Source organism: Triplophysa rosa, linkage group LG7 (assembly GCF_024868665.1).
Source record: "Triplophysa rosa linkage group LG7, Trosa_1v2, whole genome shotgun sequence".
In the NCBI taxonomy this organism is placed as follows: domain Eukaryota; kingdom Metazoa; phylum Chordata; class Actinopteri; order Cypriniformes; family Nemacheilidae; genus Triplophysa; species Triplophysa rosa.
The window spans coordinates 25,747,043-25,805,611 of NC_079896.1; the positions used below are offsets into that span (position 1 = coordinate 25,747,043).

General features: G+C 39.5%; 4 protein-coding genes across 7 annotated transcripts; all 4 read right to left on the bottom strand.

Annotated features, from left to right (window-relative positions):
• Positions 1-3,590: 3,590 nt before the first annotated feature.
• Positions 3,591-9,974, bottom strand: wiza (WIZ zinc finger a). Its single transcript, XM_057338031.1, has 10 exons — positions 9,887-9,974; positions 8,937-9,059; positions 8,341-8,859; positions 7,838-8,260; positions 7,216-7,668; positions 6,806-7,132; positions 6,506-6,720; positions 6,142-6,412; positions 5,542-5,707; positions 3,591-4,791 (listed from the first exon to the last, which is right to left on the bottom strand). The coding sequence occupies exons 2-10, from the start codon at positions 9,034-9,036 to the stop codon at positions 4,611-4,613; spliced, it is 2,655 nt and encodes an 884-aa protein (XP_057194014.1). The 5' UTR covers positions 9,037-9,059; positions 9,887-9,974; the 3' UTR covers positions 3,591-4,610.
• A 784-nt stretch (positions 9,975-10,758) lies between these two features.
• rasal3 (RAS protein activator like 3) lies at positions 10,759-21,870 on the bottom strand. 2 transcript variants are annotated; one of them, XM_057338445.1, is made up of 18 exons: positions 20,862-21,870; positions 19,213-19,352; positions 19,019-19,097; positions 17,067-17,134; positions 16,882-16,967; positions 16,678-16,804; positions 16,469-16,567; positions 14,997-15,662; positions 14,779-14,923; positions 14,558-14,702; positions 13,220-13,456; positions 12,895-13,096; positions 12,691-12,782; positions 12,309-12,576; positions 12,082-12,192; positions 11,699-11,889; positions 11,519-11,603; positions 10,759-11,426 (listed from the first exon to the last, which is right to left on the bottom strand). In XM_057338445.1, exons 1-18 carry the CDS (start codon positions 21,397-21,399, stop codon positions 11,337-11,339), a joined length of 3,369 nt encoding a protein of 1,122 aa, XP_057194428.1. In that variant the 5' UTR covers positions 21,400-21,870; the 3' UTR covers positions 10,759-11,336. The 2 variants fall into 2 exon arrangements, with proteins under 2 accessions (XP_057194428.1, XP_057194429.1); XM_057338446.1 differs by lacking the exons at positions 19,019-19,097; positions 19,213-19,352; positions 20,862-21,870 and adding an exon at positions 17,778-18,540 and having other exon boundaries at positions 10,764-11,426.
• Positions 21,871-22,592: 722 nt separating this feature from the next.
• Positions 22,593-25,383, bottom strand: pglyrp2 (peptidoglycan recognition protein 2). The gene is made up of 5 exons (XM_057338549.1): positions 25,320-25,383; positions 24,137-24,454; positions 23,836-24,046; positions 23,008-23,302; positions 22,593-22,642 (listed from the first exon to the last, which is right to left on the bottom strand). Exons 1-5 carry the CDS (start codon positions 25,381-25,383, stop codon positions 22,616-22,618), a joined length of 915 nt encoding a protein of 304 aa, XP_057194532.1. The 3' UTR covers positions 22,593-22,615.
• A 3,007-nt stretch (positions 25,384-28,390) lies between these two features.
• myh11a (myosin, heavy chain 11a, smooth muscle) lies at positions 28,391-55,729 on the bottom strand. Of its 3 annotated transcripts, XM_057337280.1 has the most exons (42): positions 55,636-55,729; positions 50,901-51,263; positions 49,689-49,845; positions 47,545-47,572; positions 45,485-45,584; positions 43,043-43,135; positions 42,868-42,931; positions 42,652-42,750; positions 42,340-42,483; positions 41,794-41,889; positions 41,588-41,706; positions 41,302-41,454; positions 41,040-41,213; positions 40,759-40,932; positions 40,558-40,672; positions 40,273-40,466; positions 39,154-39,275; positions 38,564-38,633; positions 38,310-38,470; positions 38,118-38,226; positions 37,875-38,006; positions 37,575-37,781; positions 37,356-37,493; positions 36,678-36,801; positions 36,411-36,582; positions 36,103-36,315; positions 35,843-35,987; positions 35,553-35,759; positions 35,350-35,454; positions 35,109-35,261; positions 34,780-35,028; positions 34,491-34,703; positions 34,196-34,408; positions 33,947-34,108; positions 33,370-33,498; positions 32,942-33,030; positions 32,509-32,632; positions 32,194-32,402; positions 31,660-31,768; positions 31,190-31,362; positions 30,946-30,978; positions 29,423-29,535 (listed from the first exon to the last, which is right to left on the bottom strand). In XM_057337280.1, the coding sequence occupies exons 2-41, from the start codon at positions 51,240-51,242 to the stop codon at positions 30,954-30,956; spliced, it is 5,805 nt and encodes a 1,934-aa protein (XP_057193263.1). In that variant the 5' UTR covers positions 51,243-51,263; positions 55,636-55,729; the 3' UTR covers positions 29,423-29,535; positions 30,946-30,953. The 3 variants fall into 3 exon arrangements, with proteins under 3 accessions (XP_057193262.1, XP_057193264.1, XP_057193263.1); XM_057337279.1 differs by lacking the exon at positions 30,946-30,978 and having other exon boundaries at positions 28,391-29,535; XM_057337281.1 differs by lacking the exons at positions 30,946-30,978; positions 42,340-42,483; positions 42,652-42,750; ... (5 more) ...; positions 50,901-51,263; positions 55,636-55,729 and adding an exon at positions 42,053-42,304 and having other exon boundaries at positions 28,391-29,535.
• Between the last annotated feature and the right edge of the window lie 2,840 nt (positions 55,730-58,569).

Here is a 58,569-nt window from a genome sequence, read left to right on the forward strand (position 1 = left end):
TTAGGTAAAGGTCGTCTAATAGTCATTATGTGAAAAGTTTATTGCAAAAATAACTCTTATTTTCAAAAGCATGGTTTCTTATTGTGCATTCGAATGTTATCGTTTTTTGCAAATGAACTCTTCATATAGGCCTATAGTTTATATGCCGGCATGTATGTTTATCCTATAGCTCAGCTGGTGAAGAATAACATTTATAACGCCAAGGTTTATGAGGGTCAGATTGCAGGGAATACACACACCAAATGTACACAAAATATGTATATCATGAATGCACTGTAAATTACTTTGGATAAGTTTATGCCAGATGGGTAAATGTCTGCAGGATTTTATTCAATTCTGTGTGATTGACTTGAGATCAGATCAGTCCAGACTGTTATTTCCTGCTGTCATACAGCAAGTTTCCAGCATCTCTGGGGTTTTGTCTGCTACACCTTTCTATTCACAAGCATGAAAATCAGAATCAGAGTTGATGGGTTCATGTTTATATTCATTTTGCAGTATGCAGTAGGTTTCAGCGAGGGCAGTCCGTGAATGTGTAGCTCAGTGGTTCTCAAACTTTTTGTGTTGTACGGCCCACTTTGTGTAAGGTGCATTGCTTTGTGGCCCCCCAAATAATGACTTAAAATCTTAAACTTAGACTTTTAATTGAACCAAAAACATATTCAGTTATACAATGCTGCAACATCAATTCTTTTGGTTGGTGGTCTTATTTTTCTGATGTTTGATTGCATATAATATATGATACATTTCTATATTTCATAAAATGTCACAAAACCTGTGCCCCCCCCTAGATCCATCTTGGGGCCCCCAGTTTGAGAACCACTGGTGTAGCTAATAAAATGTTTTTTTGGGGCGGGTCAAAACCATAAGTGAATGCGAAGAAAACACAGCAACATATACATGCACATATAAAAATCCACCTGAAGTACAAGACATTTTATTTATGTTATATTTAATATAAAATAGAGATCAGAAAATGATTTGAGATGTATTGTGTTATGATATTCATATGCAACTACTTTTAATAAAATGTTTAATAAAATGTTTTTTTAATAAAAATCCTAACAAAACTGTACAGATAATTTTATTTTAACCTTGTTCTGAATTTATACCTTTGTCTTCTGTTTATATGCCTATGCTCTATTCATAATATCTACTTGTGTATTGCTGTTATAAACACTGTTTACTGGGTTTGTTTACCTGTGAATCTAAATAGCTCCTAAACGGTCTTTCATTGTTCCAAGAAATGAAAACAAATTTCTATTCTATTCTATTTATTGTAAAACAATCTGTGACACTGGAACCTCAAAAGTCACTGAGAGAAAATATTTAAACATTTAAAATCTGTCTGCCTCTCTTCTTCTTAAGACACGTGGTTTTTACGGCATGCATAACACATGAATTGTGTACTGTACGAGCAGAGCTATGCACTTGATCAAAGTTAACACAACCTTTAGAAGTATGAGATCATGTTACCTGATTTTTGGCAGTACTGGATTGCTGTGGTAAATGATGGACCAGCTCAGGTCCTCCGTGTCATATGACAGTTCAGTCCACATACAGAGTCACTGTCATCATCAGCAGAAATCAGAGATGCAGACAGTAACCCAGCAAAAACATTCTGTTCCCAACAGCACTGCACTAACACTTCTGTTCTGTTCAAATAGATTGTCCACTTTCATAAATAAAAACACAACACATGTAGTTTGATCATGAGGTCACATAGCTTGATTAATTGCTTTTGAATAAAAAGGTCTTGCAATTGTGGAAAAATGCTTTCAGATTAAGATCAGGTTATCATTATAAAGCTAAAATGAGTTGTCTGTCTTTTTTAATGTAAACTGTTAAAATGTAGGTTGAACCAGTCAGACACTAGCAGCTAAAATTTTGGTCTCCTAAAATAAGCCTCTGCGTTCCGAATTTTCCAAACACCCTCTAGTGGACAAATACAGAACTGCAACAAATCCTTGGTGTGCTTTTGACATAACAGCACATGGTTTTTTACTGAAATGTTTCACTAGACCTACAGTAATGTTTGCTCACTGTGCAATTGCTTCTTTCAGCTGATATTTTAGTTACTGCGTCAAATCATGAAAATGAGAAAAATACATTTAATTTTAGTAATAAAAAGATGACACACAATATTACATTCAATACTATGTAGACACTGCCACTGACTACAAAAATATCAGAATCAGAATCAGTAAGAGCTTTATTGCCAAGTGTGTTTGCACATACAAGGTATTTGTTTTGGTGACAGGAGCATCCAGTACACAGAAACAGCAACAACAGTACACAGAGACCATAACACAATAGAATACAGTACACAATGATTTAAATAAGGGCCTATGGGTATAAAAAATTAAGAAATACAATACAATAAACATAAGATAAAGAGCGTGTAAAGCTATGTGTGTATGTAAATATGTACAAGTAAAAGTAAAAAAGTCCCATAGACGCTACAATATAATAAAACCGATTCTTTCTTAAAAATATTTTAACAATAAAAGGCTTGGGAAAAAACTCATTTTATAAATTAAAAAACTAAAAAGCTCTTCGTGAGATAGTGTTACATTATGTAAATCCTAAAAAATGTCAATTTTGTGCCGCCTGCGCCAAAGTTTATAAAAGTATTCATTAAAGTTTGTTTTTAATCTGTTATTATCACTACAAAAAGCAGAACACAGCGACTAAACCACAAAGCACATAAATGAATCCTAAGTGTCCATTATGGAACATAAACAAACTCCATCCCTGTTGAAAAAATCTGCATATGCTGGGTTAGGTATGTTTTGATGCTAGTTTAAGCTGGTGAGGAACCAGCACATGACCAGTTTAAACCAGCACATGACCATCTTAAACCAGCACATGACCATCTTAAACCAGCACATGACCATCTTAAACCAGCACATGACCATCTTAAACCAGCACATGACCATCTTAAACCAGCACATGACCATCTTAAACCAGCACATGACCAGCAAACCAGCATCAAAACATACCTAACCCAGCATATGCAGATTTTTTCAACAGGGACGGTTCCTCAACTGTGGTTCACACAAGAGCTGTTTCTCAGAGCTCGACGGCAAAGCCACAAATCGTGTGAGAAACTGTTTTCAGCTGCCAAACCTTCAGGCTCATGAATCATCTCTGAAACATTAAAGGCCTCAATTAAACCGAGGAGGTTTGAAATCTTTGCTGTAACTTAATATTGTCATTTCCCAACTGAACCTTTTCACAGACTTGAATCTCACATCTGACAAATGGTTTGGACATTATAGAAGGAAAACAAACTTCCAAGTCTGTCAGGAGGCTTTAAATGGACCGTTCAGAACCCGTTTCATTTGCTTTGACAGGTGAAAGGTTTTTGTTTTATGATCTTTTGTTCACAGCTAAACTACCCTCTTTTCTTGCCGTGGGCCAGCGCTAACAAAGTTTCTCCTGTAGTGTATTAATAAACCTTATTCATTTTCAAGATATGATGTTCAGTAATCTCGTGATGTGTCGCTCACGTCATCTGAACACGAAGGCCTCCCGCTGTTCTAGACATCAAGAAAAGATTCAAAGCAAGAGATTAATAGCAAACGACTATAATCAGGATCATTTGCAGGAAGACGAATGAAACGGGAGTTTTATTCACTCAGGAACATTACATTGGCAGACTTCAACAGTGAAATGGGAGAGGAGCTGTGGGAATATCAGTGGCTTGTTATGTCTCTAATACAAAGATGAATGATTTTGAACTGACCTATTATCATATCATATATTCTGTGTTTCAGAAGAAAATATATGGGGTGACTGTTCTTTAGTTTTACAGTACACAAGAACTATTCTTGTCAGGCCACACCCTTTAAACGCCTTAAAGATCAAATGTGTTTGCATAAAGTATTTGCTTTGGCCCATTGCTGTTAAGTTTCAATAGCGTCGCTATATTGGTAAAGCAAAACTACCCTATAAACAAATCAAGAATACAGGCAGCTGTTTTTTCAGGAAGAAAAGCACAACAACATTGACATTTCTCAACTGTTTTTAATGCTTAAGCACGAGTTTTCAACTCCTTGCAACAAAAAGTAAACATAGATGGAATGTTTTTGTACTCCCTGCGATCAGCTGAGAAATGCATTTTTTTGTTTGTTTAATGCATATAAATAAAAATTGAAAGTAATTTATTTGATTGTACTTTTTGACACTGATAAACCACATATGTTTCACGTACACAGCACTTTTTCTGTATTAAAAAGTAAAACGGTAACGGGAATTCATCCCTGTCCTACAGGATGTTTCATTCTATTGGTAAAAAACAGGCCCTCTTTAAAACTAAACTAGTTTGGAAACTAGTAAACCAACGGGTCAGAAACCTTGTTAACCAAGAAAGAGCTAAAACGCGATAACACACTATACACAGTAATACACAATATAAACAGTAAAATACATTCAAAGCATCACAGTAACAACTGGTGAGAAAGGCTGTGGTCATAACCTCTTTCAGTAGTGTTTCAAAAGTTCTCATTAAAAAAATAAATCTGATCAAAGTAAAAAATGACACAAAAAAAGGTCAGTGTAGTGTCAATCCATAATAGCAAACGTTTGAAAAGAAAGAGCAAGAGCATCTACACAGCCTGAGGACCAATAAGAAGCGGTGTTTCTGTGTGCGTGAGAGACGGCTCTGAGGACTCTCTGCTTTGAGGCGACGAGGTTGAATTCTTTTTCAGTTTGAGGATGTGTTGCTGTAGATGCATGACCCAGTCCTCCTGTATGGACAGAGGTCCCTGAAAGACCTCCTCACAGAACCTACCACATAAAACATGCAAAGATATTCTTCAAGTCAACATGAAACTTATTTCACTTGTGACATGTTCTATAGTTCGGAGTGGACATTCAACAAGAAAAAATTTAATAATGGGATAATTTGACTATTCGTTTAGAATTCACCGAATTATGAAAATGGGGGTTTCAAGGGATTCTTCACCCAAAAATGAAAATTCTGTCATCACCTTCGAGTTGTTCCAAATCTGTATAAATGTCTTTGTTCTGATGAACACAGAGAAAGATATTTGGAAGAATGCTTATAACCAGACAGATTTTGCCCCCCATTGACTCCCATAGTAGGAAATAATACTTAATATTTTTTTTTGTTCTGAATCTGATGAACACAAAAGAAGACATTTTGAAGAATGTTGGACAGCAAACAGTTCTGGGGCACTTTTGACTACCATTGTATTTTTTCCTACTATGGGAGTCAATGGGGGGGGGGGAATTTGGAACAACTCGAAGGTGATGACAGAATTTTCATTTTTGGGGGAAATATCCCTTTCACCAGTAAATATTTTGTGTCACAAACACATCAGGCACAATGTAAAATGATCACACACCATTGTAGGATTATGACAACACATTTTTCTTTAAAATGACATGCAGTGATGAATGTTTACAAAAAACAACAGTGGGTTAATTGTCTTATTTAAGGGCACGATACTGAATGTTGAATCGTTGGATTTGAACCTTCAATCTTACATTTAATAGCCCAGATCTCACGCTCACCTGCATTTTAGAGAGTATATCTTCCCAACCAGCTTTACCAGGCTGGTCTCTGGTGGTCTGGGAACCAAAGATGGAATGTTTCCAGTTCGAGACGCCTTTGAAGATTCCTGCTCCTCTGAAATCTTCTCCTGGTGGGATGAATGCTTCGGAGGGCGCCGTTCACACCCTGAGACACGGTAAAAGAGATGCTTATTTACCTGCCGTGTATGTGATTATAACGACAATTTTTATTTTCTATTTTTAAGAGATCCACCGATACGAAATTTCTTAACCGATATCGATAGACGATTATTCGGAGTGATATCTGCAATGCCGATTCTGAAGATTAAATTAATATTTCTTAACTTTCTGAATGTTATTAATTCATATAATGACTATTAATATTGAGCATCAAACTGATGGCAGGTAGGGTGAAAAAATGCTTTTATCGACCAATACTCATTATTGCCGATACATCGGTGCATCTCTACTATTTTTATTTTATTTTACTTCCAAAATTAAATGAAATTATGTTTTTTTAACTCGTCGTGCCTTTCATGTTCAGGAACACAGCTTTCAATGGATACATGCACAGTATATAACCAAAAACGTATCATCTACCTCTAGGTGTACGAACGTTGAGTTCACTGTGAGCTGCAGGGCTCTGGAACAGTCCGGGTAGTGAACGTTCACCCGGCGCGGGTCGCTTTCTGTGCGAAGAGAAAGAGTGGCTCATCCCTGCTTTGACCTCCCTGGTCGGTTCTGGTCCTACGGTTGCTTTAGAAGGTGGAGATACCCAAGGGTGACCGGCCGAGACCTGAGCACCCGATGAAGCGTTGGGCGAACCCATACGGACAGACTCGCACTCTGAAGAACGGGGTTTTCTGGGGCCCTAGGATGAAAACGGTCGTTTTTCTTTCTTAAAGAAACGGTTCACCCAAAAAAAGCATATTTATGTCCTTCTGACGTTCTGACATGGACTCACCTTCTTAACAAAAGGAAGGTCACCCCGCAAGTAGCGTTCGTGAAGATCAGCCACCTTCTTCGGTTCGCTCTTCATCCAGGCCATCAGGGTCTCGATAGGAGATCCGAGGGTCTTCCATTCCACCCCCAGCTGCCTCAAGTGGGCTCTGGCATGGCTGGCGAGTGCCTTTCGATTCTCAAAATCAAATCCGCACAGATCACACGTGGCATCAAGGCCTGTGGTAGAGTGGAGAACAAAAGATATGACACAGGCTTAAATGTCCTCGGTGTTCAATGCTCGGAATATATATCGAACACGTACCATTCGTTGTGTTGTCCGAGGCCGCTTTGTCTTTTGTGACGTCCACAGGCGATGGAGTAATCGTGTGGGGCGAGGAGGCTGTTGTTTTCCACTGCACTGCCGCCACCGTGACCGATTCCGGTTTCACATCCGATGCCCGTTCGGTGCCCTCTCTCTGCATGAGCGTATACAGGGTGTCAATGGGCGACATCTTTTCGGACCACTTCACACCCAGCTGTCGTAAGTGAGCGCGTGCGTGACAGGAGAGGGCTTTGCGAGTGTCAAACATCTCACCACAGTATTCACAGCACACAAACTGCGCGGGGTCCTGCTTCTCAAGCTTAAGGGCTATGGAAATAAACAGCACGCATCGTGAAAAAAGAATCACTCAAGTATATCCACATGTTATGATAAATAAGTATGTTACATACGCGTTACGGAGTTTTTAACTGTGGTGGGAGGTGATAACGGAGACGTGGGCGTGCTCTGGGGTTTGGGAAACTGTACGGCAGAGATATCAACTTCCACTGGCTCATCTTTTGGTTTGGAGACCACAGTCTTACAGCCTTTCCTGGCTTTTGGAACTTTGTGAGGAGCAGGGGAAGATGAAGACTGGGGGCTGACTTTAGGGGATGAGGTGAGGAGGGGTACAGCGGTCAGTGCAGAGGGAGACGCAGGCGGAGACAGCGCGGTGGGCTCCAGGGGTTTGAGAGAACCGCCCCGCTGGACCATTACCTTGCGCAGAGTAGCTATGGGAGACCCGTGGACGGTCCACTCGGTGATGCCCATCTGACGCAGGTGAGAGCGGGCGTGACTGGCCAGGCACTGACTCCTCTTAAACGTTTCGTGACAGAACTCGCAGGAGAGATTTTTGGATGATTGGCCTGGAACATAAAACATTTCAGAAAGAGCGCACGTCAGGACAGTTTTCTTGTGGATGATAAAAGTGGAATTCACAACAATACACATGTTTGGGAATGCAAAAAACGTTGGATTTTTGGATACTTCTCATCAGAAGGTGTAGATTTGCATATCGTTATATGAACTTCTCACCTCCAGAGTGTGATTTCAAATCTGTTTTTCCACCGACGGACAAGCTTGCTGCAGCATGCGGAGAGGAGATTTTCAGCTTTTTGGTTGGGGGAGGTGTCTGATGCATGGAAACCAGTGTATTAGGGGAAACAGGGGGATTTGGGGGGATGGAAAGTGAAGTGGAAGGGGCGGAAGAAGGTGAAGTACAATCTTCAAAGACGGACAACACCTCCAGCTGCCCGCCGCTGGCCTTTTCCTTGAATCCCGCAGTCTGAATGATTTTATGGAGGGTCTCTATGGGACCACATTTAGAGTCTAAAGCCACTCCAAACTGGCGCAGGTGTGCCCGGGCGTGACTGGAGAGGCCCTTGCGCGTCTCGTACCACGCTCCGCACAATTCACACACGTGTACATTGTCCCTTGCGGAGGAATTGATCATCGTCTCTGGTGAAAAAGCAAAACATCGTGTTTGCCATCTTATAAATGAGAAAATGCAAGAATAAAAACAAACACTAGTTACTCACTCAAATTAATTGGCGCATCTGTTTCCTGAGGAGCCCAGAGGGGTTTGGTTGAGGTCAGAGGGAGAGAGGTCGACGGACTGCCATCGCTGGACTCCACGGCGTTATGACCGGGCCGTACTTTAGATACAGCGGACACCGCGAGCCCCTTCGAAGAGACGTTATAAGGCTTCATTGCAGCAAAAGGTAACCGACCAGATTTTTTGACAGCGGTTGTCGAAGATGAGGAAAGAGCGTATTTTTTCTTGACAAGGTTGGATATTTTAATCTTTAGTTTGGGCCCAGTGCCCTTTTTGAGTTTGGAGGGCTGTGCTTTGGGTTTTTTAACAGGGTTGGTGTGTTTTTGAAGCTTGGGTAGACTTCCACCTCTTTCTTTCATAAGCTGGAACAGGAGGTCTATGGGAGCTCCGCTGCTGTCAGACGCACCCACACCGAGCTGCCTCAGATGAGATCGGGCGTGACTGGAGAGACCCTTCCTCGTCCCGAAGCTGGTCCTGCACACCTCGCAGATATGGACACCTACTGTAGAAATGTAAGAGAGAACTTCATATTCATATTCTCCAGTCATTTATAACAATGTTGTTAGAAAAGTTACTTACAATCAGATTCATGCACATCTTTATTGGGGTCAGCGTCCAGACACTCTTTGGAAAGGGTGACACTGCTTTTCTTTGCGGTCTCTGGTGTCGCCATCTCCATAGCTGGAGATGAAACTCTCTCCTCTGTTTAAAAACCAAAACATAACCCAGATATAATTGTATGTTATAATTTCTTGTAAAATATGAAACGTAACATGTTCGTTGATTTGAATTCATTTAAAAAAGTTATTTAGTAACCATGTCTCATTTGTAGTAATACCACGGTAACAACAAATTTACTATGGTCTCGCATAGTTTAACCATGCTGGTATAAATATGGTAATGCAAATGCCAAGCATTGGTTACTACAGTTTTACTTATAATGCAAATGACACTAAGTAACATCATTAATATGGTATTAGCCATTACTGTCACAAATCAAATAAAATGCAATTAAAGGGACAGAATTCAGGAAGATTCCAATCAAGAAACATTTCAAATAAATCCTGTACCAATTTATTGTGATTTTAAGGTAGTAATGATAAATGTGGTACCTGTGATACTTTGGCGGGAAATATGGTAACCATGGTGAGTTTTTGTAAGCGAAATGTTTACATCATGTTATAGCGCTCAAGATGCGAATCCACTCGCTCCCATCTCTCGTTTTAAGATTTCTGTACCTGCTTATTTATAAATGAATATATATACAAAAACCGCACTGGACTGGCTAAAGCTGTCTTGTACCGATCAACCAAAATCGCTTTAGATTTGGATCATATTTGTGTCAGTTTAATTGGATAACACAATGCACGCGCACAGGCAGCTAGCACGAGCTAAAGATCGATCGTGCGCTGTGATGCGAATAAACGGGTTTTCTGGTCACTAAGGCCTCCGGAGAACCGGTCTGTGCTGCTGTATGCATATGGACATGTGAAAACAAAATGTAAGAAGCAGTAAATGGTCAAAATTACCTCAAACTGGTAAGATTTCGCTGTCACAAAGGTTTACAGGAGGAAAGTCAGGCACCTCAATCGAAACCGAGCTGCACAAGGCAAAAGCATTCGATCCCTCAAAACACGTAGATCAGATGTTGACAATGACCTCCAGTGTTTGTAAAGATAAGTCTGAAACAATTGTACATTTATTTTTCAGTTGCTCTTATATTAAAATGTTTTGGTTTAGGATCTCTTTGTTGATTTTTAAGACGTTTTATAAGTTTATTAATATAACTGACAAAATGGTCTTGTTTTTGTATTGTGATACTGGTTCTTTGGAAATAGATAATATTCTTAAAATTCTCATTCTACTTGGAAAATACCATATACATAAAGGAAACTTTTTGTCAATTGTACCAAATGGTAGATTGTTTTCCACAAGATATAAAGATTTTTTATGATTATTTAATATTATTACGAAACAATAGCAAAGCTGTTAAGACATCTCGGCTACTGGAAAAAATTATATAGATGTATAACTGATGTGTTTTTTTGTTGTTGTTTTGGTTATTTGCATTGTACAATTTTGTACTATTACATATTGTAATTTACCCTATTGATGAATATAAAACAAAAATAAAAAGACCTCCAATGTGTGTTCGAAATTTTAATTAATGCTCATAATGAAAACAAACATCTAGATCTATAAATGTGACATTTAACAAAATTAGATTTATTACAAAAATGTAATTTGTTTTAGACTGATAATAATCAACAAAGCCCATTATAACATTACATTTTTAAACATTGAACATTAAGCCTACTAATGAAAGGTTTTGTTTCAAAAATGTTCAATGAAGTAACCCTAAAAACTTGATAATATTTATGTAATATTTGGAAGGAAAATATTTGGAAAATTATATTTAATGTGATACTATATAATACAGACAACCTCTTAAGTATGATCTTTTCTAAATGGTGCTTTTATTACAGAGAAGCCGGTAGTGTTTTATCGTGTTGAAGGAACAAGTCAAAAATATTTTTTGTACTACATGCTGTCAATAGTTTACCTTCTATTAAAAGTGTGATAATTTTACTGAATTTTTAGAAATGAATTATTTTAACAAGTTGTGTCTATTCCTTTGAGCTGGCTGATTTGTTTATGAACCGATGTGACCCCTTTTGACAAAAATAAAACAGCTTGGTTGGATAAATGCACATTTTATTGGCTTTATCTACAAATCACAGTCTGTAAGGAAATGAAATGAAAAATATTGTCTAAGTATTAAAAAAAAAAAAAAGATTAATGATGTCAAACATGAGCTTTGCGACATATCAATAAGAAATGGTTGTATTGTTTTCAATTTTGTATGAATGTTATTGACACTACAGTCTATTGTTGTAGTCATATTGACTGTAGATTTGGTTAAACATTGTAAAAGCATTGTAAAAGCGGCACTGTAGCGAGTTTACATCCAGTCTTGCATCAGGTGTTGATGTAAGTCGTTCTTATGCCATCAGCGTTGACTGAATAGAGCTGGTGCACATCTTTCAACAATCCGGCGAGCTGCTCCTCCTGTTTTCACACACACAAATACAAGTGTTAACACATACAAGCCCATCAAATGTGCATTTACAATCAGGCCTAGGTGAAACCATATGACTTACCACAACATTCAGCCGATCAACCGCAGCCATGGCGACATTAAGCTTTCGTTCATCTTCATCTCTCTCCTCCTCTATGACACCCAGCCTACATACATACAATCTCATCAACGCACAGTATTGATCATATTTTACGGATGTTTGTATATACACATCATTCTCTTAATGTTGCATACTGCTGACCTGAAGACTGCGCTCGCCAGTTGCTCTTCACGGATGGCTAACAGGTTCCGCAGCTCCTGAAGTTCTGCCTGTAGCTGTGCGTTCTGGTTCTGGCTCATCGCAATGAAATCCTCTAACCGCTTTTCTGCCTCCAACTCGCGGTCCGTCACCTGTTCTACGCCCTGACGCAGCTGGGCCAAGTCTTGTGCGTGCTACGGGATACCAAAAAATGAAAGGGATAATTCATCCAAAAATGCATCATTTATACACCCTCATGTCATTCCAACCTGATATAGATATTTTGAAGAACGTTAGCAACCAAACAACACTGAACCCCATTGACTTCCATTGTGTGGACACAAGAAATTATTTTCTTTTTTTCTTTTAAATGACATTGAACTCACCTTATCAATGCTTATCTGCTCTTCCTCTTGACCCGTCGTTTGAAGATGCTCTTTCTGTTCCTCTTTCTCTATCCAGGGTACCGGTTTTGGCCGCGGTTTGGGCTTCATGTTCTATGGACACAACCGATAAAATACTCAAATGTAAATACCAATAACACTAATACAAAGATTTAAATCAAATATTTATCCCTGAAACCGAATCCGACATGTGTCATTTGCGTACTCACATCGGGTGATGAAATTGCCAAAACATGTTCTTGATCTTTGCTGAAGTCCTGTGCTTGCAGCTCTTCATTGCTCGCCTGTCTCTTTATCATCCGATTGTGGTTACGTCTGTCGGGGACGCTCAAAGCCCGTTTCACCGGGTTCCTCTGACGTCCTTTGCCTTGGCTGGGCTTTGTGTCTACTGGAAGCTGTTGCATGGAGTTATGTAAGGGACTGTACTTGGCCAGGTCCCTCGGTGGTACATACGTTGGCTTTGGTGCTCCATAGGCACTGTTTCAGCAAGAAGAGAGACAAAGATGAGAAGTAAATCAGAATTTGTAAAAGGAAATAATTGCTTCTCTTGAGACTTTATTTTGTTGCATTTAAATTGTAACTCAAACTCACCTGCTAACAGGGATCCGTTGAGCATCTTGGCCGAGGAATTCTGTGATCTTGTTCAGGATCGAAGGCAAGTGATGCAGGTTGTCTATCGTGTCCTACAGACGGTGTATTTTTAGGCCCACGAGTGCATTAGGATTCAATTTTGGAGAAAACATCAGAAATCTCATAATGAGAGATGAAAGCGAAGGACGGAAAAAAATCTGTTACCTGTTTCATGGGACAGATAATATCCACCAGTAGACTGTGAAGGACCGCTAGGCGAAGGGGCAGGTCGACATAGCCGTCAAATCGAGCCATGGCTATTTCGCTTTCTGGATCAGACACCCTCTGTAAGAATCCCCGCATGGGCTCCCAGTGTTGTTCTAGAAACTCATTCATGAAGAACATGTATTCTTCTTTTTCGCCAAACCTGTAATAATACAAGCCTGTGTGTTTATGACGAACAAAACATCTCATTGTGACCAAGTAAGATGTACGTGCACGGGAATGTAAGAATACTGAAGGACACGAAACAGTTAAAGAGCAGACTTACAAAGTAAAGTTGCCAAGGTTCTGGATGACTTTGGCTGTCAGAGTGAGAGTGCGGAGGGTGTTCGTCTCCGGGTAGGCCTGGGTGAGGCCGAAGAGCGATGGACTGAGGATGGCTGGGCACAGGAATCGAAGAAACAGAGACGATGATACGAGACGGTGTCCGATGTCCGCTTGACCCCGCTCCTCACAATTCGATACCCAGCTGGAGAAAATCTCATTCAGCTCTGCCGGGAATGAACTGTTCATAGAGAGGAAGCTATTAATCGTTTCAAAATCATTTTCAAGTGTGCACATGATAGCATTGATTTTGCTCGATAAAATCTTAAATCTAGTTTTTCATTTACATGCAGTATAGACGGTTTCATCTGACGCACGCGTCTGCCTCGACGTTCCGGTCTGTGTTTGGTTATAATAGAATTTTTTTTATGTTTACATTAATTTTTATATTTTATTGTATTAAATTACATAGAAACTACTCAACAGTTATTGATCTTTGCGAGGCCGACCACAAGTTAAGTTTGAGCCACATAACATTCGTTTATGTTGTTGCCGCTGAAACCGACTATATTACAGCAGTTCACCCAAAAATGAACATTTTTAAGCATTTACTCACTCTTAGATTGTTCCAAACCTGTATAAATGTCTTCGTTCTGCTAAACACAAAGGAAGATATTTGAAAGAATGTCAGTAACCAAACAGATCTCATCCCCTATTGACTCCCATAGTATTTATTTCCCTACTATGGCAGTAAATGGGGGATGAGATCTGTTTGGCAACTGACATTTTTACAGGTTTGGAACAATCTGAGGGTGTGTAAATGGTGACAGAATTTTTATTTTTGGGTGAACTATCTCTTTAATTCTTGAAAAAATGAAAGGATGCATTAAGGACGAGTTAAATTGTCATTTCTGTCATAATTGTCTCACTCTTGCTTTAGACCTGTACTGTATTACTTGCTTTTTTTATGCACCTGTTTTTTTAATTCCTTAAAAACATCACCCAATATCGTGGGCAAAAATGCCTGTACAATCTGAAACCTGATCAAATCTGTAAAATCATACAATTTCATTTTTTTGTTTTTGAGAAATTTCACAAGCTAACATAACCCTAAACACTAAAGGTGGACACAAATTTTCCGTATTTTCTTTTACTAAAAATGAATAGCACTTAGGAAAGTGCTTTTATAAATCCTAAAAGACAATATTCACTAAATTATCTTTTTAGTACGCAAGACGGAACAACACAAGAACAAGAAAATAGTGACATAAATGTTATTTTTGGGTACAACGAATCAATCATAACTGCACAAGTTTTCCAGATGTCTAAAGTCATATCATACTCGTGCATATCAGTGATTCTCTTCACAACGTCTCCACATGTTCCTTTCAGATGCCTCTGGTTGATTGGTAGATCGGAAGCCGAACATTTCAGCGGGTCGACCTCACAGCTCTCTGTCCCATTATACAGCTTGACTATAAAGTCACCTGTGGGTCAAGATGATGAAATAAGATGACACATAGCACTCACATAGCAACAAAGATGCCGTACAAGTTTCCTTACCAAGTGTGTCAATGAGATACTTCTGTCCCACCAATTTCATATACTCATCAATGGCCTTTGTAGCCAATGTGTTCTCTCTGAAAATCAAAGCTTCATTTTCACCCAGCCGCTCAACTTCTGCACTGCCGAGATCAATCAAAAACTCCTGCGTGTGCAAATCATGTTTAGAAATCGGACGTATACATGTCTTCCCTACAGATACGGCCAATGACACTCACCTTAGCTTTCCCGATGCTCTGTAGCACGTGAACGAGCGCTCCCGCCAGTTCTTCTTTCTCTCGGACATTCAGGAGGGGCTCCAGGCTACTGCACATGTCCACATAATTCAAGGTGACATATTCTGCAAACTCCTTGTACCTCTCGATAGGCAGAACTTTCAGGTTTTGGAATCTAGCCTTGACACGAAGCAACGCTTGCGGTCCAACTTGGTCCTTCGCCGAACTCCCTCCCGGGGGCTTGTAGGGAATGATGGGATACCACTTCTCCTGATAGGCCCGTCCTTTAATGTCTGCCAGAGCTAGAGCCACGCTTCCCAGAGGATGCATAAGCGAGTCATCCCTGGAATGACGCTTCTTCTTGGGGTCCTCGTCTCTGAAGAGGTGCAGGGTAATCTGGCTGACAGGGGGCATGTTGTCCAGCTCGAAAACTTCCCCCCAGAACAGCTGACAACCGCTTCCAGCACCCCCACCCGCACCAGATGCTCCGGATCCTCCGTCGGCCGCTTGGCTGGAGCGTTGGGCGGACTTCCCGACGGCCCGGCTGCTGGTGCGGGCGTACAGCGTACCATCAAGGTGGATCTCACAGTAGTATCGCTTCTTGGGCGGAATATCTTTCGCTTCATTGACCCAAAGACTCAGAGAGTTCTCAGTGCGCTCGCAGTTATCCTGAATTACAGCGAGAAAGAAAAATGACGGGTTAGATCTCTTCATATCTGTTATTTCTCATCTGATGAGATTACATTTCTCCTGAGAAAAAGAGTCAGAAATCTGACAAATGTCTGTCTTTAGAGTTTCAGAAGAGATGTCAACAATGTCTCAAACTGAGCTCAGATTTGTTTAGTCTGCTATTTAAAGTCGATATTATTGAAGATCTCAATATGAACTCAAACATTTCTCATCACATTTACCCAAATCCAGATTGTTTTACCTCTACAATCTACAGTCATTTTACACTTTCATACTCCTTATGGATTTCAACGATTTTCATTTTTTCCAAGCAATTTTTGGAGAAATTTTTGAGACTAAATTGATACTTCAATAAAACTCCTTAAAGGGATAGTTCATCCCAAAATGAAAATTCTGTCATCATTTACTCACACTCGGATTGTTCCATACCTGTTTACATTTATTTGTTAAGATATAAGATATTTGGTATAATGTCAGTAACCAAACGGATCTCATCCCCCATTGACTCCCATAGTATTTATTTTCCCTACTATGGCAGTAAATGGGGGATGAGATCTGCTTGGTTACTGACATTCTTCCAAATATCTTCAATTGTGTTCAGCAGAACAAAGAAATGTATACAGATTTGGAACAACCTGAGGGTGAGTAAATGATAACAGAATTTTCATTTTTGGGTGGACTGTCCCTTGAAAATCTCCAGAGAAACATCTGAGCAATAACATTGTCCTCTGGTTTAAAGCAACGCAAAAACAAATTTGAATAACCCTTTAAAGAATATGCTGTACCTTATTTGGCTGAGCGGCACGTCTCAAGTCTTCGATCCAGCGGTCTCGCTCGGCAGCTGACGTGCATCCAAAACAATGGTTGTTTTCCGAATTGATGACCTTTTATTGGACACGAAATACAGAGAACAGCGCAAATATTTATGGTTTGGGATTCAAATAAGATGAGAAAGTGAACATTTGTAAACTTTAATATATAGAGGGAGACGCACTTGAAAACAGTACTTCTCTCCTAGAATAGAGCTATGGACAGGCCGGATGACGGTGGTCTGATCTGCACTCAGATCAAGGCTTTTCGCAGGTCTGACCGGAATGGATAAAGATTCCCTTGAAGCACTCCTTGATAAAAAACATCAAGTCAACCGAACAGAAGATAGGCTTATCGTATATTTAGTGTAATAAAAATGATACCCCACCTTCCAGCAACACTTAGCCCTACAGTATTGAGCTGCGTGCTGCTTTTCCGTTTATCATCAGTCTGTAAGCGGCGCTTGATCAAAGCCTGACAGTACAAAAGAACAACACGGTTGTTATTCAATTAAATATATTTATACGTGCATGATCAACAGTCTCGGATGTGTAGGGCTTTTTTAATACTCACTCTGACTCCGCCATCTTGGACTTTAATTTTGGCACCACTTTGAGAGACCACAGAATCTGGGTTTAATTCTAGACAAAAGGAAACAAGTATTACAAGCATCTAGAAGGAAGCTGAGGGTTGTTACTTTTTTTTAAGTTCTCCAAAATGCTATTATGGACCATGTGTATATGTGCATGAGCGTATGTCGTCCTGTTTATTTGGGGCTGGTGGGATGGAAGGTTGCACAAAGCTGATTAATATCAAAGCAATCGCAGATTTTACAGGAAGCACAGTCATTTCCTTCCTCCGTATATGCATCATGTCAAAAACTTTCAGTTTAACTGAAAATATAATGGTTCGTAAAATACAGATAATCTCATAATGTGCACTTCATTTTCTTTAATGTCACAAATTTGTTGCAAAAGCTGAACAAAGACAACCTGCATCGTGCAAATAATGCGTCCATATGTTTGGAGCTTTATGATTTTGGAGATTGAATATGTTGGTGCTTAAGTTTTAAGGAAATCATTTACATAAAGGGAATCTGGTCAGTTTGACAGTTTGACACAACATTTTCAAAGCAACATTAAACAAGTAACTTCCAAAGGACCAAATATTCTGAATCGCCTGGTAACTAAGCTTTAAGAGGTAAAATGTCTTCCAAGGTCTTCTCTGTTTCCAGATCAAAATGTCATCATATATTTAATTAAGTAAAAAAATGATTCTGCTTACCTAATGCCCCTCCACATACAATCCAACGCCTGAAACCCATGCTATAGTTTAGAATCAGATTTTTAAGATTGGACTCTTTGAAGGCTTTTTCTTTTATGGTGAATGCCCTGCATGCTTAGTCAAAGTGATTTTAGACAGCACCAGCCATCAGCCTCAGTCGCCCTCTGCTCTGATACGCCCGGTTACGATGCTATCTTCCGAAACTCAAAGGAAGCAATTTTACAAGCACACGTACACACAACCACCTCAGTCATTTCCTCTGTATATGCTATCTAGCATCACTACAGTCGCTGACTGACAATCATGATACATCTCATCTCTCCAAGTTTAGGATACAGGAAGATTCAATAACTGCCACATAACCATGCCGATCTTCAAACAAATATAACATTTCATATTAATGTCTGTCTTATTCATTAACATTAGTCAATGCATTTTGATAAGAATGAGCAAAATTATTTTTACAGCGTTTATTAATCTTGGTTAAAGGGACAGTTCACCCAAAAATGAAAACTCTGTCATCATTTACTCACCCTCGGGTTGTTTCAAACCTGAACACAGAGAAAGATATTTGGAAGAATGTTAGCAATTTTCAGTTCTGAAACATCATTGACTACCATAGTAGGACAAATTAAACAGTAGTCAAAGGTTTGTTTTCCTTGATTCTTCAAAATATCTCAACAAAAACAATTCTACTATGGTAGTGGATGATGTCCCAGAACTGAAAATTGCTAACATTCTTCCAAATATCCTTCTCTGTGTTCAACAGAACAAAGAAATGTATACAGGGTTAAAACATCCTGAGGGTGAGTAAATGATGACAGAATTTTCATTTTTAGTTGAACTATGCCTTTAACATTTTAAAATATTTTTTACAAATATATAATAATAAAGATTAATAAATGCTATTGTTCATTACTTGTTCATTTTAACTAATGCACAGTAGTTCATTGTAAACATGTGGAACCTTATTGTCGTGTGTTACCCCTTTGTTTTTAGTATTCGAACTTCTTATATAAATGGTGGCATATATTTAATATTTATTTTACTCTACATTTAATGCACAATGCAATGAATATTGCTGTAAATGGCTATTTTACATCTATAGTCTCTGGACAGAATGTTACAACCATAAAATACACTTAAATCAAATAATAATCAAAACATAAAAACAACCACAAAAAAAATGTTCGTTTTTTTCCAGAACTACTGGGTGATGAAATATTGATAGTGATACTGACCTGTGTGGCTTTCACTGACGTTCTGAAGACTGATGCTGGAGAGACAACTGCTGGCCCGTTTCTGTACCCTCATCAGGGGCTATCCGGATAAAATCATAAATAAAACACATGTGCTTAGTCGAAGTTGAAAAGAAAATGTTTGTATTCTCATTATAAAGAAAGTCATCTGCTTTCATTTAACGTATATGATTTACCTCCTCCTCACGTGGAATAAGGATCTGACCGTCCTGAAGACAACAGCTGCTGATGTCCCACACAGGGACGTCTTGTTGGGGGGCCCAGGAGAGTCGAACAGGTTCTTGAAACACATTCTCAGACTCAGCCTTTTCTTTTTCTTCTCATAAAATATAAACAAGTTAAAAAAACAACAGCATTTTTATTGAAATCACAAAATATGCTCCACGTCACGGTGAAACACCAAACAGAAATAAAGCTCAAATTAAATTTAAACACCATTTAGGTTAAAGGCGGGGTAACCGATTTCCGAATTACGCTTTATACAACTGAGTCGGGCCGAGTACCAAAACAACCTTGTAGCCAATCAGCAGTAAGGTGCACAGGACGGACATTAGCCGAGCCGAGCGCTGACGAAAGCAAAAGATGGGGGTAGGGGTGCGTTTGTTTTGGTGATTTGAACATCAACAACGGCTAAGAGAAATCGGACACCCCGCCTTTAATACTGTATAATGATTTGTCAGATCTTTTAAAGTTCTGCGAAAAGAAGGAAAATGAGGCACATGGTACAAAGGAAATAGCTAATTCAGGAAACAAGATTATTCCCCTTTGCGGCATTACAAAATCATTATATTGTGAAATTTTTTTGGTTGTTTGCTCGGTCTGTCTCGCGCATCCTGTTGTTGTACTCGTAGTGCCAGAGAGTGGCATAAAATGCTCCACACACTGTCGACACCTTTGCTGCATTAAAGGCAGGGTGGGTGATCCTGTCCATTTTTTGTCATGTTGGTTGGAAATCTCTTTACATCCTGATAGCAATCAAGAAGTATAGTGGTCAAATCATATTTTTATTATATATCGTCTGTGAAAGGCGTAGGACCAAAAAATGTTCGCCCAATCAAAACGTTCTGGCCAAACGCTGTGACTGGTCATGTGTACATTTTCAGCCAACGTATTTTGCATACCGCTGCGCACCCTGTTCACGCAGACATCATACGTCATCAGCGCGCTCACGTCCGCTGTGTCAATGTAGGGAGAATGGCGGACAATCAGCAACAACCAAACTTTCCTGCGGAACCGACAACAAGTAAATCTACAAAACGAAAGTCCGTTTTTGAAAAAGCAGTGACGAAAAAACTTCTGGATCATGAAAGAGGAAAAACTTGAATTAACATCGGTTCATCTATTTCAAGATGGAAGCTCCGGCAGGCAAAGGGTCTGAAAGACGATACCACGGGTGCTCTCTTTCTTTTGGACAGGTGTGTACATGCTTTGAGAAGAATTTAATGGATTTAGTTTGTAATTCGTTACGTGGATTTACGAAACACATTCATGTGTTTGGAGGAGGCGTGGCTTTGGACGGCGAATCGCATAGAGGGTGGAATTATAATTTCAGTGCTAGCAGGCTAAAGTTAGCACCTTTCCAAATCAACCACCCCACCTTTAATAAAGCACGCACGTCTTTCTCTCTCTCTCTGCGCTGGTTGCTGATTGATCATTTCACACGTCATTTCACTTTTTTTGCTATTTTCAGCCGACTATATTTCGGTTGCCGAACATTCGGTGCATCCCTAAGTGCAACATTACAAGTCCCTCTTGGATTTGATATCAGTTGACTTTATTTTGTTCGCATTTTCACGAAACATTTATCAATTAATAAAACTTTTACCTTGCTCTACGATGGAGCTACTCTGTAGACGAGGCCTTTTAAACTTCTGCGAGACGGTTTGTAGATACTTTCTTATTTTACCCTTCTGACTTGTGTCTTGGACACTGGAGCCTGATGCCTGAGCGTTCGATGGCCCAGATGCTGAAGAGGAGGATAAAACAGAAGACAGAAGAGACCCCGCAGGAGCAGAAAGAGCTCTGTGGAAAGGATTCTTTCTTGTCGCTGGTTTCTCTGGTTTCTTGGGACTTTCGGCCCCTCGAGTCGACATCTTTTCTCCCGCATCCTCACTCAGAGCTTTGCGCCAATTTTGCATTTTACTCCATTTGTTGGAAGCCCCTTTCTCAAGCCTCTCAAGAGTTCCCTGTCCCGCCGTCTCGGTCTTGGCCCCCGTGTGCCACTTGTAGGTGTTGAGAAGTTTACCGTCCTCCGATTGCGGTGATTCTTGGTCAACTGGACTGTTCTGTTCAGGGGTCTGATCCATTTCCTCCTCAATCTCTGGTGTTGACTGCTCAACGCTTGGTTCTTTGTTGGTGCCCATTTTAAATCTTTGAGGTCTACTCTGCGACCCACTTTTAAGAACTTTCCACAAAGTTTTATAGTTTCTGATGTCCTTTAATGGCAAGCTAAGTTTTTACTGCTTTCCAGTTTTAGAGATTTTTGAAGATGTTTTGTTCCTCTGTTCTTCTCCACGATTCTGCTGCCGTCTGTTTCCAAAGCTCTGAAACTCATCCTCCGCTCCGCTCACTGTTTGCTCTTCTATAAGCACCTTTCACCAATTCTCGTACATGAACGTGATGCACTTCCTTGTGGTCTGAAAGTTTTTCTCCCAAATTTTCAGAATCTTCAAATTCAACACAGTGGTGTACTGTTGACCAGGGTGTGGCCCAAATATTCCTTCTTGACTTAATAAAGCAAAATAAATTCTCCTAAATTGGTAATGTTGTTTGAAATGGTGCAGCAGTTTGTGGTCCTCAGCTTTGAGCTATGAGACGTTTTTTTGCCAAGTGTATTTGTCGTCAAGCTTTCAGGAAGTCACTCGATTTGTGGGTGGGGAGATCAGGTTGAAATAGACAGGTTACAGAAAGACAAAAGGAGCACAAATGTTTGCCAGGTCCCCAACAAGTGCTGAAATATCGATGCCACATTTTATTCTATTTTCTTATTTGTGGGTTTAAATTTGAGAGGGTACCAACGTTATGAAATCTTTTTGTAACTGGTTTTAAATACTTTTTACTCCATATATATATATATATCATCTTTAAGTTTGAATTGAAATAGTATTGTTGTTGCTGCTAAACACGATTATTATTATTATAACACTTATGAGACTAGTATTTTATTAAAGTGAATGAGCTCGTCGATTTAACCTAAATACCTGTTATTTTGTTAAGTGACAGTTACATTTCCTGTCACAACAGCAGCACTTCCTGTCTCACTCTGGGGCCTGCAATGAAAACCACTTCCTGTCGTGGTGAACACTAGAAGAAAACTTGCTAACCTTTTTTTTCCCAATTTAAATAGTCGCAAGCAAGTCCAACATTCAAGATTACAGATGTAATTCACACTTTTTATTTTTGCACATGTACAGCACTCGCATACAGTCATTTTGCAGCACACTTTCATTAACGGAACTGATGTACGTACCAATATTGATGTCCTGATTCGTGCAAAAACTTTTTAGTGCAAACCATCTGAATTACATTTGAAGTATTAATATTTTTCACACTGGTTCACCGGTGCAAGGTAAAATGTCCTCATTGGAACTTTAAAGGATCCGTATCCTGTGGTACAGACAAAGAGAAGTACATTGGTTAGCATGGCAGAATGATTCCAACATTAAAGGGATAAATCACCCTCATGTCATTTCAAACCTGTATGACGTTCTTTCTTCTGCAGAACACAAAAGAAGATATTTTGAAGAACGTTGGTAAGCAACCAACACTGACCCCCATTGACTTCTATTGTATGAACACAAAACCACCGTGACATTTCTCAAAATATCTTCTTTTGTGTTCCACAGAACAAAGAAGTCATATACAAGTTTTGTATGACATGAGCGTGAATAAATGACGACAGAATTTGCATTTTTTGTGAACTCTCCCTTTCAACTCCATGTTGTAGTTTCAGTGTAAAGACTCATCCTTACTTTGAAGTGTTTCCAGGTCTTAATCTCAGAGTACAGGGAGTCTCCAGGGCAACTTGTATTTACAACTTGTCTGTGTCCTAGCATGGTAAAATTCTTCTGTAGAAATCCCTTGCTCACTCCACATTTGACCAGATGATGGCGCACCAGCTCCATGGTGTAGCGGGAGGGCAACTGGCTGGTGTAGTCGCCGATGAAAGCAATGCCGTACCCAACAAGATTACGTCCTCTGGTATGAGCTCCTTGTGACATCCAACCTCGACCTTCGTAGACGTAGCCATCGGAGCCAATCACAAAACTTGAGATGGCCACATACATACAACACTTGCATGTTACTCAACAACCATTCCAAAATATAGTAATCTACCAAAAATCACCCTAAAATTTAAAAAATGTCATCATTTATGCACCTTCGAGTTGTTCCAAATCTGTATAAATGTCTTTGTTCTGATGAACACAGAGGAAGATATTTGGAAGAATGCTTATAACCAGACAGATTTTGCCCCCCATTGACTCCCATAGTAGGAAAAATTACTTTATCATTTTGTTTGTTCTGTTGAACACAAAAGAAGACATTTTGAAGAATGTTGGACAGCAAACAGTTCTGGGGCACTTTTGACTACCATTGTACTTTTTCCTACTATGGGAGTCAATGGGGGGCAAAATCTGTCTGGTTATAAGCATTCTTCCAAATATCTTCCTCTGTGTTCATCAGAACAAAGACATTTATACAGATTTGTAACAACTTGAAGGTGACAGAATGATGACAGAATTTTCATTTTTGGGTGAAGTATATACCTTTAACAATCATGTAGTAGCTAATAGTCACACCTGTAACCGATGTCATGCCAACCTCGATCTTTCTGATGGAACTGTTGCATTTCCCTCATATTTTGGGAACACATCTGATGGTTGAGGCAGGGTTTGCTGGGAGTGGATGTGTGGTGAATATACAGGAACTGCAGGGGTGGAGACAGGGAATGAAGAGGAACACGAGGCGGCGCAGCTCCCCATACACATCTTGGAATGATGGTAGGACAGTCTGAAAAAAACACATTTACATTCATGCATTTGGCAAAATCTTTTTTCCGAAGCAACGTCGTAGCAAGAGCATGCGTGTGTGTTTACTCACCCATGTATCGCAGGGCGAATTCTCTCATTCCTTCTTCTATAAGACTCTCCTCTGCAGCGTTTTCTCGCTGTCGATGACTTTTCAATGCATCTGCTACCTTTTTCTGAAGCAATGATGCATTTGTGATGTTTTGAAAGTTTCGTCTGCGATAGCGCCCCCTCGGGTGACTGTGTTCTAACTCCATGCCGTCCGAGTAGTAGCTGCTAAGCACTTCACTTAATTTGACTTCTGAATCATTAACAACAGAAAAGTGTCTCCCAATTATAGCGCCATCCATTCCGCCATGGACCACAGCATCGGTGGCTAAAGACGGCTCTCCTGAAAGAGTGAAAACCACGGGGCTGGATATGTTGTCCCAACAACCATCCGGACCAAGTCGCTCAGGTGGTGTTGAATTTTGAAACTGAAGGAACGACAGGCCAAGGGTTTTGGCCAGGGGGAGCAGGTAGATGCCATGAGGTTGGGTAACATCCTTTGTAGCTTGCAAGCCCATTTCGACACCCAAAAGAAGGGGGGAAAGAGCAACAGTCGTGCCATCAGGCGTCAGAACGACTCCTCTTTCCTCACGATCATCTGTTATGAAATGATGAATGGCTTGGTTGAAGAACCTACAGAGATGTCCGTTCCCATTCAGTTTCGCTGTGATAAAAGTGTTGTTAGAATCTGTATAGTGAACATCAGTGCTATTGTCCGAGGATCCTATAATACCGCAGGTGATATTGTCACGTTGGCTCAAAGTCGTCAGTAAACTCGCCAACAAATCCAATGGGGTCAGTGTTGGGTTTAAATCTTCCAAGCGCTGAACAGCAGCTACAAAGTGCTCCATAGTCATCATATGAACTGCTGTAACTGAAATATGAAGTGATTTTAAGAGACGAACAAAACTATGTAACAATTCACTTAGCATTTATTATTCAAGCTGTTCAGGAAGCATGAAAAGGACTTGATAGCCTCAGTCACCATTCACTTTCATGGCATCATTTTCCCATACAATGAAAGTAAATGGTGACTGCAGCTGCCTGTGCCTTACATTCTGTATGAAAGAAAGTCTGACGTGTTTAGAACAACATGAAGGTGAGTGAATGACAGAATATTAATTATTGGGTAAACTATACAATATCAAATGTATAAATGGAGATCTAAATTAATTAAATAAAAAAATAAATACAGCTTGCTTACTCACCCTTGCTCTGAATGCATAAGCATATCCCAGATAAGGTAATAATCCATAGTGCTCCTGGTATCATGCTCAATACTATCAAGTGTACAGCAGTAAGTGCTCGACTTGGATAAAGTATGCCGACACCTTGAATGCTCAAACCTAATGGGTCAGGTGGTGTATTCCTGTTACGACAAATGTTCTTGTTTGTCAGTATTGCGGAGTGTGAGGGATCGCATGATTGAGGTTGTACCTTGATGTCAAAGTGAGTAAAGGTCTTCCCCTTAACCTGAATTTAACTACAAATATTGATTTGGATGGCGGTAAATGACTGAGAGATTTGTTTGTTGTTCAAAGAGTTTCACTGGAAATAAGGGAAGTAAAGGTCATAACTTGTAGCATTCTTTTAGTGGGATGGATAGACTAGCATATCTGCAGATATTTGGATATGTGAGCAGAGCTGGGTAGTAACTGATTACTTGTAATCTGTATTACGTAATCAGGTTCCAAAAACCAAGTACTTGTAATTGAATTACGTTACATTTTAAAATACTCGTAATCAGAGTACAGTTACTATTTTATTGTTACAGATTACATTACATAGATTTTTTGGTAAATTACCACTTTAACTGTTAAGACAACCAACCAACCCATGATAGCGAGTCTGACATGTTTTTTTATGTTCATATATGCATTTATGTTCGCTATGTATTGTTCAAGCACAGTGTTAATCTTCACAGTCTAGCAACAATAATACTATGTTTCGCTCGATTAGTGCAAATCACAACATTCAGTGTGAAACTGCATTATTCATAAATCCAAATAGATTTGTGCTGCTGAATTGTCCATGCCCAGCATTCACAATCTATCATCTATTTTCAACATTTTTGTTCACAAAGGTAATACATGTGAAAAATATGCATATATTCACCATTGTTTAAATTGGATTTTGTATAAGATAATCACAGGCAGGTAATAATTTTAATCGTTCACAACTTGATTTTGTTGTTTTGCGACTGTGTGTACCTGTCATTTGTAATCCAGTTTTTCTGGATTTGGATTTTGGATTCAATTTATTGTCATTGCACATGTACAAGTACAAGGCAACGAAATGTGACCTCTGCATTTAACCCATCCAGAGAGTAGTGAACACACGTACCCCCGGAGCAGTGGGCAGCTATCACTACAGCGCCCGGGGAGCAAGTAGGGGTAAGGTGCCTTGCTCAAGGGCACCTCAGTTGTTACCCACCGGCCCTGGGAATCGAACCGGCAACCTTCTGGTCATGAGTCCGACTCTCTAACCATTAGGCCACAACTGCCCCTTTTCTTCTGTTGTGAACATTTACATTTGCTATTAGCAATATATGCACGTATTTATGAATCTAAATAATGTAGACAAAATCATATGGTTTTGATTATAAGCTTTTTTTGATTAAGCTACACTGTAAGGTCTTTCTTTCTATTCTTTAACCATTATGTTGTAACTACATGTGCTGTCGTATTTTTTGTCATTCAGTATAAAGGCATTTGACTAACTTCTAGTACTTCATGTACTTTTATAATTGAATGTAATTTAATTTATTAAAATTTTAATGTTTTATAATGTAACAAGAAAAGTGTTGTGGACACATAGATACACCAGGTAAAGATAAAACAGACACTTGTTACACGAATTCCCAAGTAATCTACCCATCTGTATGAGTGAGCTAATAATAAAACTAACAACAAACTATCCCTTGGAACCTAATATGAAAAGGGCGGAGCTAATCTGACGCATGCGTGCCTGTAATCGGCACAGGGTTGGAAGAAAGCACTAATAATTTACACCTTGTGACATTTCAAGTATATGTGAGGTATGTGTATCGTAAAATTATTTATTTCAGCAGGTTAGCTATGTGTGTGTGTGTGTGTTTTAAAATATACTGTAAAATATATTTGAAACATCGAGGCTTTCTCGTTTCATAAAAGCAGGTAGGACACTCCGTACGCACCCTTTTAATGCCACCTACTTTCACGAGAATTCGGAGGATACATGCGCTGTATCCTTCGTTGCTAGAGATGACCCACAATTCTTTGCGTCGGCTAACGTCTGTTAGCCTATTTGAATAAACGGCAACAGCTGCACATTCAATCAAGTATGTGGTATTTAAATGTTAACAGCTTACAATTTGTGTCACGTTATTTTAATCTTAGTAGGCATAAGTAGTAAATAGGTTTACAAGTGTTTTGTGATTTCTTAACGTTTTGAAACAGTAAGGCAAAAATTGTATATTTGTTTAACTCTTTTGCCATTGTTTAGGGTAGAAAGTAACCAACTTTTTACCTCTTAAACCATGTAGAAATCATTTTATTAATTTGACAGGTGTGCGAGTGCAACGTGTTGTCATAGCAACGTGGCACTTCCTGTTTCCTTTTCTGCCAACGTGTCCTATGAAGGACGTCTAGTTTAATTCTAAATTGAGAATCCTCCGTATACCGCATCCTTTAGAGGATGATACCTCTGGAGGACACAAGGACGCAGCCTTACGAAACGAGACACATTTACAACACAAGCATGAGGAGAATTTTTCAGCGATCGTGTAAAGCAAAACATTGACCTGTTGAAATCTTTCCGTTTTCTGGCCAAGAGGACCAAAAGCAAAGAAAAGCAGCACAGTAAACGCTTTAAACATGCACTGTTATTAAATGACCTTGACTTGTCGCGTGCGAGACGTGTTCTACTTTGTGTTGTGCTCTGCTGCGCAGTGCGCAGACGGATCGCCTTATGACGTCACTGAAGTATCGCGAGAGCTGATTCGAAAGTTGTGTAAAGAAAAATGTTCTAATGTCTGGGTTATCATCAATCAACTAACCGGTAATAAAGCTCATCTATACTATATGCATTACAATTAAAAAGGAAGAATCTGTGAGGCTGTATTGTTGAACAGTTTGGTAACTTTAGAAGACATCATTTGCATACTGTTGTTACACATACTAAATACAGGACAATCTTAGATGTTTCTAACCACTTGGATGCGTTGTATAAAAATAGGTAGGCTATCAAATAAATAATGCTTGGAATTTGACAAATGATGACAAAGGGCAAAAACACAAAATACATTTTTGGACTTTATTTCATGTGCAAGTGGTTTCACAAATACATAAAAAGTACATATAATTGACCTATTGTCAATGTAAATTACTCGTGACAAGTGAAACGGTTGGGAAAATAAAGCTTTACATATACATTTATATAATTCAACGTTCCTTCACAGGCAATATCTGTCAATAGACAACTATTTGACAGGATATTTAATCGTTTTTACTATGTTTATATATATTAAACATTTTATAGGAGAGCCAAACATATTATATTTGTCTGAGTTTCTCTATAATATAACATGTATGGTAAACATAAAAGGAATTTAAAAGCTGTAGAATTTTTTTCAAGGATAGAATACATTTTCTAAATGTATAATTGTCCAAATTATAGTTCTGTACAGTACAGTTTAGTACTTAAACTTAAAATTTGTTGCAAAAGTGCAAACTCAACAACCATATAAACCAGGTGTCTGATGTCTACAATGGAAAAATGAAGATCGGAAAAATCACGGACAAAAAACCCTGTCACCAAAGTGTCCTCCAGAACTACTGCTCTGCAAAACCCGTCCAAAAATCCTATTTTATTGCTAACCAACTGTATTATCATGAGAATACAACTGTAAATAAACGAGACTGTGCAGTATACTGTACTTTGAGGACCATTATGTAGCTGAATAGAGACATTCGAGACATTTTTAGATATCGTAGCCAAGTTTCATTTAGACAAACATTTGAAAAGAAAATGATGAATAATTTGTTTTGATAGATAAACCAAATATCAGCATATTTACGGTACCATAAAGTTCAATGTAAAGGTTAGGGTTGTGTTGAATGAAATGAAAACAAACCTATTAAATCAAGACCAGTCAAAATCCTGGTTGAACAGCAGTGGTTGCATTCAACAAACAAAACATAATCATGATCTAAATAATGACATTTGTAAAAATGTGTGGTTCTTCGATGAGGTTTTTCAAAGAAAGGAATAGCGTGTCTGGACAGCATGACGAGAGACGTCTAATCACTAGATTTGGTTCCATTGTAGTCACTCTGCATGTCTGTGTCATCATCCGCTGCGTCAGAGCTGTCAATCATTCCCCGTCGGCTGCCTCCTCCTGTGCGCCTCGGTGTGCTGCTGAAGGATGATGGTTCATTGCCTCGCCTGAAATATTACAACAAATCTTAGCATGAAAGCACTGGAAAGCACACACAGACTCTTTTTAACAGATGTCTGTGGTAGACAGCACCTGGTCCAAAAATAACTGTGGTAGGACTTCAGTTTAAGTGCAGCTGTAAGTACAAATGTACAACTTAAACACCTTTCAGCATCCTAATATGTTGACATGCCACCACAATACAGCCACAAGTGCTTCCTTTAAAGTGGAAAACACTGGACATCTAGTTAGATTTGTAAAGGGTTTAAGGCAGCGTTATCACCTCATTGGTAAACCATACAGGTGTAAATGAGGTTGGTTCTGAAAACTGAACCATGCTTTTTGAGACAGAGGGAAATATGGTCCAATATAAGCTTTCAGCTGAAGTGTAATGAATTTGGAGTGCCAAAGTGAATTACATTGAATGAATGCATCGAAACAATTAACTACTACATAGTGTACATTTTTAATGTCAATTTTGTGATGTACCAACCATTGCAAAAAAGCAATAAGCTGCAGGAGGCCATGCTATATTGTAAATATGTGGTACTGTATATACAGTGTAGTTATGTGCCAAACGTAAAGGAGCAATGTGGAGATTTTAGCGGCATCTAGGGGTGAGGTTGTGAATTGCAACCAACGGCTCACTCCACCCCCTCCATTTGGAAGCACAGGACTTAGATGTCGTCATGTTCTCACTTTGCCGAAGGAGATAACTTATTTATGAAACACGCTCCGTAGAGCAGTTTGTCCGTTTAGGGCTACTGTAGAAACCCGCGGTGTATGTAGATAGAAATAGCTCATTCTAAGGTTTTATGTAATGTCTTTATACACCTCTGAAGACATAGTTATGTGTATTATATTTGAAGAGTTTGGTTCCAAAAATGAGATAACTCCGTTTTCAAAATTGTTCAAAAATCATGTTTTTTTATTGTGCATTCCAATTAATATCAATCAAATTGCAGATGGTGTGTTTCGATTTAAGCCATAATAACTCAAAAAATACAGCTAACTAACACAATAAAAACACGTATAAAACATAACATTAACATTATAAAAAAAACATGATTTTTTAATTTTTTTAAAAACGGAGTTATCTCATTTTGGAACCAAACTCTTCATTTATATTTCTGTCAATAGATCCTCCAAAAAATGACATGAAGCACCTTTAATAATGCCGTCTAACTGTGACAATGCACACTATTTACAATATAGCATGGACTTCTCATAACTTTATTGCTCGTGCAATCCATGACTTTCCTCTGATGTTCTCCTCACACTATGTTTGTACAGTGCAAAACATTACAGAGTAATAAACCATATTTCACTCTTTTATGCAAGAAATGTATTCGTGACAAGTAAAATAAAAGCTCCGTGAAAAGTACAGCATCTGTGTCATCTTTTGAGCACAGAGGTACCTGCATAGTCACTGTGTGGGTTCTGGATTGCCTCTGCAACAGAGATAGACAATCTTCGGTTTGAAGTTTATAGACGGATGCTATGAGTGTGCGCTAACAAGTGTTAAGGCGAAGCTATAAAAGCAGGGTCGTCCAACATAGATATACATTGATAAAACTACTAAAATCTCACTATGTCCTAGGCTTTCAGTCGCACAGAGCCGCTCTGACGTCAAACAACACGTTTCGGGAGCTTCCCGCATACCTGAGTTTGCTCTTGAGAGAATTGACCTCGCGGCTCATGGTGTCATTGGCCTCCGTGGCCTCATCTAGCTCGCGCTGAAGCTTTCTGCGGGCGGCAGTGATTCGCTGGGATTCTTCCTCGCTCTCCTCCAGCTGCCTCTTTATCTGCTTGACACGGGCATTGGCCTTATCCGCCTGAGATCAAAGGAGAAAACTTCATATTCATTCAATCAAATAAAATCATGTCTATAAAGCACCATGGTCCTAGCTAATTCAAATAGATCAGTTGACTGGCCAACTGTGCCAGTTTTGGATTGTTTGGGCTATATTTATTATCACAGATAAGATTTGTTTAATAATTGAGTGTAACAGAACTTGAAATGTAGGCCTATTAGCTTTATGTTTTATTTAACATCATTCAAAACATTCTTTGACTTCATAGTGCAGAAAACCATGAAAATTATGTAATAACAGAGACTAAGTATGACAGACCTGGTCTTTGTATTGTTCGGCTTGTTTGCGTTCATCCTCCACTTGGGTCACGAAATCTTTCAGTTTCTTGTCCTTCTGGCGAAGCGCCTTCGCTGTGTTCTGCTTTTCTCTGCATTTAAGAAAAAATCACTACGTTACTTACAATCAAAGCGTATCATACAAAAATGACTATAGCCTACATAATCTTTTTCTATTATATAATCACCACATTCAAAAACATACTTATTACTTTTTCGCATAGTGACTTAGGGCCCTATCTTACACCCGAGTGTATTTTGCTTGTTTCAGTCCAACGCAGTTATCCTGCAACACGTCCTGCAACACGTTGTTTAATGCATTTGCGCCTATTTGTGTGCCCATGGGCGTGCTGGTCTGAAAATGAGGTGTGTTCTGGCGCATCGTTGGCGCGTTGCTATTTTCAGGCTAACACTGACCAACTTTTTTTCTGAGATTCAACCCTTCCGTTTGCACTGTAAGGTTCTACCATTGAGCTACAGGAACACAATTTTAAAATGTACTATAAAAACTACTTACCTGTTCTCCTGGTCGAGTTGTTCTTCCAGTAGAGCCACTTTGGCTTCAAGAGCAGTGATGGAGGACTTAAATTTGGATTTGACTTGGTTCTCCATCTCCTGAAGTTTGGCCTTCATCTCTTTATTCTGTCTCTCCATCAGCAGTCTGGCGCTCTCGTTCTTCTGGGATGTGGTGCGTTCGGCCTGGAGCTCGTTGGTAAGTTGGTCAACCTGGAAGATTAGGATGACTGTTTATAACGCCTTCCTTGAGATCTGCAAGTTACTGTCCTGATTTTTTTAACACTCAAAATTCTAATAGATCCAATATAACGTGTACCTGCTGGACGCTCTTCCTCAGTCTGTCATTCAGCATCTCCATGTTTCCTTGCTCCTCCTCAAGCTCTTCCTCCAGCTGTTGGATCTTTGCTTCTAGACGTCTCTTCTCATCAGACAGCGCAGACCTTGAAGGTTCAGTCACACCAAATATTAGAGTCTGAATCTAATGTTAATTTAACTTTAAACCCACGTGCTGTGATACAAACTATGCCGGTATGTCTAAAGGAGCTCAAATGTGGGATATTTCATCTAACTAAAGTCTAGAACTACATTCCTGAACAAACAGTTCTTCACAGTTTAGTCGCACACAAGTACATCTACCGTATTAATTTCAACTGCCAACCGAAGTCAATATATAACAGGATTATCCTGAATTCCACAGGATTAGAATATTTCTGTGATGTTTTATGAGGGAGTCATTTAGCCGTTCTCACTTTCCAGATGTGTTGCTGGCGAGTTCATCGGCCAGTTCATCTCGCTCGGATTCTGCTTGCTTCTTAGCCCTCTCAGCCGCAGCCAGATCCTACATTTGAAGAATTACATTTGTTAAGAGATCTATCATTAATCTATGATTTATAATGTAAGATCTGCATGCAAATTAGATCAACCCTGTTTTTATGATAAAGTCCCTTTTAAAATCGAAATGTATTATTTTATGCGATTTTAATGCAATATAAATATAATATAAATACTGTATCAATTTAAAATGACAATTAATTAAATTTTATTATTTTTAGCATTGACATTTCATATTCGAACACCATGCCGTTCCATTTTGAACTTATATGGGTTTGACATGTTCAATCGAGTTGGCCAATGCAAAAATAAATAAGCCGGGCCAGTTATTTTCTAAAAGCTTCACCTCTTGCAATTGTAGAAGTTCAGCCTCCAGAGTCTTGGCTTTCCTCTCATTCTCTTTGGCACTAGATAAAACTTCCTCTCTGGCCGCTCGGGCATCATCAAGCTCTCGCTGGAAGTCCTTCGTCTGGGCCTAAAAGATAAAAACACAGTAAAATAATTTAATAATGTTGAAATAAACATTTTACACATTCTTTCATCCATTCATGGATTTGTGCTTCTACAATATGCATAAATTCATGCATCCATCCATTCGTCCGTCCACCCATCTGTCCAAACATCCATTCATCCATCCATCCATCCATCCTTCCGTCCGTCCGTCCATTCATCCATCCATTCATCCATCCATCCATCCATCCATCCGTCCATCCATTCGTCTATCTATTCGTCCGTCCATTCATCCTTCTGTCCGTCTATCCATCCATCCAAGCATCTATTCATCCATCTAAGCATCCATTCATCCGTCCATCTCCATCTATCCATATTCATCCATCCATTCATGCTTTCACCAATCCATCCATCCATCCATCCATCCGTCCTTTCATCTATCTATCTATCCATTTATATTCTTTACTATTTACCTGAAGCTTGCGAAGCTGCTTGATGGCCTCGTCTCGTCCCTTGTTCGCTGTCTCAATCTGGCCTTCCAGGTCTTTCATGTCTCCCTCCATTTTCTTCTTGGCAGCAGCTAATACTGTCCTTTGCTTGCGCTCGTCCTCAAGTTCAGTTTCCAGCTCACGCACCTGTTGGAGAAGACCATTACAAACATGTACCTTATTTTGAAGACCCTCCATGAACCTCACAGTCTGAGTAAAGAAGAGATGTCCTACCTGTTTGACCAACTGCCTCTTCTTCTCCTCGCCCTGTTCATCTCTGCCTTGGAGATCTCTCTCAAACTGAGCCTTCAGAGCTTGCATGTTGACCTCCAGACGAAGCTTAGCGTCCTCTGCAGCCTGTAATTCATCCTCCAGCTCTTCCAACTGGGTCTTCATCTCCTCTACCTGAGCTTCTAGACCGCGTTTGGACTTCTCAAGCTCATGCACCTAAAATCAATGGATTAAGAGGTAGGTAACTGTCTTTCTAATGTGTTCAAACTTTAAAACTGACATGATATTTTGAACTTACATTTTTGCCCACATCATCTTTGGAGCTGACCAGGTCCTCCATTTCAGCACGAAGGCCTTTGTTGGCTCGCTCAAGCTCCTCGCGGCTTACCTGAGCTTCTTCTAAAGCTCTAGCCAACGACAGGACCTTGGTCTCTTTCTCTCTGGCCTCGGCCTCCGCTCGATCTCGCTCATCTGAATATTTACTGGAGATGCTCTTCTCTTCTGCGAGCATCTGAGAAGAAACAACTCTGTTTAAGACATTAAATCAATACATTTACTAGGCGTAGTGCCACGTAGCAATCAGAAACCTGATCAAACTTCTTCTGCCTCTTCTCAAGGTTGGACACCAGCTGTCTCTGATTGTCCAGATCCATCAGCGTGTCCTCCAGCTCCTGCTGCAGTCTGTTCTTGGTCTTCTCCAGCTTGTCGTAAGCTGACGCCTTCTCCTCGAACTGAGTGTTGACCGCCTCCAGGTCTCTCTGCAGCCTCTTCTTACCTTCTTCTAAAAGCTCTACGTTACCTGACATCTCCTCCAGCTTTTTCTTGAAGTCAGAGAGCTGTCAACACAAAGATTCTTCAACATCTCAAGCTCTTGAACTCAATGTAGAGAAAATTCATGATGTCGTTAACCTCATACCTGGATGTTTAGGGTTGAGACGTGTCTCTCCACGTTCCTCTTTGCCTCCATTTCCTCCTCCAGCTGTTCTTGTAGGGCGTTGCGATCATCCTCTATTTGACGTAGTTTAGTAGAGAACTGAAGCTTCTGTCGGGTTTCTTCAGCAAGCGACTCCTAAAATTGAAATCACGAGTCAAAATCCCACTTATTTTCCGACTGTTAAACAAAAAATGCTTGAGTGAAACTGCACATTTGTTAGTACCTGTATATCTTGCACTTGAGAAGTCAGGCTAGCCACATCTTTGCTAAGCTTTATGTTCTTTCCTTCAGCATCATTCAGAAGATTGGTGACGCCTTCAAGTTCCACCTGTCAAATCAAGAACAGACGATAAATAAAGTCTTCTTGGTTTTCTCTTGAATCGAAAACTTTTTTAATTCTACAGTTCTAACAACAAAGTAACTCACCGTGATTTTAGACACCCGATCTCCAAGTTCAGCTTTCTGCTTCTCGCTGTCATTGAAACGAGACTGAAGGTCAACGAGTTGTCCCTCTACCTTCTTTCTCTTGTGTTCAACATCTTGTTTGCTCTGAGTAAGAGATCTGATCTCCACGTGAAGTTCTGACGTCTCCTTCTCCAAAGCTTGTTTGGTTTTCTCCAGATTCGCTTTCGCCTACGAAAAGTGATACTGGTTTTATATAAGCACTTGGTGAAAGATCTTGACAGAAGGGAAGTCGATTTTTTGGATGTGTTTACCCTCTTGGACTGCTCCAGCTGTTCTGTAATCTCCTCGAAAGCTTGGGTGTGTTTCTGTCTCATCTCCTGCACCTGAGCCTCATGAACACGACTCTCCTCCTCCATGGCTTTCTTCAGGAGAGTCACCTCCTGCTCACGTTTGGCCCTGAAAAAATATTCATCCTGATTTTATTCATCTCTTCAAGAAGGAACAGGGATATTAAAAAGCGTCTCTTTTCTGTTTTGGTCTCCAATGGGAGTAAGGGACAAAACACACAAACCTGAGTTCTTGCTGAGTAGCTGTTGTGTCCAACGTGTCCTCAAGTTCTGATTTAAGAGCTTCGAGCTCTTCTCCCAAGTCTCTCTTGGTCTTTTCAGCTTTGTTACGGGCAGCCCGCTCCGAATCCAAATCCTCCTGAAGATCTGAGATGTGTCCCTCCAGCTCTCTGATCTTCTTGAGTGCATTGTTCTTATGAGCAGTCTCATCCTCCAGTCTGATGTGAATGGACGGAGTGAAATATAACAAAAGCAACTTTTCGTTTGCGCTTAAATTAAATCGATCAGAAGCTTGGAACATGGAGTTCCTTACCGTGCCAATGCAGCCTGAAGCTCCTCCTCTTTCTTAGCGAGCTGGGCTTTGAGGTCCGCGATCTGAGCCTGAAGGTCAGCGATCTGCTCCTGAAAGTCATTTGATTCACCCTCCAGTTTCCTCTTGGCTTTTTCCAGCTCCTGGCGAGACTTTTCTTCTTTCTTTAAGCGGACTATAGAGCAACACGTAATTCATTCCAGTTTATGATGCTAATCGGACATTGACATAATTGATTTCCAGAGTATTGTTTTAGAATAATAAACAAACCTTCAAGATCGGATATCATCGACTCGTGCTTATTCTTCAGCTTGGTCAGGTTTTTTGATTTTTCTTCTTCTTCGGCCAAATTTGAGCTAAAGTCTGCGACTCTTTCCTCTAGAAGCTTTCTCTCCTGCAAACAGAGAACATTTGAAAATCATAAAATATCATCTGACAAACACCACAAATATACAATACTTTACACATTAGATGCTTCATCAAAATATTTTCAAAATGTTTATTTAAATCTTTTTTCTTTGGAAGTATCAGCAAGAAGTTTAAAAGTAGATCCAGGCTATTAACCATAATGAGATTTATGTATGAAAAAGAATTATACACTAGTGGGTACGACCCATCTGATCTCTCCATCATTGAGCAGTTCTCAAGTGTTTTCAAGAATCTTGCCTATTAGTTCTTATAGATTTATGCTGTCTCAGATTTTTTGTTTCTTCATGTAATCTCAGACTGACTCTATGATGGATAATATCTCTGTGTGGACCATACCTTCATCTGAAGGACTCCTTGTTCATTCAAGAATTTCACTTAATACTATTAATGTTAGAAAACTAGTTTGATATTTATACAGGCACACTGAAGCAAAAAATGAAAAGAAATGTCTCATAAACATTATGTCTAATGCGCCTTAGACTTATGCACAGTAGTAATGAAACTAGCACGAACTCAAACCTTCTGCAGTTTGTTGTTATGGTCCTCCATGACCAAGACGTCATCCTCCAACTTCTTGATCTTGGCGTCACATGTAACCTTCTCCAGCTGCAGCTTCTGTCGAGCATCTTCTTCCTCCTCAAGATGGTCCTCAAGGTCCTTAAACCATACAAATAGTACACTTTAGGGTTGTCTCATCAATGCCCACCAACAAGCCTGTGACAAAAACTGAAGACATACTCTGATCTGGTCCTGCATCTTCTTCTTTTCCAGTTGTAGGGCTGCACCGTGGTCTTCCTCCTCCTCCAGCCTGGCCTCCATCTCATGCAGGATCTCTTCTAGTTCTTGTTTCTTGGTGGCCAGGCGCATTCGCATTTCTTCCGCCTCTGCGTAGAGTTCGGTCTCGGCCTGCAGTTTCTCCTGGAGCTGGTTCCTTTCCTCGACAAGCTGGATATGAAATGTTTTTTTGTTTTTTTATTTAAACTTTAAAATCTGTAAGAAAGCATCATTTCAACATCAGGACCTCTATACATACAGTACCTGTGTGTGTTTCAGCGTGATGTCTTTCAGTTCCGTCTCAAATTTTGTTGCCGATTCATTAGCCCTTTGCAGCTCTTCCTCCTTCAGACCCATCTCCTCCTCCTGACGTGTCACCTGCAGGAGCGGCTTCACCTGTGGACAATGATGGAGATAGATGAATGGTAATGCATATCTGCGGATGGAGTGGTCACAAGGTTTTTCGGATAGCTTCCTGAATACTTGAATACAAAAACAATGTCCCACCTTTGTGAACAGTCTCCACCACTGCCAGTTCCTGAGTTTCAGATAAGCAGCACAGTTTCTCTGGATCACCTTCATCGCTGTCAACTGTTGCTGTCTCTTGGCGAAGGCCCTGCGAGGAGAATAGCTCTGCTTGTTTATCCTAAATTACACGGTCAAACCTTACATCTTATAATCTCAAGGTGTTAGACCCACTTTCTAGCTATGAAACCTCTGGCCTGTGCCTGGAAGGCGATGATTATGACGGTGATCTTAAGATCACGCTCCTCCTCAAGCTGGGCCAGGACTCCTGTGCGGAAGAAGATTTTGCTCTGACCGATACGGTACAGGTTTGGATCTAGGTCCAGGTGCTTGATCTACAGAGGAAGTTTGGTGGGAAAAAGAAACATTCACATTTTTAGGCAGTACGATCCTCTGGGACAAGAATTAGTTGGATGATGTCATGTTACCATGAGACAGCAGGCCTGCTTGCCATCCATGAAGCCCTTTGGAATAGCGTTTGCTGCCAAGATCTCATATCTGTAGACCTGGACAAAATCAAGAAAGTTACATAACTTGCAGTTACCATCTCATATGTTATGTCTACAAAGTTATGCAGTTAGAAGAATAACAATACAAACAGTCAATAAGTGCACCATAAAGGTCCAGATATACTTCACTTGAACGCAACGTCATTTCAAGGTTAATGTAGTCAAAATAAAGGTGTTTCGGATTTGTTGTGATGGTTCAAAACAGCTTGCACAAACTTTCAAGTAAACTTAGTATTGGCTATTAAAGACCTTTTAACTACTAATGGCCCAAAGCGATGACGTAACAGAAAGGACTCAAGTACGTTGATGCTAATATCTATTTAAACAGTCCATCATATGATACTTTAACAATGTAAATGCTCAGAAATGGTACACCTTTTTTTCAGCTGCTTTGAATTCCTTTCAGATCCTGAGTAAAATGTAAGCTTTGTCATGAGTATACCATGAGTCTTGCTATATGAAAAGCATCAAGCAATGTTACGTTAACCTCAACAACTTAAACCACCAACCGTTGGCGGAACTCCTGGAAGACAATTCTGTTGGGGAATCCTTGACGGCAGATTCTTATACCTTCCAACACACCGTTACATCTCAACTGTTCAAGCACCAGGTGGGCGTCCAATTTTCCTGCCTGAAAGCAAGAAAAAGTACTATGAACATGGACTGTTTTTCGTGCATTGCATTTAAAAGTAACCATTTTCCCAAAGTCTGCCTCTTTATAGGACAGTAGACGTCAGGCGCGCAGATGGCACTGGGGACGGATGGCACATGACCCCCTCAGATTCCAATCTGTCCCCCTCACTCTCCCTACGAAAGGCGACAAACATCAGTAAATCTGAGGATTAATCCGGGTTTCCGTTGTGTACATTAGCGTAAGTAGTGGCGGACAGGCCCGCTGCTCCTTAATTATTTTGCCGTCACTGCTTCAGAATCGGGTCGGGCCTGACACACAATAATAATCTACCGGTCACCATTACTTTGTACCCACATTCTCACTACACGCTGTTCTGTTGTCAATAAACACACACGATGGTGGACGTTTACCACGGACGTTTACATTCTCTGTGCTCTCTGTGTGCTGCTGGTAGCCTGCTACGACTCCTGACCCCGCCCCCGGGGTCCAATGAGGAGCTGTTAGCTGTCTCAATTGTGCCTGTAGTAGCAGTAACCATAGTGATCATATGCCATCGTCTATGACTGAGCTGGTGATTTTGATGAGTTGGTGAACTGAAATAAATGGACTGCATAACTGCCACATAAGGCAATGAAGAGACAAAAAACAATCACCTCGTTTTTTCAAAAACCAAACAATATAAGTATCCTATGCCTGTTGACTTTTCCCAGATGTGGCAGATTAGTTTTGTTATTTATTTGTATAACTAGTCTTGCACTAGTAGCAAACACAGCAAAACGTGTAGAGTATGGCTATTAGGTGAGTGGACAGATGCAAATAGCGAATTAACACAGTTAATTTAAGTGCAAACCATTAGCCCAAATGACGCAAAGTAACTACTTGAGCACTATTTAAAGCCCAAATTATGCAAAATAACTAACTGAGATGAAATTATTTGCTGACAGCTTGGTTCCCCCCAGTAAAAATATCCCATCTGCACCCCTGGTAGACGTACCCGTTTCTCATGATTAGGGATGATGCAGCGAACAAAGTTGGGCTGTGTGTTGTGCAGTGTGGTCATAAGCTTGGCCAGAGACTCTTTGTAAAGTTGACCCACGGTACGGAACATGCCCTTCTTGGTCTTGGAAGCACTAGGTGCAGAGCTGTCTGACATCTTGGCAATGGTTTCCAAACCAACCACACGATCAGCTGAGAAAGACAAAATATAGAAGATATCAGCCATTATCTCAATTATAAACCTTATGATTCAGTTTTATTGTACTGAATAACTAATACTGACAGTCCTTCCACAGATCTTGCACAAAAGGATTGGAGGAATTATTCAGGAGAGCTGTAACATTGTCATTCAGAGGGTCCATGTTCTTGGTCAACCATGCAGTTGCATTGTAGTCCACCTAAATGAGAAAGGTTTGGTTTCAAAACAGCATCTGGATCATCGTCTGGATCACAATGTTCTTCACGTTTTTTTGTAGGAACTTACCCTTCCGGCATAGTGGAACACAGAGAACTCAGTCTTGTCCTTCAGTTGCTTGGGTTTAGCAAACTTCAGATGATTAACGTGAGTGTTGCAAAGTTTCTCCACAAAGGACACGTCTGTCGCCTTGGGGAACCAACACTCTTCATCCAGCAGAGCCAGGATGCCTGGAGGGTTGTTCTGTTGGGATGATTCAGTACAAATTAATTAAACATTTTATGCAAGACTTCAAGAATTTAACAATTAACACTTAATGACTTGGTTGGCCTACAGGCACAAAAACATACCGCTCTTTCAATAAGTTCAATGCAAGGTTGCAAATCCAGACCGAAGTCGATGAAGTTCCACTCGATGCCTTCACGCTGGTACTCTTCCTGCTCCAGAATGAACATGGTGTGGTTGAAGAGCTGCTGGAGCCTCTCGTTGGTGTAGTTGATACAGAGCTGCTCAAATGAATTGTCCTGAAGGAGAAATACAGTACACGCCATTGGTCTCAACACATGTTAGAGATTTTTACCAATATGCTCTTTCCTTTCAGCGTTTCCAAACCTCAAAGATCTCAAAGCCCGCAATGTCCAAGATTCCCAGGAAAGATGCTCCCTGACGTTTGGTTTTGTCCAGTGCCTTATTAACTCTCAGAAGGATCCAACGGAACAAGCGTTCATACATGGCTTTAGCTAAGGCTTCAATTGCAAAATCTGCCTGTTGGGGGAAAACAATAAATGATAAGTAAAAGCTAACACTCACTGCATGTTGGCCCCCGTTCACAGCCGTGTTTGTGGAATTCATAAAGTTTGGAAGCATATACTTTATAGTGACTTTTAGAGCTCTTTACCTGTTCTTTGGTTTGGGCCTTCTGCACAACCTCACGACCAACTTTGATACGAGGTGTCAGAATGGCTCTTGTGAAGTCTGTCACATTAACGCCTTGGAGATGACAAACTTTCTGGGCAGCTGAGAATGGAAAACGCACTTGTCAGTTTCCGTCTGTAATGTTATTTATATTAATAGTCATTTGATGTTTTGCCAATAGTGTCTGACCTGTGTTGTCTGGCATGGTTGCTTGTTCCTGGTTCCTCTCTTTCTTGAACTCAATGTTCCCCAACTGGAGCACAGTTGAGACTACTTTGAGGACATCTAACGAAGAAGAAAAAGTGGGAATAACATTTCTTATCATCTTTCTCTGGCCAAAAAGTATTTTTGCATTGACTAAATATTGACTAAATAATTACATTCCCTCGAAAATTGGGTAAAATATGAAAGTGAAAGTGACCTATTAGTCAGATATGGTGACCCATACCCGAAATGTGACCTCTGCTTTTAACCCATCCAGAGAGTAGTGAACACACGCACAGCAAGTCGTGAACACACGTACACCCGGAGCAGTGGGCAGCTATCACTGCAGCGCCCGGGGAGCAAGGTGCCTTGCTCAAGGGCACCTCAGTCGTTACCCGCCGGCCCTGGGAATCAAACCGGCAACCTTCTGGTCACGAGCCCGACTCTCTAACCATTAGGCCACGACTGCCCCAGTCGTGGACAAAACCAACGTCCACATTTGTACTTATTTTATTGAATCTAATGCTGCACCTGCTCTTTCTTCAGGAGAAAAACCCATGATGTTCATGGCCTCCATGGTTTCGTCATACATTTCATCATCCTGGTTGCCTGGAATCTGGACGTGGCCGGCAGAAAGGAACCGATAGTTGCTGAAGCTCTCCAGCAGAAGCTCCTCTGTCAAAAAAAGAGTATGTATCATCATATGCCAATGCAAAAATGGTAGAAAAACAACAGTGATGCAAGAAGATCTGTTTTACGTTTTTGAACCTCATTCTGTCATTAAGCCAAAATGAATTAAATCAGAATGGAAGATGGTGGATGTACTAGCAGCTATGGACCTACCACGTAATTTGTCCTGAGCTCCTGCTACCATGTAGTAGAAAATGTGGAAGGCTCTTTCTGTTTTTGCTTGTCTGATACAGCGAGATTTCTCCAGCAGATCTGAGGTGGTTTGGAAATTAAGGTGCAATCTGTGTTTCATGCATTAATGTAAAGTGTGTGATGTCTTTGGTTCTTCTGCTAATTCAGGATGTAAGAAGGCATCAGTTTCAAGGATACATGTTTCTATGTTGGCTCCAACTATGAAGCCTGTTACATCAAAGTTAATACGGATGAATTTGCCCTGTGGAGAGAATGGATTTGCAACATTGAATTTTAGTCTTGTGCATTGATTCAAGAATGAAAGTTATATTATAAATATATTTTTATATATTGTACAGCTCTACAAACTTACGAATCTGGATGAGTTATCGTTCTTGATGGTTTTGGCATTACCAAAGGCCTCTAGAATTGGATTGGCCTGCAGTAGCTGCTTTTCCAACTCGCCCTAAAGTGCCAGGGTTAGGAATCATTATACAGAAATCAAGCTAACAAGAAAAATAAGAATATGGACAGAATATTGGAATAAAAAAAAGTTTAAAAGATAAAAGGCAGAAAGAACTTATAAAATAAAGCTCCTCTTTTAAAACGTCTATGCACTGATTGCATTTAAAATGAGTCTCAGTAATAGATCTTTTTTAAGTTGCCGTACAAAAAAATATATATTTAAAACTCAGTGGAATGAAACATTGAGCTCTTAAACGTGGATAATGCCGTCTTTGCGTCAAAAAGCACCTGGTGTCAATTGACCCTTATGATGAGACTCTCATTTTTGGACTGAAAAAGGATAAAAGCATGACACAAAGTTTCATTTAGCCTACTTTCTTACAGGGCTGTCATCTGAACAAACTAACCTTAACTTAAAAATATAATAAAATGGCATAAAATTGTACACATTTATTTATGCCCTGATCTGTGCCTGTAAATGAAATAGAAAATGTTCTAATAAAAAAGGAGACATACTGTATGTAATAAGGTGAACCCTAAATCTATGGAAGATAGACAAACTTCATAAAATAAATAAACGAGTTTAGACTGTAGACCGTTTACGCGCTTATTTTCAATGTTCATGTTTAATTGGACACAAGCAATCCCAACATGTGGAAAAAGTTAGATATCTACCAGATAGAGTTTGCTGCTTAGAAGGAAAGAAGATCGCTGACAGCTTCAGAGACTGACGAAGAAAAATAAACAAGAAAAGGGGAAGAAGACAGAACAATTAAAGTGACAAAGACAGAAGCAGTAAAGAGTTCAGAGTGAAAACCATAGAAATATTCATAAAACACTTTGAGAGGAGTAAAAACGATTTGTACATTTTTCAGTCCTGCAGGGATCATGGAATGCATATAAAGAGAACAGAGATTTTCTCTCACTCATTAAAATACATTTCAATGTACTTGAACATATTGACTAAGCATCCCAAATAAGCTCATATGTGTGGTAGTCATGCATGAAGCAAACATCTAAAACAGGAGTTCTCAACCTTTTTGACTCCAAGCCCCCCCCACTGTATTTAACAATATTCAAAGCCCCCCTGCCACTCACAAAAACTCATATTTTTTACCCAATAAAATATTTCAGAGCTTGTCATTAACTAGAAAAAAGTGGCCAAATAATAAGAAATATATTGGTAAGTAATCTTGAGGCCCCCTTAGTAGTCAGCTGGGCCCCCCCTGTTGAGAACCACTGATGTGTAAAATGTGTACACAGATTGCCTGATCTCACAGTAATTTTTAGAAAGTGAATCACACAAAAATGTTTAAAGAGACCCACCGCTAAACCTAACCGTCACTGACACAAAAGCAGACCATGCAAAAGAGATTGTACGCATTTGTATGAATCTTACAAACTACATCAGTTGAAACTGAGAGAGTAATGACAGTCCTAATGCACACACATGAGCTTGACAGCGGATGCGTGTGTCAGATTAATATGTGGTCGAGAAAAAATAAGAAAAAACTGAGATCATCAAATCCAAAAGCTATTATTTGGCATGCACACACACACACTGTGTTCAGACAGACCATTTCAATGCCAGGCCTCAGCTTTGACAGAGAAAGACATCTCAGATGGGGGAATGGCACACACGTGATCCAATGATTTATGTTAAATTGAATTTCTATATCAGTTTTCATGAACACACGGGCTTCATGGCACAGTTTGTACAATAGTCTTACAGGCGGTCCCTCCATGTAAGACTTGCTTTGCTAAAATCACTCGCAGTGAGAAAGTCAGGCATGCAAATTCTCAAACCCACACAGGAAGGAATTTTTGGGGAATTCCTTTTTTACTCACATAGGCAAACTGTTGTCCTGAATGTTGCTATTTGAGGGAATTCATTGAGGAAGTTATCATTAGATATTGTAGGTAAACTAAAAACACTCTCTTGCATTCACTGGCTGTCAACTGCATTCAGTACTGTAGCGTCGTGAGGTTAAAATGACTCGACAACAAATCGTACAAAATATTTTGAAATCGGGCTATTGCTAAAACGGCATAATATTGACATGTTAATGAGATAAGACATCAAAAAAGATCAAACTAACAGGAGACTTACTAGTTCCTTCCTTTGTACTTAATAGTCACAGTATAACTTTTGCGCAACTAATATCAAGTAAAAGGTTTCACCACATTTGAACAGAATTAAACATACTGTAATGTGATCACCTAATGCTTGGGTAAAATATAGAGAAACCCAATGGTTGGTATGAATGAACCAGGAAAAAGTCTATAGTTGACCCAAACACACTCACACGAGCAGATGACAGATGACGACAGGTGTGAAATTCATACTTACAGCGCTTGTGTCCTTCTTGCCTTTGTGGGACGACGCCACCAGTGCCAAATACTGGATGACTTTCTTTGTGTTTTCTGTCTTTCCGGCACCTGATTCACCACTAGAAATGAAACAACGTTGATAAGAAAACATTTCAAATGTGGATTGAAGTCAAATGAAGTTAACTGGACTTTTTCTGTGAAATGGTTCCCGACAGCTCAATTTATAAATCATTATTATAAGCTTACAGTTGTGAATCAGGGTAATGCGAGGAGACAGGTTTCAACAGACTTTTTTATGTACTCGCTCAAAAAGTGACATTTGTTTATTTTTAACCAAAGGATTTTATGGATTGCAGCTTTAAATCATATCCAGAAGAATCTGCAAGTAGAAAAACTAGCTCAAGAAATATTTCAAGGATTCAAGATTAAACAACTTTAATTGTTTTTTTTTAAATATGCATGCTAGAAAAAAAATTAATCAAATTAAATTCATGGTTAAAATAAACCCATTACTTGGCCAAGAGACTAATTTATGTTACTAGACAAATAAAGTCCATCTGACAATGTGAGAAGTTTTCTTTCCAATGGTCAACGACTGTACCGTGTTTTGTTAGCCGTTTCTGATATGAGAAAGATTGTGTATGACTGATCCCAAACTTCACGCTGACACGCCAACATTTCCATATTAGGAAAACTGTGTCTGGGAATCATAAGGCCCGTCCGCAGCCTCAGGACTTGAGCTTTGGCAGGAGCACGATGCCCTTAGATCACTTCATCTAAAACTTTTAAAGCCATTTTATTGGAAACTTTAAACTGAAATGATTCTACATCCAGTTTTGGACCATTTATGATATCTTGCACTTTAAAATTCACGATGACCGTGCCAGCAGTCTGACCTGATGGTGATGAAAGTGTTGGCCTGCCCTCATACACTGCAGTGGGTTCGAGGTATGGGAAAGCATGTTTGGGGGGGGGGGTAAAGTCTAATAAATCAGTCCTGCTGTTGTCATAGTTCAAAGCTTCAAAAACACTTCATGGGAGAGTTGGGCAGAGCCATGTGGAAACAGTCTGATGTCATTTGAGAATTCTGTACCCTAGCAACCGTCGCCCCAGAGCTATTTGCATCCATTTCCTTTTCCACACTCACAGGAAGTATACAAACTGTGTTTGTTGGTACAGTATTTCACAGCAACAAATTATACTGCTCATCTTTTATTCTTATTAGATACAAAAGATCTATATTTGAATGACCGTTTGTTAAAAAATTGAGATTTTGTTTTGCATGACCTGCGAGTTCTTTATATGGAGCCTCAAATGTTCATCGGAATTTCATTAAAAGCTTAATAATAACTAAAAAAACAAAAACACAAATCGAGTCAGCATGCAAGTATATCTGGATTTAGAATCGGGACAGAGGGCACACTTCCTGTGAGCGGGCCGACACTGAGGGGGGACTGAGAGACCTTTGGGCTTCATCTCATACAGTATGTTCCCACTGCTGAGAAACACTTCAAACGCTTGTTGGTCGATAATTATGTCTCCATACACTAACCTTGATTTGTGTAAATATGCGGTTGCAATTAACTTCTAGTATTATTATAGGAACAGACAGCCACAAATGAATATTATTTCATCGTTTATTCACCCTAATGTCATTCTAAACCTGTATGACTGTCTTTCTTCTGCAGAACACAAAAGAAGATATTTTGAAGAATGTTGGTGACCAAACAGCATTGAACCCCGTTGACTTCCATTATATTTCTCAAAATATCTTCTTTTGTGGTCCTTTTGGGTCTGTTTTTATTCATTCCTTTAAATTATATTAAAACAGGCTTGAAATAGATTCAACGTTGATTTACATTTACGCGTTTGGCAGACGCTTTTATCCAGTGCGACTTACATTGCATTCTACTATACATTTGTTTTCTAAGTATGTGATTGATGTTTGGGATTAATGTTTGTATCTAAATTTGTCATGATTGTCAACTTCATTCTGAAATGTGTACCGTATGCACTGTTCTAAGATTTTGTTCGATTTAGCAGTGATTGGAGATGCATAAAAAGAACAAAAGAACTTACGTGCAAAGAATGGACTGGTCCTCCCGATCTGTAGAGAAAAGATCGTAACAATGACTTAAGATATGTCAGACCGAAGCTCATGAGATATGAGGTGGGCATCGTCCAATGTAATTTTCAAACATGTACTTATTTTAGGACTTGCATCATTGCACATCTAGTGCTTTTGAGATCAGCCTTGAAGTTCTTGCCATCATGTAAACTGTTAGCGTACAACCGAATACCAATGTCATTACTGTATCCAATAATACAGATAATCCAAAAACATTCGATTTGCAGGGCAGTAATTTGATTTGTTCGAAGGAAAAACCTACAATACTTTCCTTCTAATTCTCACAGCTCTTCTCCTGAGCTCAGCAATGGGACGATCATTGATTCACACTGCTAAACTTAGAACACGAACCCTTTTGATATGATGTTGGCTCCTTTTAAGGGTTTTATCCTTCATCAAACCTTACATTAATGACGGCTCAATAGCTGAGGTTAGACTCCACATCAATGAGTTTGGACTGCAAATTCAAACCGGTTTTGTCTGTTATCTAGGACTCTGAAGGTTGGACCCATGCCCAAGCAGTTTAATGTGAGCTATAGCGTATTCTGCTCAAAAACGTCCACCGCTGTAAACGCAATGAATGACTGCAGCTCATTTTCTGGATATGACTTAAGCCGGGCAGGTTTCCACGCACAACATGAGGTCAGTTTCTTTAAAAAAACGTCCTTCCTAATTAAGGCACAAATCACGGCAGGAAAACCAAATCCAAACACAGGGACGGGAAAACTACCTCAGTCACAGCATTTGACAACAAGAAAGATGCTCAAATATAGTTTTATCCTACTACACATACTGTATGCACGGGTTATTATTGTTACATGTCAGTATTAAAGATGATCAATATAATTTGATTCTCGTTTCGCCCAGAATGTGATCATGATATTTTATATTACATCATGTCATACCCGGTCAAGCATGGAAACCTTGCCGGACTTCAAAGAGACATCAGTGTAAACCTCTGCTGGAATGTGAAGAGAGAGAGAGAGAGAGAGAGAGACTCCTGGACCATCAATCGCAGTTCAGGAAATACAGCAACCCCTCAAAATCTGTTTGAGACTTCTTGACACGCCATATTTAGTTGCAACAGCCGACAAAAACAGGACTTTAAAAAAATTGTTTCATGTTGTCTGTCTTTAAATAACAGAAAACGCACGAATTTAATGCGCCTGAAACGCAACAACATTCTGTGATGTAAACGTAATGTAAAGAGTTTCATGAAAACTGAACCGTCAAGAGCATCATTACCCTTAAAGATCAGCGTGACAATACATCATCCTATACTTCTGCTTTTCCCTGTCATTTCCTGCCGTTTCTTCTAAGAGAAGTGTCTTTGAGTGAAACCATGTCAACTTTTTTCAAAGAGGGTCATATAGGTCTTCAAGTTATATTTGAAAGTGTATTCCAGATACGTTACCAGAGCCTGCCGAGAGAAAAAATATTGTATAAATGTGAAGTATAAACGTAAGTTTCGGTGATTTTTCTTTCGTGTGGTCGGCTATGCAGGTTCTTGTTGTCTATTAAAGCTGAAAACCATTGATGTTGTAGCGAGTTTATAGTCGGTCATCATTGTGAAACAACAAACACTTTTGTGTGAAGGTACGATAACCTGCTCATTAATATGCAGTGAGATGGTGTAAAGTATCTCATGGTTTGTACATTTGGCCATTGGTCAGCTACATCATCTCGTGGCACTCAAGGTTGTTGGTTTGATTCCCAGAGAACTGATAAAAATAGACCTTAAATGCATTGTGAGTCACTTTGGATAAAAGCATCCGCCAGATGCATGTAAATGTATAATGGCATAAAGCAGCTTCAAGCTAAAGTTCTTGCAAGCGCATGCAGCTTTTTACAAGTGTTCTTACAGCGACATTAGACGTGTGACCTGTTCACACATACATACACGCACACCATTGACTTGTTAACGCAAGCTGTTGTTAGAGCTGTCACACAACACATAAACAAACACAAATGACATGTAAAGAGCTCGTTCTAATTCTCATCAGGAGGCTACACTATCCCACTGCATGTTCTTTTCTGGTTTCAAGTATTAAAGACAGAGATCAACAAGAAACCCAGACATTTGTCTAAAGCTCACCTTGCATCATGTTCCTGTAAGCGTTATCTGTGATGGAGTAGATGTGAGGCGGGACCTCGTGGCGCTTTTTGCCTTTGTACATTTCAATGATCTTCTCAGAGTAGATGGGAAGCATTTTATATGGATTTACCACCACACAGAAGAGTCCAGAGTATGTCTGAAATAAACATGATGTACATTGTATTTGAGTGTTATGCTATGAAGGTTAAAAACAGCAAAAAGATAGCATACAGTAACAGGTCTAGCTCTGAAGGCGTCTTTCTTAATATTGCAAAGCTCTGTCACACATTCCACACAGAAGACTTCCAAACAATTCTCCGGAGTAAAAACGAATGGTTTGTTAGCAAAACAGAGCACAGGCATATGTTTGGAAGCCTGTGGACGTTATATAACCCCTAATGACCGTACTTCATCATGCTTAAAGTCCATTTTACACTGGAAATGATCACTACCGTTTAATAGAAATCATTGCAACATAAGATTGTCACAATAGAGCTTTTTATAATTATAAAAATTAAAAAAGGATGAAAAAGTGTAAATTCAAAAAATTTTAAGCTGGCAATATGCTCTTACATACCATTTTCTGTTACTTGGACTGTGAAATGAACTTGATGACTTTTGCATCTCCTATATGCCGAATGACGTGTTTTGTATCATCCAGAAAACGTTTACTGACAAATAAACTTGCATTTCTCTGTCCATGTAACACATAAAAAGAGAGTAAACCATGTTGATTTATATATACCACCAACTTTAAAATCAATAAATTAAAATTAAATATTAATTTTATGAGCAATGATGAGTCAAGCTAAATTATTCAGAGATTAACTTTATGTGAATATTTTAATCAATATTATTGGATATTATATGAGCAGGTAATGAGTTTTTTTTTACTTTGTAAGAAAATTAGGGACAATTTGGTTTTATAAGGATTTTATAATGAATGTCATACTAAATTTAGTATGAATTTGTAATCCCTTAAGCACTTGTAATAAAAACTTAAAAAGAAGTTTAAAGGTTAAAAAGAAATAAAAATCAAGCAAGCACACCAAATATCTGTGTTTAAAACTGTCAAGTACTGTTTTGTGGGAAATGTCAGTTTGACGTCATTTGACTTCAATCCACGTAAAGAAAAGTACATAAAGTAACTTGCAATTTTATGTTTCAACCATACATAATCCAAAAAATACACAATCACAGTGATGTACTCACGTAGATGAGGCCGGAGAAGTATCTCTCCCTCAGGTTGTGTAACACCGAGGCTTCATTCAGGCAGGTGAGCTCGGCCATATCCTCCACCTTGCTGAATTTGGGTGGGTTCATCTTCTGGATGTCATCCTTGTTGACTGTGATTTTCTTGGCGTTGTCCACCAGCTCGACCAGGACCTCATCGCCGTGTTCCTCTTTGATGCTGGCCGCCTCAAACCCGTGTTTCTCAGTAGGGACCCAGACAAGCTTTTTGGCTGTCCAGTCTGCCTGTGCGACGGGACTGTTAATAAAGTCCTTGTCTAGGAACAGAAATTTCTCATCCTCGGACAAGCTCTTCTTCGTCATCTTGGTGTTGGGTTAAGACAACTGGAAATACAAGAGAGAAACAGAAGTTTAGAAACACGCAGTTGCTTTATGTGGTTATTATTGAGATAAAATGGAATTCAAATGGAAACTTTTGCTGAAGTCTCATTTGAATCTCGGAGATCTTTAGAAAAAGAGTCAGAAATCTGACAAATGTTTCCGTCATTAGAGTTTCAGAAGAGATGTGTCTAACTGAGCTCAGATTTCTCAAGTCTGCAATCAGAAGTCAATATTATTGAAGATCTCAATATGAACTCATCAAATTGACTCAAATCCAGATTATTTGACCTCTACAATCTACACTCGTTCATTCATTGATTCATGTCTCATTTGTTTCTATTTTTATTTCTCCCGTTTAGTTTTGGGAGAAACATAAAAAAAACACAACTGAGAAATCTCATGAGCTATAAAAGAGCAACATCTGAGCATTTTCCTCCGGACTGCTATGGATTGTTTATACATGGTCTACAGCTAAACGTTTGTAGCTAATGAGTTTCGTGTATAAACACGTTACAATAACGTACCCAAATGGCACAAAAGTTAACATCCATTGCTCCTGATACATTTTATGTTTACATTTTGCGCAACATCAGCTAAACGTTTTATAAAAGATTTTTGGTGGTCGTTGTCATATACTAACACTGCAGTGTAACTCGTGCAAAGTTAATCAAAACGGCCCTTTTTCCTAAACAAGCAATGCAGGTCACAGGGGATACACAGCTACATCCCATATCAAGATGAAAACCCGCCTGAGAACATAAAGAACAGCTTGATTCCTCTGGTGTCAAACGGTACAGAACACATCTTCATATGCAAACATTTACATTTATTCATTTCGCAGACGCTTTTATCCAAGGCGACTTACAAGCTGGGTAAACAATGGAAGCAACTGGGTCAGCATTAGGACAACAAAAAGCATAAGTGCAGTAAAACATGTCTCACAAAGCCTACTACAGTGTACAGAGCTAAGTTTTTTAAGATATAACCAAATGTGATAATCAATACTCGCTATTTTTTCATGCCTTCAGTGGCTCAGCTGTGGTCTCGTGCTGTAATGACCATATAAGGTTTCCTTCTAAGCAGTAGACAATCTGTCGACCTAAACAGCAGAAGCAAGTGAACTCCCAAACAAAGCCCTTATAGGGAATAGTATGCCTCCAGCCGGACTCGCAGTTTACTCCAAAATGATAACAGTAGGCAGGGATGGTGCCGGGCTGGGGGGGGTGTAATTTTCCTGCAGCGTTCCCCCTCCCTTCTCTTCCTCTGCTAGGCTAGTAAAGGGAAGTTTAAACAAGTCTATCGTACAGTACAGCTGGCAGGTGCAGATTTGGAGTTTTTGACAGCAAAGAGCAAAAATATTGATGAATATTGATCATGTTTTTCATCTTAAAGGGACAGCCAAAAAAAAGAAAATTCTTTCATCATTTACTCGGTCTCAAGTCATTACAAACTTGAATGACTTTCTTTCTTCTGCAGAACAAAAAAGAAGAATGTTGGTCACCGAACAGCATTGACCCCCATTGACTTTTATTGTATGCACACGAGACCATTTAGACCTTTTTCACAATATCTTCTTTTTAGAGTTGGGTCAAAAAGGGAAGAACCCAACCATAGGGTTTTAAATAAATTAACCTGGTTCATCCCAAAATGCTGGCTTGTTTTAACCCCTTGTCTGGCTTCGCCCCTTTTGATCCAGTGCTGGGTTAAAAATAACCCATCTTTTTTTTTTTTTAACCCATCAGATTTTCCAACCTATGCACTGTAAAAACAACAACAAAAAAACAGTAATATTCTGGCAGCTGGGGCGCCAAGAAAAGTGTCAAAAATGAAAACAAAACCTATTTTTCGTGTTATTTTACACCTGACATATACATTTGCTGTCTATTTTTGTAATTTGACCTATTTTTACTGCATTTCAGAAATATTAGAAAATTCAAAAAAATGTTTTTTTTTTTTTTTGTGTGGTTTTAATTAGAAGCTACACTATATGGAGTGCACCAAGTCAACTTTCCAAAAAATAAAACTACCATTGAAATCTTCGTTACAAACCTGTGCAACAAGCAGCAAATGAAAAACTATAAACTCTTGCAAGTATCCACCAGCACAAGTTTACGTTTGGATTTAGCAATTTTTTATTAAATGCTTGACCAATTGAGCTACTATAGAAACACTTTGAAGATATATCATCAAGCAGAGAATCCCTGATAGTTCTTCAGTGATGTCTGCCAAAATGTACTTCTAGTGTTGTGTGTCTGAAGTGTTTGTGCTGCGGGACACAAAGCACAGAAAACAAGACGAGTTTAACATGCTGACAGTTTGCCGATAAGTAATGACAAAGAGGAATCCATCTATATAGTCAGTCAGGATGTACTATAACCCCGATAAGTCAAAAGCTAACCAAACTAACCATCTTTATCTTTACAAGCTCCTATCAACACTGAACAGATGCTTATGCTCATTCAAACAACAGAGCTTTCAAATATTTAGCGAATAAATGAATCCTCGCATGCTTTTACCACCAAGGTTTGCAAGCCACACTCTTTTGTCAGAATGATGAAACAATCACCCACTGAAAACGCAACAGAGGAACCGGGTCATTTAAACATCCTGCGATGGTTTGGGGGCGAGACAGACAAATTACGTTTTTTATCTACAATTGAAGCGGATTTAATTAAAAGAGGGAACTCCCTGTGTCCTCTAGATAGATTTATGGGTGTTTCTTTAGATCGATCTCTTTAATCGTAACCCTTCTGGCCCTGTTTTCATTTCGGTATTATCCATCATCACTTATGACTGTCTGAAACTCAGTATAATCACTTAAAGCTGTGTTTTGTGTTTTTTATTATTGCAGTAAAATCGGTAGCTTTATGAGGATCCTTGGCCTGCCGTCAAATGGCCCGAAGCCCAGAAGATCACGTGACCCTGCCGTGAGGATGGATTTTTGTGACCCAAGGTTTCCTCCTCTCTACTCCTCCTCATCCTTTTCTCTTTCCACCCCATCTGCTTTTCTTCTCCTCATAAGCAGCTGTGACATTTCACTTTCTTGTATGAACTTTGTTATTATGATGGACGTGCGAGGTTAACGGGAGCCGATTTTAAAACGGTTGGCATGACGACATGTTCTGAATGTATTGCATCCTACATCACGCACATTAAACACCAGACTGCCATTAACGGCTATTTAGTCGTTCTTTCTTTACTGATCCTGTGACAAGAATAGATTAAACTATTTGACAGCGCTTTTAAAAAACCTGGTTTTAGAATTGCGGTAAATGCAGAGCAACAATACGATAGTCAGCAAATGACAGAAACACACAGATACGGCAGTCGTGGCTATACTGAGTCACTGGTTTTGCTTCATTTTTACTTTGTCTGATTACTTCTGATTGAACTTTCATTACGAAAGATATTCAGAGAAAACGCTGTAACAAATGTCCAAAGCTTCACATTACTTTAGGTTTAAATAGGCACATCCACAGTCAAGATATTCACTTGTATGTCTGCAGAATCATTCATATGAACGTTTATGCGTCCGGTCACGTCATTAATGCAAAACATTTTGGCATGCAGTATTAAATTCACTCAGTATTAAACCGTCCAATTGTTTAGACTGACACTGTTGTCCGTACACGTCATGATGCCGGTGAGAAAAGAGAAGCCTGTCATATGTCTACTGTTCACCACAACCTTCAACAGAAAGTTGCATTTGACAACCATATTTGGAGAACAGGAAACTCTTTGGTTTGTCAGACTCACTGCATTTCTCATTCTGCGCACTTTCCTCAACCATTTCCTATGACAGACTGTGCTGAAGTCAAACTTTCATATAAGAGCAGGTGGACAGGTCCTGTTTTATTCTTTCAGAGCTCATAAGCCATTAAAAGACGCTTTATTATGCTGATGTTATTTGTGTATTCTATGAATTTTATAATTGTTCTGTTTCCTGATTCTTTATTTCTGTAATGTTTATTCTCATGTCTTTTCTGTTGGGTCTAAAATGGATTTTCTTTAAAGCTGCTTTGCAACAATGCAACAATACATCTGCACAACCTGCTTTCCCAACCAAGTTAAATGGACTTTTAATGCTTAACTAGCGTACAGTATGAGCATGTTCACCGAAGCTCATAGAGTCAATGACAGCATGAAATAACAGAAGTGGCCATAAAAAAGGCATCTTGCAAAAACGTCCATTTTGACAGCAAACTGCAGTTAAAGATCAAGAGAACTCCACACGAGTCACGATACTGTCTACTGTCACAGGTTATTTACAGACCTCAAAGCATCACTCAAGCGTGCGTGCGTGCGTGACAAAAGTAACCGTATCCATCATTGTTAATTTAGTATGAATTAATAATAAACATGAATGCATACTCACAGGAGGATGAAAGGACGAAGCTGTGATTTGGAAAGTTAGGCTTTGGAGAGTCCTGCCACAGAGAGATACTCCAAATACGAACAGTCCAAATTACACTGAGACGCGTGAGAACATCATTTAAACGCGCTGCGGTCGGAGGGGGCGGGGCCGCACAGGCGAACCGCGCTGTGATTGGTGGGGGGGTTGTGACGGCGCAGGTGAGTGACAGGGAAAGACGGAGCATCTGTTTAAATGTCCTTATCCGTGTAGAAAATATTGCGAGTCACGACGAGGTCAGAAGAGACAATTAAAACATTCTCTTTCACAACTCCTTCCTGGTGGAACGTTCTTCCTAACTCAGTCCGGTCAATCTCTCACAAACGTTCAAAAAACTACTTAAATCTTCTGTCAATACTTGAGAATAGAAATAAAAATTAAACTAACCCTCTCTCTTTCTCTCAACAGGTATTGGTCTGGATTTTGTTGACATATCGCATATCGCTCGCTTTTGGATAAAACCGTCTGCTAAATGACTAAATGTAAATTGGTAAAAATAAGCGATCTGCTGTCAATAACAATTAAGATGTTACGCTAGTACTATTAAGTGTTAATTCAGGAGACTCACTATAATGTGAACAAATAGGTTGATTAAAATGTTATGTGAAGATTAACAGCGCCGCAAAGATGATATTTGGTTTATTTGTAAAAAATATCAAGCCTTCTATATTTAATCCAACGTTTCAGTGACAGAACACTGTGTGAAAATAGATTTAATACTGGGGCAAGTTGTCACAATACATCAAATACAATACTCAAACCTGACGACTAAAAGCATATTGTTGCCAGATTTAAGCAGTGAACACAAAATAATTCGTGAAAATGAAAAGATGTAAATCTTTCGATCTGAGGACAATAAACATTACACTTATTAAGTATAATATAGTATAAATAGATGACATGAGACAACTTGCCCCGACTTTCCATCATATACTGTAGCTGACTCTAAAATAGTGTGAAAAACAATTTACAAAACCACTGATAGAAAAAAACCTACATTTGTGAAATTCCCCACAAGACAACAACACACGTATAACAATACGGAGCTATCAAAAAATGACAGTCTTGATCTGACAGTCGTAACCATAGAGGGCTGTGTGACGCCATCCCCTTTCCCTACCCAAGAAGGCCAAATATTGCTTATCAAACTAGGAACCACAACTTACAGTACATGGTAAAAAAAAAGAGAGAGAGAGAGAGCTCGGGGAGATTCCCTAGATTACACCCTATACAGTACGCTACATCTGGACGAGGCGAATCCCCTAGAGATCCTTTTTGGGACCGTTGTGGTTACACACATCACATTCCGTCCTCCCTATTCCCACAACGTGCCCCGGCTATCTAATGGAACTTCCTATATAAGGACAACCTCCTATTGCATCCAGTAAATCATGTTTTCAAGCAACAGTGGCTGGTATGCTCCGAGGCCTTGCAGCGGTCCAACAGGAGAAAACAGCGACTCTGTCACTGCTCAGCATCAAACGTGTGAAGGAAAGTGAGGGAGGCGGAGAGCTGGGAGATAGATGGAGAGATGGTGTACAGTGTAGAGTGAGGAGACTGAGAGAGAGAGAGAGAGAGAGAGAGAGAGAGAGAGAGAGAGAGAGAGAGAGAGAGAGAGAGAGAGAGAGAGAGAGTGGAGAGAGAGAGAGAAGAGAGAGAGAAAGATGAGAAAGAAGCGAGAGAGGAGACAAGAATCAGATGCAGAAACACTTCTTGTGCCATATAAGGACAATGGGGTCTGCCTGGAATCTGGCCTGTATTCTGTGTTTGGAAGGTACACAGAAAGACTTGAACGGAGTGACTAAATATGGTGCAACGCCGGTGTCATTGTTAAGACAAACAGGCATTCATTGGGATATCTCTCGAATGTTTACTCACCATCAATAAACCTCGGAATAGCTGCAAACTCTCAGGCCGGCCAACGACTCGCACGCCAATTAAGGAATGTGAAGTATTACACCTGCTCGTGCTGAAAAAGAAACAATAAAAGCTTGTTGTTGCGAAAAATTGTCATGAAATCATTCATATCAAACTGTGATATCAGGTTTCACCTTATATGGTACTACATCCTACAGCTGTCAATGATATTAATTTAAAGGGACAGTTCACCCAAAAATACAAATTCTGTCATCGTTTATACAGCCTCATGTCATTTAAAACCCGTTTATGTCGCTTTCTTCTGTGGAACACAAAAAATAATGTGTTCATACAATGGAAGTCAATGGGGGGGCCAATGTTGTTTGGTTACCCACATTCTTCAAAATATCTTCTTTTGTGTTCTGCAGAAGAAAGAAAGTCACACAGGTGAGTAAATAATGAAATCATTTTTATTTTTGGGTGAACTGTCCCTTTAAATGCTTTTCCTATATTCATCAATTGATGTTATTAGGAAAGTAATTACAATAGACAGACACGATGACCCGGTTTCACAGACACCGCTTAGTTTAAGCCAGGACTATGCCTCATTTGAATTAAGATATTTATGTCGCTTTTATAAAAATTCCTTAGAATACATTACTGGTGTGCATCTCGAGACAAATCAATGTCACTTTTATATTTCTGGGCAAGTTACAGTATATTCAGTTAAGACAGGGCAAACATTCATTTTAGTCTGGGACTAGCCTTAAGCCTTGTCTTTGAAACCGGGCCTATATGTCTAGATTTTTGCTTTTAAGTGAATGGAAGGATCCTCACAGAGGAATTAGATCCGAGTATCAAAAAAAAATATGTGTCAGATTAAAACTGAGCGAGGTACAGCCTGTTCAGGATAGATAGTGTCCAGAGAGACTGAGCCAAATACTCATTTGGAGTAAAGCCATTCAGAGTAAGCCGAGTGATTCGTGCATTAAGTCCAAAGAAACCCCTACTAAACACAATCTAACTAAAAAGCGAGTTGAG

Excerpts from the sequence above, each read along its gene's own strand:
- pglyrp2 (XM_057338549.1), bottom strand. The coding sequence starts at position 25,383 with ATGATACCAGGAGCACTATGGATTATTACCTTATCTGGGATATGCTTA. Across the intron at positions 24,047-24,136 it reads ATTCGCCCTGCGATACATGG|ACTGTCCTACCATCATTCCA; the intron begins GTGAGTAAACAC and ends TGTTTTTTTCAG. Across the intron at positions 23,303-23,835 it reads TGGCATGACATCGGTTACAG|TTTTGTGATTGGCTCCGATG; the intron begins GTGTGACTATTA and ends GGCCATCTCAAG.
- rasal3 (XM_057338445.1), bottom strand. The coding sequence starts at position 21,399 with ATGGGCACCAACAAAGAACCAAGCGTTGAGCAGTCAACACCAGAGATT. Across the intron at positions 19,353-20,861 it reads TAGCTCCATCGTAGAGCAAG|AAAAAGAAAAGGCTGAGTCT; the intron begins GTAAAAGTTTTA and ends TTTTATGAGAAG. Across the intron at positions 11,427-11,518 it reads TTGATCGGCTGAATGTTGTG|GAGGAGCAGCTCGCCGGATT; the intron begins GTAAGTCATATG and ends GTGTGAAAACAG.
- myh11a (XM_057337279.1), bottom strand. The coding sequence starts at position 51,242 with ATGACGAAGAAGAGCTTGTCCGAGGATGAGAAATTTCTGTTCCTAGAC. Across the intron at positions 42,751-42,867 it reads TGGAGCCAACATAGAAACAT|ATCTGCTGGAGAAATCTCGC; the intron begins GTATCCTTGAAA and ends AAACCACCTCAG. Across the intron at positions 33,031-33,369 it reads AACTTCTACAATTGCAAGAG|GATCTGGCTGCGGCTGAGAG; the intron begins GTGAAGCTTTTA and ends CTTCAAATGTAG.
- wiza (XM_057338031.1), bottom strand. The coding sequence starts at position 9,036 with ATGGAGATGGCGACACCAGAGACCGCAAAGAAAAGCAGTGTCACCCTT. Across the intron at positions 6,721-6,805 it reads CTCGGACAACACAACGAATG|GCCTTGATGCCACGTGTGAT; the intron begins GTACGTGTTCGA and ends ACTCTACCACAG. Across the intron at positions 6,413-6,505 it reads ACCTTCCTTTTGTTAAGAAG|GGCCCCAGAAAACCCCGTTC; the intron begins GTGAGTCCATGT and ends TTTTCATCCTAG.